At 36.1% G+C, this 72,089-nt stretch overlaps 3 protein-coding genes and 1 long non-coding RNA gene across 5 annotated transcripts; 2 read left to right on the top strand and 2 right to left on the bottom strand.

The window, feature by feature from the left end:
- Positions 1 to 27,117: 27,117 nt before the first annotated feature.
- Positions 27,118 to 29,809, top strand: LOC112796950 (uncharacterized). Its single transcript, XM_025839638.3, has 5 exons — positions 27,118 to 27,557; positions 27,676 to 27,993; positions 28,083 to 28,407; positions 28,768 to 28,884; positions 28,994 to 29,809. Exons 1-5 carry the CDS (start codon positions 27,261 to 27,263, stop codon positions 29,113 to 29,115), a joined length of 1,179 nt encoding a protein of 392 aa, XP_025695423.1. The 5' UTR covers positions 27,118 to 27,260; the 3' UTR covers positions 29,116 to 29,809.
- A 389-nt stretch (positions 29,810 to 30,198) lies between these two features.
- On the top strand, positions 30,199 to 34,526 carry LOC140184447 (uncharacterized). Its single transcript, XM_072235699.1, has 5 exons — positions 30,199 to 30,729; positions 31,894 to 32,609; positions 32,684 to 32,774; positions 32,894 to 33,914; positions 34,075 to 34,526. The coding sequence occupies exons 2-5, from the start codon at positions 32,158 to 32,160 to the stop codon at positions 34,230 to 34,232; spliced, it is 1,722 nt and encodes a 573-aa protein (XP_072091800.1). The 5' UTR covers positions 30,199 to 30,729; positions 31,894 to 32,157; the 3' UTR covers positions 34,233 to 34,526.
- A 111-nt stretch (positions 34,527 to 34,637) lies between these two features.
- LOC140184159 (uncharacterized) lies at positions 34,638 to 35,321 on the bottom strand. The gene has a single exon (XM_072234455.1). It carries the CDS (start codon positions 35,319 to 35,321, stop codon positions 34,638 to 34,640), a length of 684 nt encoding a protein of 227 aa, XP_072090556.1.
- Positions 35,322 to 50,022: 14,701 nt separating this feature from the next.
- On the bottom strand, positions 50,023 to 53,955 carry LOC112796949 (uncharacterized). Of its 2 annotated transcripts, none has more exons than XR_003199510.2 (6): positions 53,508 to 53,955; positions 52,736 to 52,786; positions 52,022 to 52,117; positions 51,667 to 51,762; positions 51,443 to 51,571; positions 50,023 to 50,352 (listed from the first exon to the last, which is right to left on the bottom strand). It is a non-coding gene; the product is annotated as an uncharacterized lncRNA (long non-coding RNA). The 2 variants fall into 2 exon arrangements; XR_003199511.2 differs by having other exon boundaries at positions 52,022 to 52,074.
- Between the last annotated feature and the right edge of the window lie 18,134 nt (positions 53,956 to 72,089).

Raw genomic sequence — 72,089 nt, 5'->3', positions numbered from 1 at the left:
TCATTGATAATTTGGAGTCTATAGTATATTCTCTTCTTTTTATCTTATTTGATTTTCAGTTGCTTGAGGACAAGCAACAATTTAAGTTTGGTGTTGTGATGAGCGGATAATTTATACACTTTTTGGCATTGTTTTTAGTATGTTTTTAGTATCTTTTAGTTAGTTTTTATTATATTTTTATTAGTTTTTAGTTAAAATTCACTTTTCTGGACTTTACTATGAGTTTGTGTATTTTTCTGTGATTTCAGGTATTTTCTGGCTGAAATTGAGGGATCTGAGCAAAAATCTGATCCAGAGACTCAAAAGGACTGCAGATGCTGTTGGATTCTGACCTCCCTGCACTCGAAGTGGATTTTTTGGAGCTACAAAAGCCCAATTGGCGCGCTCTCAACGGCGTTGGAAAGTAGACATCCTGGACTTTCCAGCAATATATGATAGTCCATACTTTACCCAAGATTTGATGGCCCAAACCGGCGTTCAAAGTCACCCTCAGAAATTCCAGCGTTAAACGCCGGAACTGGCACCTAAATGGGAGTTAAACGCCCAAACTGGCATAAAAGCTGGCGTTTAACTCCAAGAAGAGTCTCTACACGAAATTGCTTCATTGCTCAGCCCAAGCACACACCAAGTGGGCCCGGAAGTGGATTTTTATGTCATTTACTCATCTCTGTACACCCTAGGCTACTAGTTCTCTATATATAGGACCTTTTACTATTATATTTTCATCTTGGTATCTTTGGATCTGAGATCATCTTGGTTCTTCTGGTTCCCTCTCTGGGACCGAAGCCAATGATCACTCTTGTTCTTATGTATTTTCAACGGTGGAGTTTCTACACACCATAGATTAAGGTGTGGAGCTCTGCTGTACCTCGAGTATTAATGCAATTACTATTGTTCTTTCATTCAATTCCGCTTGTTCTTGTTCTAAGATATCACTTGTTCTTCAACTTGATGAATGTGATGATCCGTGACACTCATCATCATTCTCACCTATGAACATGTGACTGACAACCACCTCTGTTCTACCTTCGATTGGGTGAATATCTCTTGGATTCTTTAATCGGAATCTTCGTGGTATAGGCTGGAACTGATGGCGGCATTCAAGAGAATCCGGAAGGTCTAACCTTGTCTGTGGTATTCTGAGTAGGATTCAATGATTGAATGAATGTGACGTGCTTCAAACTCCTGAGGGCGGGGCGTTAGTGACAGACGCAAAAGAATCACTAGATTCTATTCCGGCCTGATTGAGAACCGACAGATGAATTCCGCTATGCTGTGACAGAGCATATGCAATCGCTTTCACTGAGAGGATGGGAGGTAGCCATTGACAACGGTGAAACCCTACACAAGCTTGCCATGGAAAGGAGTAAGAAGGATTGGATGAAGACAGTAGGAAAGCAGAGAGACGGAAGGGAAGGCATCTTCATGCGCTTATCTGAAGTTCCTACCAATGAATTACATAAGTACCTCTATCTTTATCTTATTGTTATTTTCGTTCATCACCATATCCATTTGAGTTTGCTTGACTAAGATTTACAAGATGACCATAGCTTGCTTCATACCAACAATCTCCGTGGGATCGACCCTTACTCACGTAAGGTATTACTTGGACGACCCAGTGCACTTGCTGGTTAGTTGTGTGAAGTTGTAGTGATCACAATTTCGCGCACCAACTACTTCTCCCCATAAACTGCCTATTGTATTGAACGTTTTCACTGACCAAACATGTAAAGGCACTCCATGACATTCTAACCAAACTCTTCTAGTCTCATTACGTTCGGATTCCTCCCATCTCCATACCCTGTAAAAGAATTATGAGAAGTTATTCATTTTAAAAATAAATACTTCCTCTGCATTTTTCACAGAATCAAACACTAATAGAACTTTGTTTTCTTAATAAATAGTCTTAATTCAATTTTTAATAATATAAATAAATTTCTAAATTTATAGATAAAAATATTTTAAAAAGAAAATTGTATACATCAATGTTCTCTTAAATATCTATTATATATTGTATGAATACAATGTTATGAAAATCGAACAAAATCGTCCGATAATACTAAAATTCGTTTGACTATACGATTCGATTGAAAAGTCAAAACCACTAAATCGATCAGCCACAATGAATCAAAAATCAACCGTTTTTTAGAAAAGGCTTCTTTTTCTAAAACTTATTATTAGGTGCTTTAAGAGCAAGACATTCATCTTGCTTTCATCAATCATTTGTCTTCAACATCATCATTATATAAAAATTAAAAATATTAATAAAATAAAAATTTAATTAATTTATATTTTAAAGACATATTTTAAAAATATAATAATAATTTTTTAGTGTTTTTGATGTTTTTAATGAATTGAAAATAAAAAAAATTGTAATAATTTTTAGGATAAACTATCAAAAACTCACCTGAATAATTTTGTTGCTGGTAAAAATGCATTCGAATTTTGTTAACGAGAAAAATGCCCCTAAATAATTTAGAAATGGGACAAAATACCCAAAAAGATTTTTTTGGTAATTAGCAAATGACTTTTATATTTGATAAATTGCTTATGTATTTGATCTAAAATTTTATAGAAATATTTAGATAACTATCTACAAAAGATAAAAGTATCTATATTTTTTACTTTTTAAAAATATTATTAATTATTGAAAAAAATCGTAAAATAATATATACTTAGCAGAAAATCACCAAATTTTAAGGATAAAAATATCTCAATTTTCTAATCGTACTTGTAAAAAAAAATACATCAAAATTCATTTTCTAAACTATTTTTTGAGAATACATATTTAATGTTGGGCATTTTTATCGCGTTTTAAAATTATTTGAAGGTATTTTCGTCGATAATAAAATTCAAGTGTATTTTTGTCAATGATAAAATTATTCGAGTACATTTTGGTAGTTTTTCTAATTTTTATAAGGTTTAATTACTCTCTTGGTCCTTATAGTTTTGCGAAATTTTTAATTAGATCTCTATATTTTTTTCTTTTAATTGAGTCCTTACACCAATTTTTTTTTAATTGGGTCCCTATACTTGTTTTTCTTTTATTTGGATCCCTGCACCAATTTTTTTTAGTTGAATTCCTATACAATTAAACTAATTACTATCAAGAGAGACTTAATTAAAAAAAATAGTACAGGAACCAAATTAAAAAAAATATAAAAACCTAATTAAAATTTTCACAAAACTATAGGGCCAATAAAATAATAAAAAAATTTATAAAATATTTTCTTTTATGATATATTTAATATATATCTTTAGAACACAAGATAGCAAAACCAATCAAATAAGAACTACCATAAAACTAACACAATAAATAGCAAATAATAAGAGCATTCATAATGCTCTCAGAACACCCAAATATTTTTCTTTTTATAATTAACTATTTAAGTACATGACAAAAATTATATATATAATATATATATATATAATAAATTATTCTTATTTTTAATATTATAACATAATATATTTAATAATATCAAAAAAGCATAGCAACTTGTCTGCTTATTTGGTCTCATCTTAGTAGCTATTAAGTTTTGCTTTTTTGCTCCGAATTCAATATTCCAAAGTCTAGAAGTGCATTCAAAGGAACATCAATTGTCTTTATGGTTTTCTTTGGTTCGGAGCTAGAGGGTTCTTAAGTGGGCTTTAAACACTCAAAGGGTGTGCTTTTACTGGCATTCAACGCCATCTTTGTCAGCTTATTGGGTATTGAACGCCCTTACTATGCACTCTGACTGGCATTAAACGCCAGTCCCTCTAGCATTTTGGGCGTTAAACGCCCAGTATGGATGTCCTTGTTGGTATTCAACGCCAGCTTCCCTGGGCTGGTGGACGTTGAACGCCCAGTGAGGGGTTTTTCACTGGCATTCAGCGCCAGAATGGCTGCCTGGTTGGGCATAAACGTCCAGTGAGGAATGTGTTTAGTGCCAGAAAGCCTTCCTGTTTGGGCGTTGAATGCCCAGCCAGTGCTCCCTGGCTGGCACGCTAGCTTTTCTGCTAGGACGAGCCTTAAACGCCCAGTGAAAGGTTCCTCACTGGTGTTTAACGCCAGACTTGCTACCATTGTGGGTGTTTAACGCCCAGTGAAGGCTTCTTCACTGTCGTTCAACACCTTCCCATTCTCCTCCAATTTGGCCTCAACCTCCATGGTTATGGCCTTACACTCTTCTCTAGGATTAACATCAGTATTACTGGAAAGAGTGTCAGGAGGGATCTCAAGGATCCTCTTGCTCAGTTGACCAACCTGTACCTCCAAATTTCTAATGGAGGACCTTGTTTCATTAATGAAACAATGGGTGGTCTTAGTGAGGCTGGAAACCATAATGGATAAGTCAAGGCTCTGATTAGAGGCTTCCATGTTCCCTTGAGAATATGGGAATGGTGGTCTATTGTTGAACCTATTCTGGTTCCTACCACCTTGATAGAAACCTTACTGAGGTTTCTGTTGATCCTTCCATGAGAGGTTAGGATGATTCCTCCATGAAGGGTTGTAAGTGTTTTCATAGGGTTCTCCCATGTAATTCACCTCCTCCATAGTGGTTTGATCTGGATCATAAAATTCTTCTTGAAGAGAAGCTTCCTGATTACTGCCAGGTGCAGTTTGCATCCCAGTGAAATGTTAAGAGATCATGTTGACTTGTTGGGTCAAGATCTTATTCTGAGCCAAGATGGCATTCAGAGTCTCAACTTCATGAACTCCTTTCTTCTGAGAGATTTCATGGTTTACAGGATTCCTCTTAGAGCTGTACATGAATTGGTTGTTTACAACCATCTCAATGAGCTCTCTTACTTCTGCAGGTGTTTTCTTCAAGTGGAGAGATCCACCTGCAGAGCTGTCCAATGAAATCATAGACATCTCAGACAGACCATCATAGAACACGCCTATGATGGACCACTCTGAGAGCATGTCAGGAGGACATCTCCTGATCAATTGCTTGTATTTTTTCCAAACTTCATAGAGGGATTCACCTTCTCCTTGTTTGAAGGTTTGAACTTCCACTCTAATCTTGCTCATCTTTTGAGGGGGAAAGAATTTAGCAAGAAAAGCATTAACTAGCTTTTCCCAAGAGTCAAGACTCTCTCTAGGTTGGGCATCTAACCAAAACTTAGCTCTGTCTCTTAAGGTGAAGGGAAAGAGCATCAGCTTGTATATTTCAGGTTTAACTCCATTAGTCTTTGCAATATCACAAATCTGTAAAAATTCTACTAGAAACTGATGTGGATCTTCCAGTGGAAGTCCATGACATTTGCAGTTCTGCTTTAGAAGAGAGACTAACTAAGGCTTAAGCTCAAAATTGTTAGCTCCAATGGTAGGCACAGCAATGCTTCTGCCATAAAAGTCAGAGGTAGGCATGGTGAAGTCACCAAGGACCTTTCTAGGCTCCTCTTGTGGTTCGGCCATGTCCTCCAATTCTTGTTCAAGACTTTCTGAAAGGTCTCTTCCAAAGTGTTGTGCTTTAGCTTGTTGTAAATGTCTTCTCTGACAAGAGGGGTTCTTTATCCCTATTCCTGGTCATAAACAAGAAGAAAAGAAAAAGAAGAAAAGAAAGAGACTTCCAATAGACACGAAGCTCCTCCTTAGAGTCAGAATAGAAGAAGGAAGAAGAAGAAACAGAAGAAACAGAAGAAATAAAAGAAAAAAATACCTTGGATATAGTAGATAAGAGTAAATAAAGAAAGGAAATCACAAGAAAGCTTTTTGTGCCAATTGGCAAGAAGCTTCAAGTGAGATGTGAAGTAGAAAGGAAATAAGATAAAGAATTGTAGGTAAGGAGTTGAAAGAAGTAGAGTTGAATGAACAGAGATGAGAAGAGAAGAAGTATAAATAGAAAAAGTAAATAAAAATTAAAATATTTTTGTTTTTATTTTATTTATTATTTATTTTCAAAAATTAAATTAATTAATTTAAAATGATTTGAATTTTAATTGTTAAATTTTCGAAAATAGAGGAGGGAAGAGAAGAACTTTTCGAAAATGAAGAGAGATGAGAGTTAGTTAGTTAGTTTTGAAAAAGAAGAGAGAGAAGAAAAAAGATATTTCAAAAAATTAAGGAAGAGAATAGTTAGTTAGGTAGTTTTGAAAAAGATGAGAGAGAAATATAAGAAGTATTTTCGAAAATTAAGAATAGAAAAGTTAGTTAGCAGGTTTTGAAAAAGATGAGAGAGAAGATAAGATATTAATTAAGAAAAGATTTTTAATTTTAAAAATAAAATAGAACATAAGATAAGAAAAGATTTGAAATTAAAATTTAAAATTAGAAAAAGATAAGATAAGATTTTAAAAAGTTTTGAAAAAGATATGATTTAAAAATTAGAAGTTAGAAGAGATAAGATAAGAAAAAAAATAAGATTAGAAAATTGATTTTGAAAAAGATTTAATTTTAAAAATTCGAAATTTGAAAAAGATAAGATGAGATTTTTGAATTTTGAAAAAGATATGATATGATTTTGAAAAAGATAAGATTTTTGAAAAAGATATGATTTTTATTTTTGAAAAATTTTGATTTTTTTGAAAACTTGACAACTAAGATATGATAAGATAAAAAATTTTAAAAATTAAATCTGAAATTTTTTTTTATTTTTGAAAATTTGGTTAAAATTAAGTTAGAAAAGATATTTTTTATTTTTTAATTTAGTGATGAAAGAGAAAAACACAAAAAAGGCACAAGACTTAAAATTTTTAGATCTAACACCCTTGTTTTTTGAAAATTTTTGGAGGGAAACACCAAGAGACACCAAACTTAAAAAATTTTAAGATAAAAACACATACAAGACTCAAGAACACTTTGAAGACTCATAAGAACACCAAAAACAAAATTTAAATACTCAAAGAACACAAGAACATAAAAAGAACACCAAACTTAAAATTTTTAGAAAACCAAGACAATTTTCGAAAAAGAAAAACACAAGAAAATGCCAAACTTAAAAATTGAAACAAGATTTAAACAAAGAAAAATTATTTTTGAAAAATTTTAGAAAGAAAGACTCAAAGAAACAACAATTACCAAGAACATAAGCCAATGCTGTAACCAATTGAGCAAAGAAAATAAAATATTTTTGAAAAACCTTTTAGAATTTTCAAAAAATGGAAAGGAAAAATAAAATAAAATAATCAAGTGAAAAAGAAAATTATACTCTTGCAAAAATCAAAGACTCAAAGAACACAGAACTCAAATCAAGAACATAGATTAAACAAAGAAAAGAAAAATATTTTTGCAAAAGCTTTTGAAATTTTCGAAAATTTGAGGAAAAAGAAAATAAAAATAAAAGACTTTAATCAAAGTTATACTCTTGCCAAAAATCAAAGACTCGACAAGAACATAAATTGAACAAAGAAAAGAAAAATATTTTTTTGAAAAAGTTTTTAGAATTTTTGAAAATTTTGAAGAAGAAAAAAAAGAGTCAATTAGGAATGATAAAGAAAAGAAAATAAAAATTACATGATCTAGGGAGTAAGACAATCCAACAGTTTGTCCAAACTCAACAACCCCCGGCAATGGCGTCAAAAATTTGGTGCGCGTGTACGGAAAACCCCCACACCTTTTCGTTTAGCAGCAGTACCAGCAAGTATACTGGGTCATCCAAGTAATACCTGAGCGAGTCAAGGTCGATCCCACGAGGATTGTCACTTGAAGCAAGCTATGGTTGTTTTACAGGTCTTGGTCAGGAGGATCAGAAGTTGTTGGATTAAGTATATGGAGTTGGATGAAGTATCATGAAACTATGGAAGGAATACTAGGAATTATATGATGGGAATAGAGTTGAGAATTGGAGTTACTTTGTCCTTCTGAATTAACTCTTGGACTACTGTCCTCTTTGCTTGTGAATGATCTTCTTCTATGACAGGCTGTAAGTGATCAAAGCCATTTCCATGGTCATTGATCTCCTCTACTACAGACTGAACACCATTGGTTGTGGCCATTGGTCGTGGTCATTCAATCTGACGAAGGGTGAAGCGCATAGCAACCCATTCCCTTGGCGATCCTACTCAAAACGCCACAGACAATGTCGAATCTTCTAGATCAGAGAACGCTGCTTCTTTGGATTCTAGCCTATACCACGGAGACCCTAATCTCCCCGGAAATCGGCTGAACTGGTGTCTCAAGAAGTCCCCAACAAAGTCGTGGAATAACCGTCTGAGAGATATATAAACATAGCTATTGGCTCGTGCTTTTCTTCCAGGTACTCACACGAACCCAAGTAGACGCGGGTATTTATCAGGCACGTTCGTTTTAATGTGTTGAACAAAGCTAATTGGTTAGATCATCCTATTCACCATGATGAAGATCAGGATATACATCTTAGAGATAGATCAAACACGGATATAAAAAGAAACAGTAATACTTTTATTAATTCATAGGACTCAGTAAGGCTCCTCCCCTCAACCTAGGAGGTTTAGAAACTCATACAGAAATAAAATACAAAGCAAAATCGAAAATAGGGCTGAATGATGTGCATTGATGGTTCTAAAATCCTCTTCTCTTTTAAATTACATAAATGAAATCCCTTAAATACTAAATAACATAGTTTTGAAAATCGAACCGGACCGGCCATTTTGACCGGATTAACCGAGAACCGGTCCTCTAGCCGGTTTGGTTAATGTGAAAAATCTTCTAGCAAAAAACCGGTAAAAAATCGGTTGAACCGGCAATTAACTGGTGAACCGATAAAATCGGTCGGTTTTTTAACGGTTTTTAAAATTATAATTAAAAAAAAAGAAAATGGATCATATAAATACCTAATTTCCCGTTCCCCCTCCCTCACAAAAAAACCCTAACCCACTACGGCACTACCCCCCTCTTCTCTCTCAGTGCCAGCAGCCCCTCTTCTCTCTCAGCCAGCAGCCACCGCCTCCACCGTCGCCAAACTCTTCTTGTCATCCAGAGGGTGCCTCGCCGCCAGCAGTGACAAACAAAGGATTAGCTCAAAGTTCTTGGCCGTCCATTCTCTTCTCCTCTATGTCGTCGCCTTTACACGTGCAAATCGAAGCTCGCGGCCGTCTTCACTACATCATCTTCGTCTTCTTCGTCATGGACTTGCATATCGAAGTGCGGTCGGTTGGATTCCTCCATCGCTGGTCAGTTTGCTCGATCCTCGTCTTTGTCTCGTCGTTCCTCCTTGCCGGTAGTTGAGTTTCGTTCATTCCCTGCCGCCTGTTTCGCTTTTCCTTCAATGGCAGATTGATTCCTCTATCGTTTGTAACTCTGCTTCATTTTTTCTTTTGTTAATTCTATGAATTTGAGTTTCTGTATTTTAATGATTCAAATCTATGTTTGCTTCAATTTATGGTTGCTTATTTTATTAATTTTATTGAGTTATTGAAATCTGATTCTTGGTTGCTGTCTTTTTTCTGTTTGTTGTGTTCTGAGGTGGGGTGACTTGTTTTTCTCTATTTGTTATGTTTTGACTTCTGAGTTAGTGTTGATGGTGGTATGATGGCCGAATTTAAATTAATTATGTAATTTTTATTTCTGGATTCTCTGATTTTTTTCTATGTTTGAATTATAAAAAAATATTTTGAAAGATTTTCTTATTTTATACTTTTGTTGCTGATTGATGAGGATTGTTGATTACTTGTGAGAACTTAGGGGAGAATAGTGTTGTTGGCTTGTTGCTGCCTCTGTAGTGTGTTAAGTTTTTGGTTTTTATAATTTTTATGAAATTATAATAATTGTTGATGGTTGATTTCAGGAAATCTGGCATAATTTTGTTATGGTGTTTTACTGATCTCTTGAATTTTGATAAATTTTGATGATAGTTGTTGGTGTTATGTTAAATTTTCAAAAATAATTTCATTGATGATTGATGAAATTTTTTTAAATATTTGAAATTACATATTTTAAATTTTAATAATTTTATTGAATATTTAATTAAACCGGTTGAATTCCGGTTGAACCCCAGTCGAACCATTGAACCAGTCATTCTACCGGTTCATTGACCGGTCCAGTTCTCGCAACCTTGCTAAACAGATGACTAGTAAGGGTAAAATAGTCTATTTAGTGCTAAAATCCACTTTTGGGGCCCACTTGGTGAGTGTTTGGGCTGAGCTTTGATGAGATCCACGTGCTATGAGGCTTCTTCGGCGTGGAATGCCAGCCAGGGGATCCTCTCTGGGTGTTTGTACATTGGTCTCTACTCTTTGGGCGCTAGACGCCAAGAAGGGGGCAAATAGCTGGCATTGGACGCCAGTTTTGGACTTTCTAATCCGAAGCAAAGTATGGACTATTAATATTGCTGGAAAGCTATGGAAGTCGGCTTTCTATATCCATTGAGAGCGCTCCATTCAGACTTCTTTAGCTCCAGAAAAGCTCTTCCGACTGTAGGCAGGTCAGATCTGGACAGCATCTGCAGTGCTTTCTCTGTCTCTGAATCAGACTTCTGTTCCAGCTCCTCAATTTCAGCCAGAAATTATCTGAAATTGCCCAAAAACACAAAAGCTCATAGTAGAATTCAAAAATATAAATTTAACACTAAAACCTATAAAAACTCAATAAAACTACTAAAAATTATATGAAAATGATGTCAAAAAGCGTATAAAATATCCGTTCATCAATATCCTCCAAAGTTTTTGAGCCCGGCTAGAAGGTTTTGCTATTCAATTCTAGACTCAAGCTATTCTTTGGAAAGCTCAAGTCAAGATGGTCAGTTCCCTTTGTGGTCACTGGAGTGTCCCCGTATGGTCATGTAGAACTTCAAGATCGGAATTCGGACAATAAATTCATCGTCAATGGCCACAGGGTAGAACAATACATGGGGGATGAGATGGTTCGCGAGCAATCCACCCTCCTACTGACATGACAGCAGTGAATGTCAATCTAATGACAATAAAGAAGCGCTTGTTGGGAGGCAACCTAACCATACACACCATATGGTCTACTTTCTCTTTCTTTTATTTTATTTTAGTTTATTTGAGTTTGATTTCATATTAGTTCATTTTATATCGAATTTTTTAGCGTTCCTCATTTTTCTACTATTTGTGATCATGTACAACACTTAGAACAGAAACAGAAAAGCACAACAGGAAAAACAGAACACCCTGGAGGAGACCCCTTTGCTGGCGTTAAACGCCAGATCTAGCGTTCAGCGCCCAGGGGGGAGTAGGAGCTTGGACGTTAAACATCCAAAAGAGAGGTAGTCAAGACAAAATTTTAGTCCCCCATGGACGTTTAACACCCAATCTTGGCATTGAACGCCAGAAAAGAAAAAACCCACTCTCCGCGTTCAATGCCAAACTGGCGTTCAACGCTGTGAGTGGGGCAACTTCAACCATAAGATAGATATTCAACCAAATCTCCTAGATTTCACTCATATCTTTTCATATCGTATCTTTTTTATTTCACTCATATCTTTTCATATCATATCTTTTTTTATATCCCCACAAATCATATACATATCTTTCCATCTCACCTCTTTATAAATCAAATATTGACTCCACATTCTCCACCACCCCTCCCATAACCGAATTCACTACCCCCCACACCTATATATATATGCACACTCCCCTCACTTTTCCCACACCTCCTCCCTAATCTTCTTTCTTCTTCTCACCTTACTTTCTATCTCTTTCTTTACATCTTTCTTTACTCGGGGACGAGCAAAGTTCTTAAGTTTGGTGTTGAAGACACTTCGCTTTTTCACTTTTTCATCTTCCATGGAACCAAAGGTTGCGGAATCATCATCAATAAAGAGGAAAAAAAGACCCCCCTCAACAATCGCTTACGAGCTCCACCAGTTTTACACCAAACTTCATGAGGAACACTACTACAATGTTATAAGCAAAAAATGATAATTTCAAAAGTGATTCAAATTAAAGACTGATGAGTACTCAAAAATTCAAGAGCAAATTCAAATTAGGGATTGGAAAGTTCTGGCCAAACCCGTAACTAAAATCAGAGCTCTAAAGGTCCGAGAATTTTATGCAAATCTATGAATGTTGGACAAACACAAGAAGGATCACCCCAAATTCAAAACTTGGCACACCATGGTCCAAGGGAAGACCCTGCAGTTCAGAATGGAAAAAGTGAGGGAAATCTTCAAGCTACCCCCAGTAAAGGATGACCTTCACTCTTTAAATAGGAGAGTGCAAGCCGATCCGAGGTTAGATCAAGTCCTCAAGGACACATGTCTTCCCGGAGCACAATGGAAGAATGACTTTAAGGGTTAGCCGTTCCAACTGAGGAGGAATTATCTCAAGCCAGTTGCTAGAGGATGGCTGGAGTTTATTCAGCGCTCCATCCTCCCCACTAGTAACTGATCTGAGGTCACAGTGAACCGAGCTGTGATGATCCACTGTATTATGCTGGGCAATGAAGTGGAAGTTCATCAAGTGCTTTCTTCGGAAATATACAATATTATAGCAAAGACCTCACATCTCTCTAGGCTTGCTTTTCCTCATCTTATCTATCACTTATGTGAGGCGGCCAAAGTCCAGATTGACAGAGATATATTTATTGCAGTGGACAATCCAATCACTAAAAAGAGCATGAAGTACACTCGGGAACTTGGACAAGCACCAATCCGGAAGCCAGTACCCCATCCTCAAGAGCAAAGCATCCCTCTGTGCGAGTACTGAACTCAATTGGCAGTATCCATTGGACAGTTGATCTCCACTATGGACCAACTGAAAGAAGAACACAAAAGCTAGTCTGTCATCCTTCATAAGTTGATCGAGGAGTAGAAGAAGCAAGGGCGTGAATTGGAAGAGTTAAAGTACCAGAAAGGACCCTCTAGAGAGAGCAGCAGCCACCATAACTGAGGTGGTTGAGTTCCACCCTCATCTCCCCTATCTTACCTCTGTTTTCAGTACTTTATTTGATTTTCTATTTGTCCATTCTGAGTTACATGATCACTCTTAGGATTTCTTGCTTTCTAGTTAATAATTCAAATTTTAAAATTTCTTTTCTTTGGTTAATTATTAAGTAATTTTCGAAAAAGATATCATGTACCACCCACTAAACTTAAATGAAGAATTAAAAAGAAGATTAATAAGGAAGTGCATAAGCATTCGAGTTATATGTGCCTTATGTGCTCTGATTACTTTCATATAGTGGCCTTATCTTTATTTTTTGAATGCATGATTCGATTGTGGATATTTGATATTGGAGTTGAGTATATTGGTTCTTGAGGAATAGACATTTAGAGAAATATTATTGATTCTCTGAAATAAGAAAAAGATTTATTCTTGAAGCAAAAGAAACAGTAAAAACATTTGAAAAGAAAGAAAAAAATCAAAAGAAAAAGGTCCAAGGCTTTGAGCATCAATGGTTAGGAGGGTCAAAATTTATCTAAAAGCTCAAAAGAATTGCTTTCCCTAACCATATGCTTGTGGTGTGAAAGTATCAAGTAACCCTTGAGACTAAGCACTTAAAGTCATGACCCAAATGCTATATAGAGTACGCTTAAGGCTCTGAGCACCACTGTTTGGGAATAAAAACAAAAATTGAACCCAAAGATTCCCCAGTTAAGTGCTTGTGGTGTTTATGTATAAAGTCAAGCTTGAAGACAAAACACTTAGAGTCACGGCTAGGCTCAAAGGCGCAAAGCACCAAAAGAAAAGAAAAGCTATGTTCAAGAATCAACAAGAGCCTGAAGAAGAGAATCAATAATATCATTCGAGTTCTAGTTCTTGAGGACACCAATATTTCTGAGCTTCAATGGATAGTGAGATGCCAAAGCTATTCAGAAATAGAGTGTCATTAGCTCTATTCAGTAATTAAACTTGAGCTTGATTGACAACTTGAATTTTGTGTATCTTCTCTTCCTTGGTCTTATTATGTTTTTGGTTGCTTGAGGACAAGTAACAGTTTACGTTTGGTGTTGTGATACGTGAGCATCTTATACCCTTTTTCTAGTTATTTTTATATTATTTTTAGTTATATTTTATTAATTTTTATTATATTTTAGTGCAAAATTCACCTTTGGATGCTACTTTGAGTTTTTCTTGTGTTTTTATGGTTTTAGGTAAAATTCAGAGTAGTTTAGAAAAGCCTGGAGCAAGAATAGAAAATGCTGTCAGCTTCCCCCTGGGCGCTGAACGCCCAAACTGGCATTCAACGCCAACAAGGGGGAATGAAGTCATAAGTGCACTCTCCTCTATGGGCGTTCAACTCCCAGACTAGCACTGAACGCCAGCATGCAGACCGAAGCACACACCTATTAGGCCTCCAAGTGAATTTTAGCTTAGTTATCTTATTTTATCTTTCTAATTTTTATATTTAAAATAATATCTTTAGGTTTAGTAATTATTATTATGTTAGTATTTAAAGAAGGAGATCACCTAGGTTTATTATCAGATCCTCTTCTTTTCCACATCTTTTCAAAAACCTGTTTTCTTTGTAAAGTTATGAGCAACTAGACCTCCTGGTTAAGGTTAGGAGCTCTATTTATTTCTATGGATTAAGATTATTATTCTTCTATTTTAATTAATGTTTGATTCAATTCTAAGGTGTTATTTTCATTCTTAATCTTATGAATCTGGGTGGAACGAGAGTATGACCCTTATTCTACATGAGCTCTTGTGATTCTCAAGAGAGCTATCTCTCTTGAGCTACAGCTTGAAAACACTCCTCCTAAACTAATAATTACCTAGACTAATTGGGATATGTGACATAAAATCCTATTAGCTTTGGGTAATTGAGGTTTTTATGGCGCTAAACTAGTTTTCTGAACTTAAGCCTCTGATATGAATTAAATGATAACAAGAGTGGCTTTTGATAAGGATTAGAGGAGATTAAATCAGTAAAAGATTAGGTTTTAATCACTTATAGTTTGCCATAGAATGAATTACTCATTGTTAAAATAGTTGGTAAGACGTTTTAATCCGGAAAGATAAACATCTCCGAGACCTTAACTATTTTCTCATGATTATTTTACACCAAATCTATTTATTTGCTTTCTTTACTTGCTATTTTACTGTTTATACGTTTACAACAAGAACCACCTTTTACTATTGCCTGACTAAGTCCAATAGGATAACGATTGCTTGCTCAGTCTGACAATCCTCATGGGATCGACCCTCAGTCACCTGAGATATTACTTGGATGACCCGGTGCACTTGCCGGTTAAGTTGTGCGAGTTTTAGTTTTGCACACCGATTAAATCACAGTCTCTCTCTGATTGGAAGGTTGAGTATTCCCTTCGTGGTGAGAGATGATATGGGTTAGCTACTTGATATGTCATGTTTTGGTAATTTAACCGACACGTGAGCTCATGGCCAGTATGACAGGCATGCATCATATGCATTTATATGACATTTTTTAGGTGTGGATATTATATTTGATTTGCCTATATGAATATTTTTATTTAACTGCTAATTGCTATACTTATTGTATTTGCTCTTGATTATGTTTGAACTTCATTACTTGTGATTGTGACTGATTATTCCGTATTATGGTGGTTTGATTGTTGATTTGATCATATTTTTGGGCAGAGGCAGTGATTTGATTTGTGTTGGGCCGAAGGTTGTGATTTGATTTGTGTTGGACCGAAGGCCGTGATATGATTTGTTTGGGCGGGAGGCCGTGATTGGATGAATCAGTGGTAAGCTTGGTTAGAATGGTTTTTTGGCAAGCAGTGAAATGTTATGTTTGCTTGGAATTTTTATAAGTAAAATATGGATCTGGATTTTTGATAACTAATTATTGATTTTTTAAAAGATTTATAAGACGAGCGATAATCACTGCAGTTGAAAATAACTTTCTTTTTATATATCCTCTTATGACAATTCTACAACTTCTCTAGTGAGACCGTGTGGTTCGGTTCTCACCACCTATAGCCTTATCTTTTCAGGAAACGGGCGAAGAAGCTTATGAAGAGATTATTGTGCTTTTGGTTATGCGATATTGTTGTATTAGCTTAGTTATTATTTTTTCTTCGCCATTATTATTATATTTTTGTAAAGAGGGATAGGAGTCATGATTTGTAATAATATATAACGTTTGTAAGTATGTGTATAATGAACTTTGGTTATTATGTGTATATATATGAGGTGACTGTGTCTGGTTTGTATGTATGTAGCTATATTTTTTATGAGCGGATATTTTATACATTTTTTTGTATCATTTTCATATAGTTTTTAGCATGTTTTATTTAAGTTTTATTAAGTTTTCATAGGTTTTACTGTTAAATTTATATTTTTGGATTCTAATATGATTTTGTGTATTTTAATGCAATTTCAGGTATTTTCTGGATGAAATTGAGGAGTTGGAGCAAAAGACTGTTTCAGAGGCAGAGAAAGTGCTACAGATACTGTCTGGATCTGACCTCCTTGCATTTGAAAGAGCTTTTTTGGAGTTATAGAAATCCAAATGGAGCGTTCTCAATGGCTATGGAAAGCTAACATCGAGAGCTTTCCAGAAACATATAATAGTTTATACTTTGCTTTAGAATAGAATGCCCAAAACTGGCATTCAACGCCAGCCTCCTACCCCATTCCAGGCGTCCAGCGCCCACCAAGGAGAGACCTGCATCCAAATGCCCAAAGATGTGCCCTTAGCCAGCGTTCAACACCCTAGAGTCCTCCTAGCAAATGGATCTCAATTAATCTCAACCCAAACACTCGCCAAGTAGGCCCCATAGGTAGATTTTAGCACTAAAAGATTGTTTTACCCTTTTTACGTAATCCTTAGTCATTAGTTAGTATTTAAAGACTTTTTACACCTCTCATTAAGGGGAAGACATACACTTTACATGTTTTATCATTGTATATTCTCTCAGTATGAGTTTCTAAACCTCCTAGGTTGAGGTGACGAGCCCTACTGAGTTTTATAGATTAATAAAAGTATTACTATTTCTCTTCAATCCGTGTTTGATTCAATTCTAAGATGTATCTTCGTTCTTCAACTTGATGAACGGGATGACCCGTGACAATCATCTTTGTTTTTCATACTAAAACCGCGTGCCTGACAACCACCTGTGTTCTTCTTGGGTTCGTGTAAATACGTAACTGGAAATCATCAAACCACCAACTTGATTATACATCTCTTAGATGGCTAATCCACGACCTCGTTGGAGACTTCTCGAGACACTAGTTCAGCCGATGTATGGGGAGATTAGGGGCTTTGTGGTAGAGGCTAGAACCCAAAGGCACAGCATTCTCTGATCCGGAAGATCTGACCTTGTTTGTGGCGTTTTGAGTAGGATCATGAAGGAAAATGGACTGCAGGAGCTTCACCCTCAATCAGAATGGATCCAAACTAACCCTGGGGTTAAGATCTGGAGGAGTATTGGCGGCTGCTCAAACCAGCGTCAATCACATATAGCCTACCATATAAGAAATCATTCACTATTGAAGAAGACAGTAAGACCAGAGTTAATCCAGAAGGATAAAGCATCTCCAATCCTCAACCATCTTCTCATCCCTGGTTACATTCAATTTCACAAAGTATTTTATATTCTATTTCACTTTTATGCATTCAAATCCAATAACTCTTCTATCCGCCTGACTAAAATCTACAAGATAATCATAGCTTGCTTCAAACCACAATTCTCGTGGGATCGTCGACCCTGATTCGCTCAGGTATTACTTGGATGACCCAGTGCACTTGCTGGTTTAGTTGTACGAAGTATGAAAATTTGTGCACTAATTTTCAAAAAATAAGTATTTCAAGTTTTCCAAGAAAAGTTGATGTGGATTCGAGTTAAAGGCTTCTATTTTTATTATTAAATATATGGATGTTATCATAATGACTTTGTTATGGTGCATCTAGAAGCGTGCCATTTTGATAGTGAGGGTATTACAATTGGAGGAGATAATAAAGACGTTGGAAGAGATAATAGAAGCCTTGTTCAAAGGATTTTGTGTTTTCTTAAATTTTAAAATAATTTTTTAACATTTTAATTAGATTTTTTATTAGTTAACTGCAATTAGCTGTATTCTTAGTCAGTTACTTATATTTTCTCTTTTATTAAAAAAAATACTTTGATTAAATTATTGGCATGTTTTGGAATTTTTTATTTGAATTAAATAAATATATAAATTACAGAAATACATAAAATATGAGATATTTACAAAAATGTGTAATCTTACACATCTCGGATGCTGAGGGGTAAGCTAAAAAATGAACATATCTCGGCATCTGATACCCCCGTGCTGTAATCAAACGATGCCAAGACATATCCTGGATGCTCTCGGGATATGTGTTATTAAAGAGATCGGATTCTGAACACTCGAAATATGTGGCAACATAGAATGGGATCTCAAAACTCGAGATATGTACAATACTCTGGATGGGGTCTCAGCATCCGAGATATAGTCAAGGATGTAATTTGGATCTCAGTATCTGAGATATATGTATTATAGTTTAGGTGTCTCTACACCCAAGATATGTTGCAGAATAATTCTATTTATAGAACCTATCCCTCAACCATCTACTCACAATTCACAAATTAATCTTTTTTTTCTCTTCTTTCTGTTTTGATTTGATGAGGCATAATCAATTCTTTTTTGTTGTGATTTATTCCAATTGGATAGTAAAACACGGTGATGAAGGAGACAAGAAGCAGTATGCAACCCGCAATGTCGGTCACATCACGCTCTGTCGTGGTGCACAATGAGTGATATGTATGACAGAGCAGTGCAGACCCTTATGACAACTGGCTGCAACGATGAAAATCCTCCAACAGCGGCAGCCATCTCAAAGGGACAAGTGTAGCAGACTTGCTTGTGAACAGAAACTCCCTGATAAGCATCATCAAATAACACCAGGTGTACTGACAGAGTGTATCCAGAGCTACCCTAGTTGGAATGTGTAAAACCTTGTCCCTCTACCAGTTCATCCTCACTCTGAAAACCTGCTTCCCTCCCTTTGGTTTTGGTGGCGGCCTGGCGCCAAGTAAATCCTCAACCCACTCCCACGTGGGGTGTCCATGTCATCGTTGAAAGTCTCTGGTACAACCCCCAATCAACTCTCCATCAGTACACAGACCAATGTGGTAGGCAACATCCTAGAGCGTAATGCTGACCTCACCCTATGGAAGGTGAAACGTGTGGGTCTCGGGCATCCACTGCTCGACAAATGTAGAGATCAATGAATTGTCAAACATGAAATCCATCAACTCTACTGCATGTCCAAATCCTGCCTCCTTAATATAAGGCAATAGGATGTCTGGCGGGAGGAGACCCAGAGTCACACGGCGTGGCAACAGTAACTGTGGTCTCTGCAATATCCATAAAATTTACTCTTGCATATTAATCTCGTTTAAACTATTAATTGTGTTTAACCGTTACTAAAAATTCTAAATCAAGTAGATAAACATCGATAATAAATACAATAGATATAGTACGAATATAATTTGTATTGTTAATATTCATAGCACTAACTAAAGACAGGACTATCAAGTAATATATAAAAAAGTAAATCATTTATGTTGCACTATTCTAACCTGACTGTCATATTTGGGTATGACTTCAATTAATTACCTATTAATTTCACTAACGTATTAATTAATAGTTACCTATTTTATTTATTTAACTTAAGTTACAATTAGTTACAATCAATTATATAAAATATCAAACCATACTCTACCTGACTATATATATATATATATATATATATATATATATATATAAATTGCCTAATTTTATCTAGTCACTAAGTCCTATCACATAAACTAAGTTACTAAAATCTAAACATATAAACTAATTATTTACTGAAAATAAAATAAGAAAAACTACTAACATCAAAATCTAAAACTCCAGCCACGTACCAAGTAGCATTCAGTCTATTGATGTCTATATCGTGGATATGTTCTTGGGAAGCCATATTTACTTAAGGAACTCAAACCTAAGCGTTCAAAAATTAACAAAATTCTTAAAAATTATTCAAATGCACAGCAATCTCGGTTGTTATGACCTTATATATGCATCCGAGCATATTTCAGGATGTTGAGACCCAAATCAGTCAAATTGTACACATCCTGGACACTAAAACCCCTTTCTAATTTGTCACATATCTCGGGTGCTCAATATCCGATCTCCGTAATAACACACATCCGGGTGCACTCAGGATATGTCTTGTGTAAAACTTCGGATTTTGAAAAGTTATTAATAAATTATTTATAATTTATTATAATTACTTGAGATTATATTTTTGAGATTTTGTATATATACCAGGTAAATTCTTATTTACAATTTAGAATTTTTTATAATTTAAAAATAATGAGTATTCTATATGTCTTAATTTTAATATTTTTAACCTTATTTTATAAATAAAGCAGAATTAATTTACTTATCTCCAATTTTTATTAAATTAGCATTTGAATAAAAATAATTTGCAAATTGTAATTGAAAGGTATTTTAAAGATGGATACTCTATATTTAATTTGATTTTTAATTATTATTCAACTTTTAATTATTTTATAAAATTATACTACTACCCTTATTTTTAACAAAAATACCTAAACTAACCCACACCACCCAAACCCTAATACACTTACACTCACTCTCTCAACCCCCCCCCCCCCACTCTGGTCACCCACGCACACACCCACTAAACACAAACCTAACACATCAGCACTTTAGAAAAAAGAAAGAAGGAAAAAAAGAAAGAATAAATGGGAAAAAGGAAGGGGCCTTGGAGAAGAAGGAGAGGTGGAGGAGGGAGGAGCTCGCACCATCATCGTGGACTGCCATTGTCACTGTGTCGTGCTGCTTGCGCCACCGCCATCGTCCAGGAAGCTGCCACTTCTGTTCGCCGTCGCCGTTCGTCCTCACTAAGCGTCGTCCTTGAAGTTCGCAAAGAAAGATAGAGACTGATGGAAGAGGGCGACACACGCGGGAGAGGGAGAAACTGCCTCTGCGTCGTCGTGGATGAGCCCAGCCGCCTCGCCATTGTCACCGCCGTGGACGAGCCCAGCCGTCTAGCCATTGTTGCCACCATGGGTTTTGCCACTAGTGAGGAGAAGACGTCATCGTGTTTGGTTGTCGCTGTCGCTGGAGTTCTGGTCGCTGCTGTCACTTGGGATGGCTACCGGGGCTGCCGCCAAACCGGTTCAGAGACTGTCCCTGCTCCGTTTTCTTATTACAGTAAGTATTTATGTTTTGATAAGCCCCCGCATTAGTGTTTTGTTACGGATAATAAGTCTTTGCGATATTAATGTGTTAGGAGTTAGTAATCGAGGTTGCATGTTGTGTTTTAAAGCTATTTATGCTGTTGCAAAAGTGTGCGGGGCTGTGATTGGAAGCTGCCGTTGATTTCGGGTCGAGAGAAAATGAATTCTTTGACGCGTTTGGGTTATGGGATTCGACATATAGAGGTAGGGGCAGAAAACTAAACTTTATGATTTGGAATTGTTATATATGGATATTAATGTGAGAAAATGTACATTTAGTGATTATATAAGTCTTATGTATTGTTTGGTTGTCTTGGATGGCTATGAATGTTTGTTTGACTAGATTATTGTTTGGTTTTTTGTTAAACAAACGGTTCTTGAAGTGATTCTTTAAAGTCTTGAAAATGAGTTTAAATCGGTTTTTTTGAAATAGGAAATAATATGCACTTTTGGAATCAGCTTGATTTTGAACTAATTCGATTTTGAACTCGTTAAAGAGGGTTGTGGAATGGTTTGGTTGGAACCCGGGAAGGGTGACAAAGTTCAAATTTTAGGGGAGGTGCTGCCAAAATTCCTATAAAATCCAATACTTTATTTGAAATGTTATTTGGAAAATTGTGAATTTAAGACTTTTATTATTTTACTTGAATTATTTAAGAAAGCGATGAATTATGTTTTGAAATGAATTATTAAAATGAGAATTATGATTTAGTCTTGTTTTTTAAGAAAAGTATTATATCTCTTTTGAGAGCAAGTCATTGCGAAGAAACTTATGTTTTAAGGCTGTTTTAAACGTGAAAAGGGTTTATGTTTTTGAATTTGACTTGAGAATTTTAATTAGAGGAGTTTCAGTAACTTTAAAAAAGTTTGAATTTCGATTGACAAGTCTCATTTTACAACGTTTTAGGAAAAGTTTGAAGTATTCTTTAAATTATGGATTTTGCAAAACTAAAACAATTTCTGAGCAATTGGAAACGCTTCATATTTAATCATGGAATTGGAGTTAGTTTTGGTTTAAGTAAAAGAGATTATTTTTTTTAAATTTGTTCGGAGTTATTGATTGCACGACTTGGTTTGGCTTAAATTCTATTTTTATTTATTTAAATCAAGAAGCCAAGGTTTTAGATATTTTCAATGAATTTGAGGAAAATGAGTTAGGTTATTCTCTCCTAAAATCTTGAGACTCTGCTGAGGAATTTTATTTACCAAACCTTGTTTTTAGGATGAATAATTTTGAATCTTGCAAAATATATTTTTATTGGCATGGTTTTGGAAGTTTGGAAAGATTTTGTGGAGAGTGGCTTTGTTTTGAAAAGGGAATTTACTTTTGAGGCAAAATGGCTTATGAGTTTGAAATCATTTGAGAAATGAGGATTTCAAAATTCAGACAGAGATTAATTTGATTTCGGTTTCAAAATAAAGTAATTTGAGAAAAGTGACCTATGGCATGAATGATGATTGATTTGATGTGGATTGTTGAGGAAGTACTTATACACTGTATGTGCGTTATGAGAAATGGCTATAATGAGATTGGATGAATGAAATATGAATGATTATATAAGTATGCACTTCTATATCTGAGACACAAGTATCCCTGGGTGAAAGCAGTGGCTTGCCACCACGTGCTCCGGATCAAGACTCGATACTCTACTGACCCTATGTCGTAAGTGTGGCCGGTCACTGTGAAATTTCTGGATGAGCTCACCCCCGTGGATATACATCGATGTGTGTTATATGATTTGAGATTTGGGATGCACGACAGAGGGACAGTCCAATGGTTAGCTACCAAGACTTGTCGGGTTGGCTATATAACTGACAGATGAGACTCATCAGCCATAGGACATGCATTCATCATATGCATCTATATGACATTGTTTGGGTGTGCATATTGTAATTGATTTTTCTATATGAATAATTATGTTTAAAAGCTAATTGCTCTACTTGATGTAACTGTTTGTTCGTGTTTGAACCTTCTTACTTGTGTTTGTGTCTGAAATTGGTTGAATTTGTGGTGAATTGGTTGTGGATTGAGTTGTTTGGGCCTAGGACCGTGGTTGATTATAAGATGGGCCGAAGGCCATGTTTGGTTTGCGTTTTTGGTTTAGAAAAGTATGAAAAATTAAACTGGTTCAGCATAGACTTAATGAACCTATGCTTGGATCAGCTTGGTCTTTCCTGCTGTCTAGAAAAAACTTTTAAAAATGGTTTAGAATTTTTGAAGAATTAACAATTTTCTCTTTTGAAAAGGATCTAGGATTTTTGAATATAAATCTTTGGTTTTGAAAAGATACATAAGGCGGTTATTAATCACTGTACTTTAAAAATAGTTTTATTTTCACGTATCCTATTATAGTAATTCTCTAATCCTATGGTAGCGTTTGTTTTGAGATACTGAGACTCGGTATCATATTTGTTGGTTTAGAGATTAGTACTAAAATTTCTATTTCTATCTCTAAAATTTTAGTATTTCAATACCTCCAAAAAGTGGGAACACAGGGGACTAAAATTTTTAGCGATGGAGACTGAAACTTTAATAACATTTTATTTCTAAAATACCTTCATTTCAATTAATTGATTCCAATTTTATCCTTTTGTACAAATTAAATTATAATTTTATTCTTATTTCAATTTCTATCTCCCACTTTGTACCAAACAAAATACTATTTCAATCTGTCTCTTAGTCTCTGTCTCTATGTCTCAGTCTTTTTGTCTCTGCCTCTTCATCAAACGCTACCATAGTGAGAATTAGCGAGGACGATGTTCTCACTCCCCTACAAGTCTTTTCTTTTTCAGGTAATGGACAATGAAGTTTAGAAGAGCTTATTTCTTTTCTGTTTAGACGATATTTTTGTATTGTTTTAGTATTTATGTTTCCCTCGTCTTTAACTTTGCAAGTTCTGTAAGAGGGATAAGATTTTGATATGAAATACTTGTAAACAATTATATATATATATATATATATATATATATATATGTGTGTATTCTTGTAAGTATTGTAAGTAGAGGTGTGCATGGGTCGGGTGAAACCGAATTTGATGTGACCCAAATCCGGCCCGAAATATGCACCGGGTCCATTTATGAGACCCGAACTCGACCCTAAACCCGATGAAACCTATACCTTTTCGGGCCAAAACTATACCGGGTAAAAATCGGGTGAAAACCGAGCCGTTAACATTATATTACTTTGATACTTTCTTATAAGTTAGCATGTAAAAATATCCAAATTTCTAAGACTCCAACCATTATTTGACATGGTAAAATTTACTTAGAAAAATATAACAAGAACCAACTCTTCTCTAAAATTAAAGCATAACCATAATCAATACTAATATTGCCTAATAATACCTAATATTTAAATCAATACAAATAACACAATATTATGCATTAGTCTAAAATTTTATGCATTTTAAATATAAAACATTAACTTATAGTCTTATATAATGACTAATAACATAAAATATTAAGGTTTACAATACTTAAATTTCACATAATAATAGCCATCATCCATCACTAATAATACAAAATATTTATTGTGTATGGTGACCGGGCCACCAGGCCAATTTCGGGTGACCCGAGCTATGGTCCGGATCCCGACCCAAAATAATGACCGGGTCTATTTTTGAGACCCTTATCCGAACTTAGACCCGATGAAATCATACCAAATTAGCCCCTAAAGTGTTCATGACCGAATTGGGTCTTTGGGTCGGGTCGGACCATGCACACCCCTAATTGTAAGTATGGATTTATGTTTTTAAAAAAATAATCTTTGAAAAATACGGTTTAAAATTTTAAACAGTCTCATATTTTAGTATTAAGTATTTTAAGAGTCGTCGTAATATCCGAATTATCAGAATAATACAACCAAAAACGTGACATTTTGATAGTTAAAATGTTACATATCGACATTATCCGATCATAGAACGATGTCTCAGACGTCAAAGTATGTTTAGTTTTTGAATTATCCTTCAGCATCTAAGATATGTAAGAGTACGTATTTTTGTAAATATATGTATTTTAGTAATTTATATATTTATTTAATTTAAATAAAAAATTTCATGTTTTATGGATTTTGAATGGACCCACTGTGGCTCAAAGTTCAACTCACGTCATGGCTTGTGCGACTGCTTCCTTTCCTTTTTGAAAATTGCTTGCATAACTCACGCTCTCACAGTCTCACTGTCAACACACACCTCAACAAATCAATGTGCTTTTTACACTTTCCAAATCTTTTCTTTTCAGATGAAAAATAAACAATATGTGCAATTATAAATAAGTTATCTTAAAAAGATTGCAAATCATGTGACTGACCCTAAATCATACTTAGCTCATATTTTGCTGGATCCAACGACTAAGAAGAATACTATATGATTATTTTCTAATTTCTAATGTTTTATGCATATTTTTAATCAATACTTCTAGTAAAATATATAATATTTTATATGTACTAGCTACACAATGTACCAAGCAGCATAAAATACATTATGGTATATGCAACTACTAATTCACAAGGAATTTTCTTTGGTGAATAAAATTTGACATCAGGATCGATTTCTCCAAAACATTTTATGACAAATCTATAGATTTATCGTTTATCAATTTTTTTTAAAAGAAAAAAGCTCTAGAAAAGTGTTTTCTTTACTCGTTTAATGAATTGAGAATAATATATTTTCATATTTGTTGTAAGAAATAAAAAATAATTATCAGATATTTAATATTTTCAGGAATTATACTTTTATTTCTAATATTTTTCCAGCAAAGAGGTGGACAGTAAAGAATTTCCACGACTTGGGAATATGATTTTATATATAAAATTTAAAAAAAACTCTTTCAAAAGTATAATAATTTTATAATTAAATATATTACGAATGTTTTGATAATTTTATAATTCTAGGAATATACATCATAGACCAAAAATATTTTAATTTACTCTTGGGAATTTAGAGAATTTTCTAAGAAATTTTTAGTTAAAGAAACAAATATATTAAAATTTGAAGAATATTTTTTGCAAAGAGCATCAATTCTGAAAAATGCAATTAAATAATCTTTAAACGAAGATATTGAGTAATGTTAATGTGCTCGGATAAAATAATTATCTTTGTTAATACACTCCATATTATTATAAAATTTAAAATACCAAACCAAAATAATTATTTTATCATTAATTGAATCATGAATATAATTTTTAACATAATGTTATCTACTTCTACTTCTTATCTTCTATAAATTATAATTTATTAATATTTATTATTCTACTATCTACATTTTACAACGACGGAAAAGAATTTGACGCACAAATTTCTTAACCTAAAATATTATTCGTTTTATTTATGTTAAGTATATATTAAAATTAGTTATTAAAATAAATTTTTAATACAAAATATATTTTAAAATATGAAATATATTTTAAATATAAATTAAATAATATATACTTTTATAAATAAATATATAATAACTAATTTTAATAATTAATTTTATAATTAATTTTAATATATAAATTATATTTTTATATTCGTTATATATACAACTGTTAGAATTTATTCTCAAAATTTCCTAGTAGTAGTATAAGTTTTTTTGCTATATTGGTTAATTACATGTTTATTATTTTAATTTATTATTAATTTAATAATAAAAAAATAAATCAATAAATACGTGAGAATATAAAAAATGCAATTGAACTCGAAATTTATTATGAAAATATAAAATATTTACCATTTTGACTGATTTTATATTTATTATTATTATTGTATACATCTAATAAATAAAGTAGTGCATTGATGCACTAGTCTGTCTAATTTTTTAAGATAGAATTATCGGTGTAAAATTTTAATCATTACTTTCTTTCTTATTTATATAAAATTTTTAATTTATCAATTTTTTCTAGTATTAATTATTTATCAAGAAAGGAAGATTTTGTTAAATAAAAGCAGATATTTCTGAAACTGGAAGACCGGCGCGCGCATGCCGCACACTTACTGCAACAGCGCGTAGACAATTACAGCACCGCGCTTTTCACCCCACACAAACCCCCCTCTACAAATACCCCCGGATTTCTCTCTCTCCATCTCCCACCCAAACCACACTCCGACCCGCACTCACTCTCTCTCTCTCTCTCTCTCTCTCTCTCCATATTCTCATAACCTTTCCTCACAAGTAACAACCGTTCCCTCGCTTTTTCACATTTCCCTTTCTGCCCTTTGTGGTTTGTTCGTTATGGCTGAAAATTTGGACGACGGTGAGTTTTGGCTTCCGCCGCAGTTTCTCGTCGACAACGACGACGACGAAACGGCCTCGTTCCCCTCGAACGAAGACTCGCTGTACCACTCTAGTGGCGACGATTTTGTGTTTCCCTTCGGCTTCTCTACCGGGGCCGCTTCCTCTGACCTAAGCTCTCCCATCAGTGGCTCCAGCGAGACCGAGAGCGACGAGGACGACCATCTCCACCGAGTCGCCGAGTTGACTCACCAAGTTGCTCACTCTACCGTACATTCCCATTCCACCAAACCCACAGTAATATACTAAGCACTTACTGCCCCCCCCCCCCCTCCCTTCTTTTTATTCTCAAAGAAACTGATTCTTTTTGTTGAATTAGTTGTGACGGTTATGTTTTTTCGTGGTTTTTGTGCAGGGCGGTTACGCATCTGGTTCGCCACAATCGACGCTATGCGCCTTCCGGTGCGGGAAGGGGTCGAGCGAGGGAAGTCCTAGCAGCGTTTGCAACCTCTGCTCCGCAAAGGCCACATGGGATCTCCTGCACGCGGCTGCAGGGGAAGTCGAAAGGATGCGCCTCTCCCAACAACAACAACAACAACAGCAACCACAATTACCATCTTACCCCTACAACCCTTCCCCTTCCATTCCCAACACAGCCGCCGGCGCCAATTCGGACTTTTCTTTCTACACTCAGCAGGCACTCTCCCACCAGAAGCAGTTTCAAATTGCACAAGTAATAACCCATTTTAACCCTCAATTATTTTCATTCGACAAAATTTATCTTTTTTATTCAGTGGATTTATTTGTCATTTTCTTGTTTAGATTCAGATGCTGAGGCAGCAACACGAATCAGTGTGGGGTGGTAAAGGTGTTTACCAACAGAGGCAGAGTAACCAAATGGGAGCAAGAAACAGAGGAGGAAGAAGTGTTAGGCCACTTGGCTTGTCTCCATCTGCATGGCCTTCGTTACATGCTGCCAAGAACCAGAACAAGCACCACAAGCACCATAATCAGCAGCAACAGCAGCAGTACGGTTCTGGAATGAGGGCTGTGTTCCTCACCAACCCTTCCACTACCAGGGAATGTGCTGGCACTGGCGTCTTCCTCCCCCGTCGTGTTGATACCCCTGAAACCAAAAAGAAGCCAGGTCAATACTTTTTCCCCCTCTAGCTAGATTTTGTTTTTCCTTTGCGGGGGTATTTTAGTCCTTGTGATTCAGAAATGAATGAAAAATCGTGTCTTTTCAAGTGTTCGTTGCATTTAATAAGGTGGCTGTTACTAATAGTGGCGTTTTATGAGGGTTTCTTGAAGGGTTGGAGTGAGTAAATGCAGGTTTCTGCCTCCAATTGCTAAACCTTGTTTTATGATTTTGGTTTTTTCTCTTTTTTTTTTTCGCTTTTTTCTTTGGGGGGAATATTATTATTATTATTATTATTATTATTTTATTGGGAAGTTAATGCTAATAATTGTGTTAGTGGATTACTGAAGTAATTTTGCGTGTTTGCAGCGTGTGCGACGGTGTTGGTTCCAGCTAGAGTGGCGCAAGCCCTAAATCTGAATGTTGATGACATGGTGGGGTGCCTGCCGCATCGATTCAATTCCAGTTCAAACATGGAAGAACATGGTAAGCAATAATAATATATAATAATTAAATGGTTTTGGAATGATATTATTTTAATTGAACATTGGGTTCACTGAGCTGTGTGGATCTTTGACTTTTGTTGCATATGCAGTTGTTAGTCCAAGGCTCAGAAGCAATTATGTCCATACGTCTCAGCAGAAGCGCAACGTGAGGCCCCAGCACGCACTCAACAGTAACAATGAAATCAAGCTGCCGCAGGAGTGGACGTATTGAAGTTAAATTCATATTCATCCCTTTTGTTTGTATGGGGAAAAATGGAATAGTAAATCACTTCTTTTGTTATTTGGTTTTTCGAATTAGAGGGATAAAATCTAGGGTAGGAAATTGAAAGTGTTTAGAAGGGAAATGTAGTGTAGTCTTCTTCTACAGGGGGTATTGTTTGTGAGGTGGGTTATAGATATGATTTTATTTTACTATTATTTTATTTTTTTGTTTTTGTTTTTTTTTTTTTTTTTTTTTTTGAGAGGGGGGGGGGTGTGGGTTGTGGGTTGTTGCTTTCCACAAAAGGGTAGAGAGTATAGGTTGAAAATAAAGTATAAGTTGGGAGCCTCTGGGAAAGAGCCATATTGCCAGGTAGCATTGTAGTGATAATATGATGCTTTTGTTCCTTTTGATGGGGGCTTCGAAGGTCACAACTCACAAGCAAAAGATGGATGGGTCAATTTTTGTCTTCTTCTGTTTTTGAATTTTTAAATGGTGTGTTGCTTTTAGTTTTGGGTTAAAGCCAGCGACGGAATTTGAAGGGGGCTAAGACCAGATTTGCAGAGGGGTTTTGAGGTCTTCCTTCCAATCGTCGAGTGTATTACGAACGGAATCGTTTTGGGGAATTACTTGTCAGTAAAATTCTGATTCCAGCCTGTCCATCTTAAATACTATGAAATAATAAAGAAAGGAATTTTCTTGATCTTGTCCCTGCTTGTTAATCATGCCATTCATGCGTACCAGCCGTTGTTCTGTTTTGGTAATCAAGTTTACTTTCTTTTTTCTATGTGTAATAAATCAAAATTCCGAAAATTAGAACTTGTAGAGATGCCCATGTCGGCCGCATTAGCCAGTAAATATCATTTAAATTGATGAAAGGGTAATTATAGGATATTTTTTTAGAGGAAAGGATATATGCAGACATTAAGTTTTCGAAAATTTAAAAATACATTTAAATTTTTGATATTTTTAAAATTTAGACATATTGATCGATTCATCATTTTTCTTTTTTTAATATGAAAATATTATTTGTGCGTTTAATAAAAAGGGGTGCATTTAGTGTATTTGCAAATTGTTGCTTTTTAATTTCTATATGGATGGAAGGGTGGTGTTGAATCACGTTATGGGAAGGAGGGGTGCTGCACAAAGGGGTGGTGTCAAGTTACCTAGAAATGGGAAGGAGGGGTGCTGCACAAAGGGGTGGTGTCAAGTTACCTAGAAATCAGACCGTGGGTGTTGGTGCAAGCAACTCGCACCATGCGACATGCTGCTCCTCAACAACACGGACCCTGCGACATGTGAGAGATGCATGTGCTGAACAAAGCGGACCCTGCGATATGTATGATTCAAGACGGATGGTCCGTTTTGTGGGCTCTCTAGACACGTGTCGTGCAACCCTCACTCCCCAAGGCAGTGCCTGATTACCAACATATGCATGTAGTGGGACTCCCAGCATCCGATATCTCACTATCAGCCTTCACTCCCAACCTCCAAACTCCATTCTTCTTCTTCATTCCTCTGGTAGTAGCTGTGTTTGTTGAAGAAATAAGGAAAATGCCGAATAAAACCAAAGATGTTGATCGCCCTGAGTTTCATATTAGACACTATCTCAGCCATTTTGATTATGTAAGTTTATTTAATATTTTGTTAAATTTTTATAATTATAAATATTGTTCTTACAATTTAGTTGTTCTTATTGTTATTAGGATCTGAACTTAGAAATATACATAGAACGGTTAGAACTATTTTTTAAATTTTTTTTAATTTTTTTCCGAAATTTTGTTATTATTTAATTTTTAAAATTATTATTGTTATGGTCTGAATTTTTATTATTCTTACATGGAATCAGAAAATATAATGTAGTTAGAATTTATTTATGTAAAACAGACAGGTTTTTTTTTTAAAATTGTTTAAATGTTTTTAATATATTTATTAGTGGGTGAAGTGAGAATTAGTATTTAGAAAATTAGTTATATTTAAACCGGTGTATAAATAAAATTTTTTCACAGAACGTTAATTTTTTATTTTGTTTAATTTTTTCTAGTTATAATTGTGGCTTGTTAGTGTTAGGAAGTGTTAGTATTTAAAAAATAAATTATAAAATGTAAACCGGATTATTAATAAAATTATTTATGGAATGTTTTTTTTATTTTTTTAATTTTTTTAGTTATAATCGTTAGAAAGTTAAATATTATTGTAGTTGTCAGTAATTGAATGTGAGAATAAAAAATTCATGGTTACTATTATTTTTTAATAGATATTTAGTTTGATTTCGCTAATAATAATCATAATTGGTAGGAAATTAATTATTCATAACTCTTATTAGAATGTGAATTTAGAAATATAATGAGAATGATTATTAGTATTTTTTTAGAATTTATATATATGTGTTTAACTTTATTTAAGTAGTAGTTAGTAGATACTTAAAAATACAAATTATAGTGTTATATATTAGAAAAACTGGACTCTACTGCGAATAAATAAATAACCAGCATGTCTAATGTTGTCATATTTTTGTGAATTGATTAGGAATGTATTTATTAGTTGATGTCATTAAGAGTTAGTTTTGAGAAATTTCAAGGATTAGTGAAATATTTCTTGTAAATATTTGTTTTACTTTGACTTAGTCAAATAATTTATGAATGTTCTGTGGCTTCAACTAATATGAGTTGTTGAGTTAGTTGTGCAATTTTTGTTAATGATTTGTTCTTCTAATTAATTTCTTGTCGCCAAGTAGTGAGTTAGAATTGGTTAATTAGTTGACTGATAATTTGTGATCTTTTTTTGTAGGAATTAAGAATGTTGACGTGTAACCATCTACTTCCTCTTGATCGGTACGACGATAGGGTTGAGGAGTATTTACGAGTTACTGGGTTTTATCATGCATCGCAAATTGGTGTAGTATAGTGCCAGAAAGCACTTGTGAACGCTCTAATCGAACGGTGGCACCCAGATACACACACGTTCCACCTTCCCATTGGTGAATGTGCCGTAACTCTTGAAGACGTGGCTTTAATTCTTGGTCTTCCGACGGATGGTCTTCCAGTAACGGGGATGGCAATGAGTAGTGTCGAAGCGTTACAGGCTGAGTGTTTGGATCAATTTGGAGTTGCACCGTCTAAGGACCAGTGTCGAGGATGCTGTATAAAACTGACGTGGCTGCGAGATCTGAAAGAAAATTTACAGTTTACTGATGAGATAAGTATACATAGGTATGTGAAGTGCCACATTATGTTGCTTATCGGGACGATCTTGTTTGGGGATAAATCTGGGGCATGTGTGCACTGGAAGTTTCTACCATTGCTACGTGATTTCGGGAGTATTGTTCAGTACAGCTGGGGATCAGCATGCTTAGCTCACCTCTACAGGGCACTATGCAGGGCATCACGCTTTAACTGTAAGGAAATCGATGGTCCACTGACACTTCTGCTCGGATGGGCTTGGATCCGACTGCCTTATCTATCGCCTCTTCCTAGGGAGCCCCGTAGTTTTCCGCTAGCAAATAGGTAATATTATGTTGCAATGAATCCGTTTCTTGATAATTAGAATTCAGTTGCACTAGTTAATTATATCATATTAGGTGGCGTAACTGGGAGCGTGGTGACCGCCGATATAGATATCTGACACTAAGTCACTTTAGGAAGGCTTTTGATGAACTTCAGGAAGGCCAGGTTAGTTTTCATTTAAAGATGTATTACTTTCAGATTTTCTATTTGAGCTAAATATGACGAAGCATTGGTATTGTAACTGTGATGTGGGTTGTAATATGAGTTTCATTTATGATTGGCAGTTTGTGTGGTATGCTTATTCTGTTGATCGCGTGGATCCGAATATAATTCCCCCTGAAATCTACATGCAGTCGGTTGTTTGGAGCGCAACAGTGCCGTTGGTATCATTCGAATGCATTGAGTGGCATGCTACCGATAGGATTAGGCGACAGTTCAGTTTAGTTCAGGGGGTACCTTGTCAGGAACAGAATCTGGACGAGGCGGACGGAGAAGTCCTGACTGGTCCTAAGAATCTTAACTGGGCCACGGCACCGAGTCATTCATATTGGGTAATGATGTGGACAAACAGGTATAACCACGTTGTTTCTGAGGTTCCAATGCCCTCACAATATCCATTGGAGTCTTACATGAACTGGTACCGATCCAAATTTGGGGACCGATTGTATTTGTCGAACCTTGTTGTAGAAGAGAATGATGAGGGTAACCAGGATATGGATGAGGGTAATGAGGAGATGGATCAGGGTAATGAGGATATGGAAGAGGGTAGCCAGGATGCGGATGATGACAATGAGGAACAGGAGCCGCTATCACCGCCACCACCACCTCCCAATCCGATTCCACAAGATCAACCTCAATCCTCAGGCCAGTATGTACCTCAGACACAGTTTACCACATCATATCCAATGCATCAACAATATTGGGGTATGCCACAGTTTGAAACAGGAGGAGGTTCTTTTAGCCAATTGCTTGGGTTCATGGCTGCAGATGCTGGACATTCACAATATCGCAGTCAGCCTGATTTCATAGCAGGTAGGTATTCGTTGGATGCGAGGCTTCCATGCCATACCTCATCGGTTGCTTCTGGAGGATTTGTGTCTGTTGACTCTAGTAGAAGTGAAGGTGGGCGCGGAGTTCTTAATAGTCAAAATCCTAACCGTGTTTCCATGGTACCTCTTGAAGAAGATGCTAACACACTCCAAGAAGACACCAATGCGTATCTAGTAGATGAACCGGATGACGAGGATGATGCTGAGGAGGACAATATAGAGGAGTTCGATGACGATGAGGAATTGCGTAATGATGGTAATATTATTGTGTATTTTGCTTTACATGTTCTACTAGTGACTCATTTGGTGTTCATTATTCGTGTCTCCATCTGATTTGATTAAATGATATGTGGTATCTCTCTTGTTTCGATTACCTAAAACCATAATTATAATTGTTTTGATTAAATTGTATGCAGGTCATTGTGACACTCCGGATGACAAAGCCAAAGGTTACAATCTGAGGATTGATTCGCCACGCCGTAGCGCTAATCGCTACACTCCGTCCGTGTTCAAAAAGGCCGCTAAAAAATGCAAGAACTTTGTGAAGGACGTGAAGTGGGCAATGAGAAAGTAGTTGTGGTGTAATTAACTTATTTGTAAATTAATGATGTGGATTATGTTTAGAATACTTTATATGCATTGGACAGTATGTATTAATGAAATGGACTGTGGTAACATCAGTTTGTATGTTCATAATATTTTAGTATTAATGACCTTATTTATGTATTAAGGTCCTGGACTATGTATTAGTGTTTCAAAATTTTGAATACATAACTAGGAATGGCATATCAAATTAAGCCATTTCGACAGTTGATATCATATTATATAATGAAACAGGTGGAGAATAATACTAGATTGTTGACATTTATATCACTACATAGAGCAGGTCATGTTACATAAAATAATTTCTTAACAAAGGTGGACAACTCATGTCATATTAAGTAATGCTACATATGTCTTATCATATGAGAATGTGAATCTACTGAGTACCTCCACCGGCATTTGCACCACCGGACCGACGGCATCTACTATGGCTGTGTCTCTCAGCTCCATAAAGCGTACATCGCCTAGGCCGACGTAACATACGCGTGTCCATCTCATTCAAGAAGCGCGTCATTCTGGGTCGGCCTTTTGTCACTCGTCTCAGGAATGGATTTGGTATGAATCGAGGTCCATTGTAACCAGGCCATGTAGTCGGGTTACCTAGTGGCCTAAACCTTGCTTGGTACACACGCCGAACTTGGTCCATCTTATACACATCATGCACATACAGTTGCCAGTCCAGTCGCTGGTTGGCACAACATGCGAACACATGTCGACAGGAGACTCTATCCACCTGGAACTCACCACAGTCACATCGAAGGCCTCGTAGGTCGACTACAAACTCCAGTCTACTGGGCATCTCATGCACCTCAAATACCTCATTCAGCCAGTCAAAGCAACTAACCTGTATGTTTTCTGATGCAAGTTGGTTTGCATGCAACTTCGAGGTGACGACTTCAGAAAACACATGCCCAGCATTAATCCGGGCTTCCGCCTCCGCCCTTTTTCGTGTGAACAACTCGTTAAGCCTGTAAAATGTTGCCTTCACAAGGGCAGTGATGGGTAGATTGCGAGCACCCTTCAATACTGAGTTGATGCATTCCACTAGATTCGTCGTCATATGACCCCATCGATACCCACCATCAAAATCCAACGCGTACTGTTCGCGGGGGATTCAATTTAACCAGTTAGTGTAGGCCTCGCCCCGTTCTCGTAAACGTTGGTAGCGAACTTCATACTCCCGCACCGTCCTCGAGTATCTTGTATGATAAAAAGATACAAACAAACACAAAGAGGTAAACACACTTATTGAACGTAAATGTTTTATTAAATTAATTAGCTACACTGAGCGTTACCTAAATTGACGACCAGTTTCTGCAAGTACGGGGCCTTGAATTTCCTCAGCAAATTCGATTCTATATGTCTGATGCAAAACATATGGAAAGCTCTTGGAGGTGACCAAGCACCATTACTCCATTCCACAGCGGCATTTATGGATTCATGGTGGTCGGATATCAGTCCCACACCATCCCGAGTTACAACATGCTGACGAAGGTTACTAAGGAAAAAGTATCATGCATCAGAAGTCTCTCCCTCCATAATAGCAAATGCAATTGGGACGATATTGTTGTTGCCATCTTGTGAAACTGCCACTAGTAGACAACCCTTGTACTTTCCATACAAGTGTGTCCCATCCACCTGGACAACTGGCTTACAATGTCTGAATGCTCTAATGCAGGGGTAATAACTCCAAAAGACTTGATGCAATACCCGAATGTCAGCCACCAAGTCATCACCTTGATATGCAGGCATAGTCTCAAAATGAACAACAACTGATGGATCCTTATGACACATGGCCCCAAACCATATTGGCAAGGCTTCGTACGATGCTTCCCAGCCTCCAAATATTTTTTCCACTGCCTTTTGCTTAGCCAACCATGCTTTCCGATAACTAACGGTGTAGTTGAACTTCGATTGCACCTCTGCTATAACCGATTTTACCTTTAAGGAGGGGTCAACCTCAACCAATGGCTTTATTGCTTCTGCAATTGTATTTGAATCCAACTTCGAATGATCCTGAGAAATTGTTGCTCTGGTGCATGTGTGACTGCCATTATACCTCCTTATAACCCAACAGTACTCCCGGCTGATCATGCTAACCCGGATAAGCCAATCACACCTGACCCATACTATGTACACTTAGCATAAAATGTCAACGGCTCAAATTCATATACCCGGTAGTCTACGCTTCTTCGTATGGTATACTCTTTTATCGCCTTAATAACAGCTTCCCTTGAACTGAATTCCATCCCAACAGCAAATTCACCATCTGCGACAAACGGAATTTCTGCCACAAGGACAGCCACACAAAACATATTTAAAACACAAATATTGTAACATTGAAATTGAACGTAACCAATTTTTTACTGCATCAATTATGACATAACACCCATTTATTTCTATTTAACTACCTGAATTATTTACAATGACTGCGAATTTATCTTCCACTAATTTACTAACAGATATTAATTTCTATTTAACTACCTCACTGGTTTACTATATTACTAATAAATACTAATTTATATTAATCTACTTTACTAACTTAGTTATAAATACGAATTTATATATTTACTAAAGTTTTCTAACTTAACACATGAATCCTAACTGCTATTTGACTGATTTACTAATTTCTATATAATTTCTAATTTATATTCAACTAATTCAGTCACATGCTAGTTGCTCCAACTTTCAACATAAATTACTAAAAAATTCTATCACATTTTATAAATATAGACAATTACGTACCTGCACTGGTATAATCCGGAAACTCCGGAACATGCATGGCTTCCAAATCCAAAACTCGCATAAATGATGGCTCCTCAAACGGCACTTCGTTTGCCAATGCATTTGCCACATCTGACACATCCGGAGCCATAGGTCCGTCACCTTGATCTTCATCTCCATCTGGACCAACAACTTCGTAGTTGCTTTCGAACTCTTCTTCGCTGTCGCTATTGTAATCTTCCCGTAGAATATTCCGGTCAGCCTCAGATTGCTCGAACTCAACATACAACTCGATGAACGCGAGTTGACTCCGATTTTCAATATACATTGAAAACATCTCTTGCATGCTCGCCTCGTCCGTTACATATTTGGTTTGAAACTGGACGAATCCACCAAACACTTGTATCGGGTATCTATATAGAATGCAGGCTACTCTTCTTGCCCTCTCAGAGTGAATCTTCTCACAGATCACACCTTTGAGCTCTTCAAATGAGATTGTGAAAGAAATCACAACATCTAATGGATTTTCACAAACAAATGTTACTCCTTCAGATGTTTGTAATAAAATCTGCCCAAAATAATACACCTTCAATAAAGCTCTGTCACTCATTACTCCTAATCACGTAAACAACATCAAAAATTTGAGAAATGGATCTGTAACTATTATCTAAGTAAAGAAGAAACAGAGAACCCAAAGCCAGAGAGAAAATAACCGTTGAAGAAGAAGAAGACGTGAGTAGGTCTCACCAGCATTCAGACACTTTTGTTTAGAGTCCCCAACAAGTCGGACCCTCCGATAAGGTGTACTACATTCAAAAAATTATTTAAAAACCCTAATCGTACCCTCCGATTTCATTTAAGGAAGTAAAAAAAAAATTCCCCCACTAGCAACTCGGACGGTCCGAGTTGCCTTTTAGCTCATTCAAAGTTTCATCTTCTTCAAATCGGACCCAACGAGTTGTTGGTCCAAAGCTGAAAAAAACCATGTCGCATGGTCCGATTTCTGGCCCCTGACACCAGAAAAAAGGCTGCCCCACAGATTGGTATAGAACCCCAGCAACCCATATCCGGAAATGACACCAAACCTCCTTCCATATCAATAAAATTGAGCCGCAAATTGTTGGACGTGTAGATAACTGCCACCAACAAAGGGGGAGGGGGGTTGTTGAGTCTGCGCGTGATGACACGTGTCTCAGGTTGCTTGGAGATGCAACACGTGGGGGATGTTATGAATGCTCTTCCTATATAAAGTAAAGTTCGGTATCATTTCATTGCGAAGAAAAGAGTTGTTTGAGTGTGTTTCTGATGTGATGGAGGGTACTGCAAATTTGGTATCACAACGGTGAGATTATACATAATACTCATGAGAGAGTGAGTTTTGTGTGTGAGAATCCGTTTTCGTTTGTGGTTATATACACTAGATGTTCATGGAGTTTCAGAACAGTCTCTGTCAAAGTATGGAGAATGATATGTTCAGGAGAGTAAGCAATATTTTGTATTGGAATCCCATTATAATTTTTAGTGATCTAATACAGTTTGATATTATGCTGATCATTAACGATGCAAGTATATAGAATATGTTCCATATTCAATGGCAGACTTGAGTGCGGCAGCCAAAGATTGAGCTGTATGTTGAGTTTGAAAATATAGAAGATGGGATTCAATATGATTTAGAGATATAGAGGATGATAGAGTTGAAGTGTACAAAGGAATGAACAGTGATAGCATCATAACGAAGAGGACTTTAAAGATACTTATGAAGTCGGCGACGAAGACGAGGATGGTGGTGTGGGTTTAGAGGCAGCAGTGGAGAATGTAGTGGTTCCTCCCGCAGTGGCGCAGTTAGTCAACCAATAGACGTTCCACCTTTTATGCGTAGCTTGGATCTTGATGCCATGCATGAACTGGAATTCTCCGAATATACAAACATAGGTATGTGATGAGGGAATAATACGTTTTTCTTAATTTATATTTTGGATGGATCAATGAGTGACGATTTCTGTTTTGTGTAGGTGTTTTTGATCCCGAGGACGAAGAGTTCAGGATCGGAATGGAATATAGTACTAGAAAATCTATCGTTGTAGCAATTAGAAGTTACACTATCTTTAGAGGAGTCGACTACAATGTTTATGAGTCCAAATCACAGACGTTCTATGCAAAATGCAAGATGCATGAACGTGGTGCAACTGGCTTATTCGAGCCATCTTGATACAGAAAAAAATTGTTAGGAGATATGGAGATACAACGGTAGGCACACGTACACCATGGGAACGATTTCACAGGATCATTTCAAGTTGGACTCGGACACAGTTGGTGAGGCTATAAGGCCATTGGTTGAGATCGACCCATCCATCAAGGTAAAATCTATGATTGCGGAAGGTCAGTCAAGGTTCAATTATACCATCAGTTACCAAAAGGCTTGGTTGGCAAAGCAGAAGTCTATAACCAAAGTTTTCGATGGTTTGGAGGATTCTTACCAGGCAGTTCTCAGTCATGGTTTAGAAGATGTCTGGCTCAATTGTCCAGATAGAAACACGACCCCAGTACTACGGGAGTGAGAAGGCGGACGGTGTCAGGATATTTCACCGCGTATTTTGGAGTTTCAATCTATGCATTAGGGCGTTCAAGCATTGGAAACCTCTAGTTCAGGTTGATGGCACACACCTTGACGACAAAATACAAAAGTACACTTTTGATTGCTCTTGCATAAGATGGGAACCAAAACATTGTGCCTATTACTTTTGCCCTCGTGGAAGGAGAGACAGCTAATGCGTGGCAATTTTTTCTCAGAAATTTACAAAGACATGTTGTTAGAAGAGACGGTGTGGATATGATCTCATATTGACATAAGTCAATCCGGGCAGCAGTAAATCGTTCCGGAGGTGATTGGCAACCTCCAAGAGCATGGTGGATGTTTTGTATAAGGCACATTGGTAGCAACTTTTTAAGGTCATTCAAAGTCCCGCACTTGCAAAAGCTTATTGTCAACATAGGGTATTCAAGGACGGTGGAAGAGTAAAACATCAACTATAAGAGGTTGCAAGAGCGAGGCGAGACATATGTCCGGTGGTGTGATGCCATTGAACTTAGAAACTAGGTATTGGCAGTTAACGAGGGACATCGATGGGGCCACATGACGACGAACCTTGTCGAGTGCATTAATTCAGTGTTGAAGGGTGTCCGAAACGTCCCTGTGTTGGCACTCGTCCGAGCAACATATTATCGGTTAAACGAGCTATTTACGCAGAAGAGTGCCGAGGCTCACGATCACAAGCGTGCTAAATTTACTTACTCTGTATTTGCACAACAGCGGATAGAAGTAAATATGCAATATGCTGGGAATATAGTTGTGCACAGATTTGATAGACGAAATGAGGTGTTTAAGGTGCGTGAAATGTCTAATGGAAAGGTGTTGGCAGTTGATCTTACACGACAGGCGTGTGATTGTGGGCACTTTTAGGTGCAATGACTACCATGTCGCCATGTTATTGCTTGTTGTGCTAACCACCGTCTAGATTGGCAGCTGTATGTGAATGATGTGTACAAGATGATAGAAGTTCGTAAAGTCTACAAATTTGAGTTCGTACCATTAGGCGATCCAGAGACATGGCCTAGTTACCCAGGACCCACATTGGTCGCTAATCCCGACTTGAGGCAAACGTCGAAAGGTGATCCCAAATTGACCCGATACCTAAATGAAATGGATTCATGCAAAATGCGTGGTCCTCGGATATGCCATCTCTGTGGTAGACAGGGTCATAATCAGAGTCGATGTCCTCAGCGTGCTGGACCGAGTGGAGTTGGTGATGATGGTGGTCCTTAGATCTTTGTTGGTCTCTGTGTTTGTATTTTTAGGTTAATGTTTGGTGATGATGTTCGTCGTGTTTGTATGTTCAAGTTAAAATTATCAACTAATATTTTTTATGTTCGTCGTGTTTGTATTTTTAAGTTAATTTTATCAATTAATGCTATGTGAGTTATTACAGTTGACAATTTTTGAGATGATAATTTAAAATTTGATAAAGTAAACTTACAAAAGATTAATTTAGAAATTATATTAACTTAATTTAAAATTCGATAAATTAAAGTTACAACAGATTAATTAAAAATTCAACTTAATTACTAAACCCATGCTCACTTCTTTTCAGTCATCCAATGCAGTCCCTTGCCCATCATGCCTTGACTGAACCGCGACGGAGTAAACCTATTAGGTGGATTTCTATCTATCTGTAGGTTATATGGATGACCCCGATCTGAATCACCGACATCCGGAGTGGCAGACCCACCTGCCTCTGTCGGAGCAGATGGACCAGGGTCATACTCATCAACAACCTAAAAAAAGTGCTCGACCCAGAAGGTGGTAGATTGAGACGAGCAGTATCGAAGTCTATATGCGGAGCGATGAAACCACTCTGTCAGGAATCACATGACGCCCTCCCTGAGCTGTGATAAGAAGTAGGTGCCTGTCGAAAAGAGGCCATATCTACTGATGCCCGACGTGGATGAGCCAACTCTGACGGTAAAGGGACAGTGCTGAAATCTACAAAACCACCCACACCAGTATCAACCCATTGCTGTATATGATCATCCACATCCCCATCAACGGGCATCTGCGTTGGGATTGACAGAAAGTCAACCAATTGCTGTTCGGGATGAATGTGCTGTATGGGCTGAATATGCTAGCTGGACTGACCCTACCAACTGTGCTGACTGTGACAGTTGTGCTGACTGTGACAGCTGTGACGACTGGGCTCGCTGTGGTCACTAGATTGGCCGTGGTGGTCGTGCTAACTGCGACGGCTGTGACGACTGGGCTTGCTGTGGTCGCTGAAATGGCTGTGGTGGGAATACTAAGTGTGGTCTAGTTGTTGTAGGAGATAATAAGAAAATAGCTCAAACACTACATACTGTGGTGGTCCCTGATGTGCTAGTAGCTATGGTGCTGGTGGATGAGTTGGATATTGAGGAACTTGCTCCGACAATCTTAGCAAACCTCCGTACAAACCCACGTACCAATCACGGTACTCAGCCGACGGTCTAAAGTTCCAAGTCTGAAGGGGGTATAGATCCCGCAACCGAGTGTTACGGCAGTTTTCCCATTCCTCTATCCATTTCGCATGTCAAACTCTCCAGTCATGAAGTTACACTCCACGAAGAGTGATGCAATGCTCTGAATAGACTCCAAAGTGTCCAATGGCTATGCGTCTCTGATACAGCGAACGCATGACAGTTTTATATAAGATTTGGAGGAACTACTCATAACGGGTTCGCAGCCAAAAATCGCGATGCTCTGGCTCTGTAGGAATTCACCATTGCTATTTGTCCAGCCGCTCACCACCTGTCTATCAATGGGTAGGCCATATATATGAGTGACATCTTCCAGTGTCTTGGTAACCTCACCCATCAGCAATACAAAGGTGTGAGTCTCCGACCTCTACCTTTCCACCAGAGCAGATAGTAAAGGGTAAAATCCTCTTATCACCCCAATTCTAGAAACGAAGTAATATCCCATTGTTTGTAAGGCGTCTTCTACCATCGGATTCCATGACTCCGGCGGATCCAAAGTACGAACCATAAGATTCCTGTTAAACTGGTATAACAAAAATATATTTATTCATTAAATATATTTATTAGTTTAAATGGATGAAGATTATAACAAATAAATATTTATATACTAATTTACATTAACATAAATTTTTTATTACTAATCATAAATAAAAATTATTTATTTATTTAAATATTTATTAAAATACAAGAAAAAATTAATATTTATTAATAATATCTATTAATTAAAATATTTATTTTTAAAATATTCAATAATATTTATTAATAAATATTAACATATTTATTTTTTAAAAATAATAATATTTATTTATTAATATTTAAATTACTTATTAAATGTACAGAAAACTAATCACATTATAACAAAAAATTTATAATTTTCACATTTATATAAAATAAAATAATATTATACTGGACAAATAAAATTATTATTCGAAAATATTGTATTATTTATTAAACTTAATAAATAATAAAAAATACAAATAAAAATAATAATATTAAAATAACAATGCTATATCATCATATGATACTAGCAATAATAAAAATTAAAAAAATTTAAATACATAAAAAAAATTGTCAACTTATATAAATTGAATGATCCAAATAATTGCTAATATGTTCTTCAAGTGTCATATAATTACGAACTATTGTTAATTAATATAAACTTACAATATTTTTTTATGTATAAAATCACTTTTTTTTTCAACACTAATTCTCTTCTTCTTCAGATGTTTCTCCCCAAAATTCCTCTCTTTCTCCCCAAAATCTCTCTCTTGTTCGATGAATGAATGCTTTGGAAGAAGGATTGAGCTCAATTTAAAGAGTTTCAACCCTGCATTACTTGTTTTCGGAAAAGGAGATGTCTTCTACATGCCAACAGCTGCTCTAACACATTCTCCCCGTGTTAAATAGGGCTCTGCAGCTCCTAAAAAATGTACGAAAATTTTTGTAAAAATTACATGAAATCTCTACCTAGCACACCCATCCCGTGTTAGTACGGAGCCTCCATATGTGCGTTGCAGTCTGCAAAAGCTGGTGGCCATCTATGCTCATCACGTCTCGTGTTGTCTGGGAATTCCACGTCGACAAAGACCTTTAGCTCACTCTGATGACTCTTTGCTAACATACCTCCTGCGTGTTTATCTGACTTACAATTTAGCAAAACACCCTAATTGTTAATATTAGACTAAAACACCATTAACATTTCCATAAGAAAAATAACTTCTCGTAATTACAATAGCGTTAAAGTAATTGTTTATGTAGTTATGCCTTAAATTGGAAAATGTTCACATCTTAAATTCCTTATTCGATAAGGTGCTTTTCTTAAAAATACTAAAGAGATAAAAAACAATCATCTTAAATTTATTTTATTTAATATTTATTTATTATAAAATATATTAAATAAAATTTAAAATAATTCATTTTAGTAGTTTTTAATTAATATTTTTTTATTATCAAATATTTTTTATAAAATGAAGTTTTATAAATATATACAAAATTTAATATTTTAATATATTTATATATATGTGTTTGATTTTGATGTGTGATTTTTAAGTAATAAATTTAAAATTAATGATTTTAGTAATATATAATATATAATTAGTTATTTTTATAAAATTTTTATAAAATTTAAATTTTTTTACATATTTATTAGAATAAAAATTTTAATTTTTTTTAAATAATAATAATTTTTCTATATACTCTTAAAAAACGTATTAGTTAAACTCAAGTAAAATAAAAGTAGCTTTTACTTTGTCCAAGGAGTTGTGGCAGCTAAATCTGATAATGTTGATAAAACTGTAGAACCAATAGAATCCGGAGGGGGAGGGTGGTGTTACTCTTTTATCAAGGGTATCTAACCTAAAAAAATAATTGTAAAAATCGAAGTTGGAGCCAAAAAAAAAAAAAAGCAAGTAAGAACATCGTACTTGAGCAAATAAAAAAATTCTACATGCTATGGTGAAGGAGAAAAATAATGAGAGAATTTTTTCTTTAATACATAATTGAATTATTATTATATGAAATATATTATTTTATTTTTATTTAATTTTTAAATAAAAATAATTAAATAAATACTTTTTTTATTCTATGCATCTAAAAGTCTTTCCGTCATAGAATTTGTCATAAAAAATAAACATAAAAAACAAGACCAAGATTATTAGTAACCTCTCTGTTCTTTCAAGAATAATTATTATTTTAATTTACTTTTTTTAATTTAAATTTTTAATTCTCTTTTTAATATTGATATTTTTAACTTAATTTTTTTTCTTTTATGGTGACTATTCCATTAAAAGGAGTAAAGGACTTCTCTTTCTTAACAGGTCTCAGAAACTAAAATTTTTACTCATTAATTACAAGATTTAAGCCAAAGGACTTTTACACCAAAAAATAAGAATTTTTTTGTCATATCTAACAATCAATAACGGAATATATTCCAAAATCATTAACGCCTTCTTCACAACATCCAATATCAATAGTGAGTTATTCATATCATTCTTGAAGAAATGGGTAAAACTTCCATGGTTAATTAATGGGTTTATTTTGATTTTTTTAATATGATTATCAGATGCATGTAATGCGAGAAAATGATGGTAGAATAGTGTAATACACAATTATGATGGTTGATAATGGACTATGGTTTAACACATGTTGTTAATTATGATTTAATACAAATCGTAAGTTACGATTTATTTGTAATAGAGAATGCTTCACATACCGTTAGATCTATAATCAACTAATGAAGAAGCATAAACAAATTGGGAGCATTATAATTTAATACAAATCGTAAGTTACGATCTGTGCATGCATGCAAGTGATTGCTATGTGGTTTGTGATTCAAATTTGAAACGTAATAGGTTCTCTCTCTTCTTCTCTCATTTAGATTCTCTTTCTGTCACACACTCTCTCGTATGACATCTCCACTTACTCTCCACATATTCACACACTCTTAAGTCTTAAGCCTCACTCACCACAATTCTCACACACTTTCTCTTTTACAAGCCACTCACTCAAAACACACACACTTTAAAATCTCTGAAAGTGTTTAAAGTTGAAGAAAATTTCATATATATATATATATATATATATATATATATATATATATATATATATATATATATTGGCAAATAAAATTTTTAAACTCCTCGATCGATATTGTAAGGAAAACAAACAAATATATATGAATTATTATACATAAATATTACACATTTAGATATTTTTTATAAAGTTTGACCATTATGATAAATTTTTAAACTAATATTATTTTTCATTTTTTGCTTAATAAAAAATCAAAATTCTCTTTCAATAAACAAAATGAACAAACTCAATATTATAATGATAAAAAAATGGGTAAAAAACCATAATAAGCCAACTGGCTCAGAAAATTACGTAAATACGCCAAAGCAAAAATCGTTTCAGCAATAAGCCAGATCCCATTTTTATATAATTCGAACCAGGTTGGTTCGAACTCTATTTGTTAGTAAATCGAACCAGGTGAGTTCGAATTAGGGTTTTCTGTTGTTAATAAATCGAACCAGCCTGGTTCGAATTAGGAATGAAGGTAATTCGAACCAGGTTGGTTCGAATTATAGAGAGAGAAGGTTCCCATGTAATTCGAACCGGGTTGGTTCGAATTACACCAATCATAGTTCGAACCAGGCCGGTTCGAATTAGTGTGAGACTGAGGTAGCTATGTATCTATGCAGGAGGCAGATCCGAATCGGCCAAAGAGATGCGGCCTATGTCGCCAACCCGGACACAATTTAATAAGAAAAAATAAACACTAAACTGTTTCAAGATTCATTGATCATACAAAATGAATGTCCCAGAACACAAATAAAAAAAACATAGGTAAAACAGACTATAACATAACAAAAAAAAGTACAAACCACTATGATACTTGATTGAACTTTAAAGAAAAAAATACATAATTAAAGAAGCCATATTCATTACTACTCGCAACAATCAAACTAAAAGTCATGTGCACTAATGTAAATAATACTGAGACTAACAACATGGGAAATAATCTAAATAACTCTAAGACTAGTAAGATGCGCACTAATGTAGATAATGCTAACACTAACAACATGCATCCTAATGGTGTCCTGTCTGAGACGAGCCTGCAACCTGTGGGCAACTACGTCGTGTGTGTCCGGGTTGGCGACATAGGCCGCACCTCTTTGGCCGATTCGGATCCGCCTGGTCCATATTCGTCTGTATCCTAGTGGATCTAGGACGACCCTCTCTGGCACGCCTCTTGTTAGGGTCTGGAATCACCGTGGGTCCGTCGTAAGGTGGCCAGAAGCCCTCCGGGATCGGAGGTGTGAATCCCATCCGATACACATTGAACACCGAGCTAATCTGATAGACGCTGTGAACGTAAGAGGTCCAGGTGACCCGTGAGTATGCACAGCATGCAAGTGCGTGCTGACACGGAAAATGAAGAGCCTGGAAGTAGCCGCAGTCACATGTCCGAGAGGCAAGTGATACTCTGTAAGTACCCAAGGAGAAAGAACCAGTCGGAGTGGTCTCTGCTACAGTGAACTCGAAGTTATCCCGGTCATACAGCGTCACCGTGAAGCACCTAGCCGTCTTCATGTTGGCCTCAATACACTTCACCAAATGCTGACTGAATTGTTGTCCTGTTCCCATCTGGGCCTCAGCCTCTCTCCCCTTGCGAACAAACAGTTCCGCAAGCCTACAATATGTTGCCTTCACCAGGGATGCTACAGGGAGATTTCTGACCCCCTTCAGGATAGAGTTCACACACTCGGAGATGTTTGTCTTCATGTGACCAAATCTCCGCCCCTCATCACGATGCTGAGTCCACAACGAGTAATCAATCCGGTTCGCCCACTCACACATCGCCGGATCTTCAGATCGCAGGATATCAAACCAGTAATCAAATTCAACCTCGGTCTTCGCATACGCCGTGTTGACTAGTAGCCTCCTAGCGTCTTTGCCCTTGAAGGTTAGGGCAAAATTAGCCGCTACGTGTCGTATGCAGAATGCACGGTACGCAAATGGCGGTAGCCAACCGCCGTCAGGAGCCTCAAGCGCAGCCTTGATGCCGTTGTGCCTGTCCGATATAACCAGCAGACCGGGCTGCGGGGTCACGTGCTGTCGAAGGTGCGAGAGAAAGAATGTCCAGGATTCCGCATTCTCACCCTCTACTAGTGCGAATGCCACAGGTAGAATGTTGGAGTTCCCATCCTGTGCAATCGCGATGAGCAACGTTCCCCCATACTTCCCATACAAATGTGTGCCGTCAATGCTGATTAGCGGCTTGCAATGACGGAATGCCTCGATGCAGGGCGGGAAAGTCCAGAAAAGTCTGTGGAAGTACGCTTGAGATTCGTCCACCTGTCCTCCAACTCGAACCGGGCTCGTCTTCAGTACCGCAACACTCCCAGGCATCGTCAGCTGGACACCCAAGACCCACCTAGGCAGGTCGTTGTAGGACTCATCCCAGTCACCGTATATGAGGGCAATAGATTTCTGCTTCGCCATCCAAACCCTCCGGTAAGTCGGCCTAAAACCAAAGTGCGCTGCCGTGGCGTTCAGGAGCACCTTGATGCTCACGGATGCATCGGCCCTAACCATTGGCATAATGAACGCCGAAATCACATGATAATCTAAACTCCTGTGGTCACTCGAGATGGATGTGGCCAGGCAGGTGTGAGGTCCATTGTACCGTTTGACCTCCCAAATGCCCTTGCGCTTCCGGAGACTCAGTCGAATCAACCATGTGCACCCGTTCCCAAACTCGGAACACTTGCCCACATACCGGCGGTGATCGGACTCCACCACCTTGTACTGTACCCCTCGCCTGATGCTGTAAGTCTTCACACTTAAAAGGGCCTCATCTTTATCCTGGAATTGCTGACCCACCTGGAACTCTGTCAAACCAGTAGTCCCTTCCGCATCTCTAGCTCCGAATCCAACAGCGTGCCCTAAAACCCCCTCATGTCTCATGGCGTCCAAGTCCAACGAGGAAAAATGTGGTGGATACTGCTGTGTGCCAGAGCTAGAACCACCTACCTCCAACGCAGGCCCAGTCGCTCCAATATCATCAGCGCTATCATCGTCAATCATATCCGGCTCGACGTCATCCTCGTCTTCATCGTCCAAAAAACCGTCTCCTACGCCAACAGGTGCAACTCCCACTAAAGCGTTCGGCAAGTTTTCCCTTTCCACTACCTCGTCGCCTTCGGTGGCATTGAGGTCAACAGCGAAAGATGGGGAGGCGACATGTTGGACCACTGGTTCGTACACAGGGACGGACGAGGAAGCAACGGCAGGCCGGGAACTAGAACCTGCTGCATTCGCTATAGTGTTCGTATTCCTGTTCGAACCGCCGGAGCTGGATACAACATCAACCAGCCGGGCCAACAACTCCGGTGTCCTCACCTCCGGAAATTGCCGCCGACAGAGAAACATTACTTGCAAGTCCGCATCATTATTAATCGTGAAGCAATCATACTTCACCGTATTCTGTAGCACCGTGACTGGAATGCGATAGAAAAACTTCTTTACCCGCTTCGCACCCTCCAGACCGAGCTTCATTAGTACAGCGCTAACAAGGTCATCGTAACTCGTCGTTGATGTTATGACAATACATAGAGGATTCTTATCTGTGAACTTTACTCCGGAACGAGTTTTTCTATTAACAGATCCTCTGTGGTGCACCAAAACCACAAAACTCTCCTCACTAGCCATCCTACTCCCTCTAATGATACTAACTCACGTTTGGAACCATATATATACAGCTCAGTCTCACACATAGTTCGAACCGACCTGGTTCGAACTATGATTGGTGTAATTCGAACCAGCCCGGTTCGAATTACATGCAAATATTCTCTCTCTATAATTCGAACCATCTTGGTTCGAATTACCTTCATTCCTAATTCGAACCAGGCTGGTTCGATTTAGTACCAACAAAAAATCCTAATTCGAACTCACCTGGTTCGATTTACTAACAACTAGAGTTCGAACCAACCTGGTTCGAATTATATAAAAATGCGATCTGGCTTATTGCTGAAACGATTTTTGCTTTGGCGTATTTACGTAATTTTTTGAGCCAGTTGGCTTATTATGATTTTTTACCCTAAAAGAATACTTGATACAAGATACATATAGAATTGACAATAAATAAAGTATCATAGAATTTAAATTTTACCCTAATTTATTATATTTACTTACATATTTGAATATTTTGATTTAAACTCTATTTATTACATTATAAGCCACTCAATTCGATCTTATCTAACTCGATTTAAAAAATATATATTTTTACTTAAATGTAATATTTTGTCTTTTCATATTTCATAATATATATTAAATATTATTTATGTATTATAAATAAATTAAATTACTAACTTGGTGAATATATATTCGTGGTGCAGATATATAATGTTGCCTGTCCTAGATACATGCCAATACGTGTATGCACCAAATTAATATAGAAACAAAAATCATACTTTCAATTAATATATTATATATAAAAGAAGATAGTAATAATTAATAATCTGTGATGGAATTAGTAAAGTCAGCTAGCCAGCTACTTGTAAGTTAGGTGTCACTGGTTCACTTCACTAATTTAGTGGACTAACATTGAGCTAACATTTTTTATTAGTGAATAAATAAATTAAGAAAAAAGATATTAAAATTTAAATATCAATTAGGACAATAAAATTAATTACCATTCTCATCATTTGAGAGAATAACATTTTCTCTGACATATACAACATTTGGTTTAACATGTTCATCTTTTTCCTCTTCGAATTGTTCAAGCCTTCTTTTAATACCTGTAATAATATATATATAAAAAAAAAGAGAAAACAATATTAGAGGATGACACTTTAAGAATTGGATAAAATTGAAAATTGAGGCGTTAGGGGATGATACTAATATAGCATTTTTAGCATCTTTAAGAGATTTTTTAAGACTTTGATACTTCTTTATTAGCCTTCTTCTCTTCATACTTGTAAGAACATACAAGAAATATGAGAAAACCATATTACTTAAAACAAAGAATAACAATCATATATAGGTTCACACTTAAAATAAAGAAAATAGAAGCAAGCAATCCAAAGAATTAAATCAGAACAGCAGAGAGATGGAATTTTATTGGCATAGGCTTTGGTGATTTTCAACTTTAGATATTCAAAAAAAAAAATAGAAGTCTGTATAGATGCAGCATGATTGCCAACCCCTCCAAGACCAATGACCACAACATATGATGCACTCACTTTTTGCTGAGACTCAAAGCCAAAAAATTGAATGTTCCTAATAACATAACAAAATTCCACCCCAGAGAAAAATTGATTAGTTGAAATTGAAGAAAATGAATCGCCCTTATACACCCAATTAATAAAAGGTTTATATAAAAAATAAATCATAAAAAATTGGTTTTAGACATAGTGGGTAATGTGCTGGTGGTACTTCTCGCAAGAAAACTTTGCAAAAAGGTCGAACAACCAAATACATTAATCAATTATATATGCATTAACCAATGATCCTTAGAGTTAAAAGTTTATTTTTGCCTTGTCTGCCCATTCCCTGTAAGCCAGCCAGGAGAAAACATGGCACAAATATATGCATTAACCAATGATCCCTAATCTAAAAGTTCACTTTTCTAAATTGTATTAAGGTGATAACACTCCATTGGCTATACAATCTAGTGATGCACATTTTAAATTGTAGACATTCATTAATATACATGGAGGATCTTTCATGCTCCATTCATTCTAGAATTAACACCCAAGCGTCCAAGACATTCACACTATCATAATTAGCTGTAAGAAAGGATGAAGACCAAGTATATTGATGGACAAGTGCTAATGTGTCTCAAACTGAATAGTCTTTAAAAATAAAAGTGCATCATGTATGTCTTACCAATTAATTATTCAGCAAAGAAAGAAACAAAGCAAGTTGCAATTTCTGATTTTCAACAACTAGGTCATTAATTTCTTCATTATAGATCTCCATGTAGGACACTCAAATCAGAAGCTCACGATCAGACATCTGAAAATAAATTGGTCGAACCAAACCAAACATCAAAATAACAACATGAACAACTACAAACACAAACTCTAAACAAGACTTTTAGTAGAAGCTACCATCTCAATTTTGCAAATATATCTTTTGACAGCCTAAGGAATTATTCTTGGGTCATTTTCCGAACCATTCATGGTGAATGTCTTGCCACTGCTTGTCTGCCCATAAGCAAATGCAGTTCTTAACCATATATTCATCTCAATAATTAACATCTAAAACCAAAATAGAAGAATTGGAACAGATTTCACAGTAATAATAATTTGAACTACTAAATACTAAAGGTAACCATTATTTATTGATTTAAATGTGCTGACTTTAGAGCTCTTGTACATTGATTATTTCAAATAAAAATAGATACTATAATTAGTAAAGTATACCAATTCAATGAACAAGAAATAAGCAGTGCGAGGTACTAACCTTAAGATTTAAGATCCTTTGTCAGGGACCAAACAATAAGCAGTCTTGATTTTCTTATTTAAAAAAAAAAGAAGAAGAAAAAGACACGGAAGCAACCTATAAAAGTCATCAATACTGTTAAAAAGATCCAGGCCAATGAATATATTATTATTATTATTATTAAGAAAGAGGCTGAAGGATAATTAAGTTCTATACTAGTTAACTAGATGAAGAACAAATTAAAAACAATAGTCCAAAAAGTTCAATTAAAAAGGAAAAGTTTAATTTATTTTATAACAATTATCAACATTCCAAGATATATACATGTAATTTTCTAGTGCACCCAGTCCTTATTATTTTATTTCAGTTTACATATATAGCTAAGATTTTTTCTGTTTTGAAATTATTGAAACTTATGGTTTGAAATTGACTATTTTACTAGCTAGTGGATAAATAATCATGTCCTGCTGTTAGCTGGCAACAGCAAAGTAATACAATAGCAAAATAATATAATAGACTAACCACAAAATTTAACTATAAAAGGAAAATTCACTATTGCTTTCAATCCCAAAATTTAATCATAAAGAGACTAACCACTATTTTATAGAAGGCATCAGTTGAAAGAGTATAACTCTCTAGCCATATAACCAATCAGATGTAAATTGCTGATATAAATATATTAAAGAAGCAATTCAAAGCTCAGTGAGTTAAAGAACATATAATAGTTAATTTTACCTCTCTGCATTGAAGAAGTGATTCCTTAGCCTTGAGATTACTGTTTCCTTCCTGCTTTGCAAAATAACACCAAAAATGATTTTTGTACCTCATAAAAGTAAAATCCTATATATGTACTAAAGCTTAGAAACTAGTATGAGATATGTACCACAAAATTGTTTTATTGTCATCATGCTCTACAAGCCTAAAACTTAATTTCTTACAGCATAATTAAGTCACTTTCTTTGTTTTTATTTCTTTGCTTTGGCTGACAAATGTCTACATTAAATAGAGAGACAATCCATCAAAAGTAGATATCACAGAAATTAAGTTTTAGAAAAATTAGATACAAAAAATCAGTGAGAATATGACGGAACAGCCACTAAGTTCATGAATCAAATTCTACTATAATAAAACCTAATGATAAGAGCATTTTTAATGTCAAACTTGTACTGCAATAGCAATAGAAATAAGAGAATGCAAAGGAAAAAAATCAAACAACTTTGGTTGAAGCATTTCATCGAACATGTTGAATATTATGGTTGAAAGAGAAGAAATGATGAGCCCAGAGATTAAAGAGCTCCTGCTGAATTTAATCACACATTGAATTTACATCTCATAAAGAGACAATATCAAAGCTAATCTAGTAAAATAGATCGATGAACAAAGAAATTTAAAAAGTTGAATCCATATATGTTAACACATCAAGTCATCAATAATCGATTAATCAGAAAACAAGATCTTGAGAGAGGCACAGAAACTAGACGAGAGCATATCAGTGGAGAGAACTGACCGAAGGCGAGAGAGTTCAGAGGCAGTGACGGAGACTGGGGGATCGGAGCAGAGAGCAGAGCAGCGGCGGCGAGAGCAGATTTGAAGCAAAAACAGAGCAACGGCGGAGAGAGGCACAAAAGAGAAAAAGAGAGCAGATCGGAGACTAGCTCAGAGGTGGCGAACGACAAATACTAACTTCCTAGAGATTCAGATTCAAATCTGCGAACTCCATCTTTCATCTCATCTCTGCAGTAGTAGGACTGAACGGCGAAGAAAGCTGAACCGCGAAGAGCACGAACACGGTTGTTACCTTCTCATCTCTTCTCATCTAATTTCAACTCCAATTGCTACCTGACCAATTGAATCAGTTAGGGTTTTGAAAAATAGAAATGGTTATCAGAAATAGAAAATAAGAAGAAAAAGAAGGAAATGAATAAATTGTTATGTTTCTTATTACTGGCACACTTAAATTTTTAGTAAGCTAAAAAAAATTATATAAATAAGTGTCACCATTTTATTTAATAATGACTGTTTAATTAAAGGTTATAAAATAAATATAGCTATTCATCTAATTTGGTATAATAAATTAATAATCTGTAATTAAAAAATCTCACATTGTTTTACAATATATTAAATAAATTTTATACAATGTAAAGGACTTATAAATCTATTTATATAATATTAAAATCTTTTATTAAAATTATTATAAAATTATTTATCTAAAATATTTAAATTAGAGAGATATATAAAAAATAAAAAATATGTTTTTTTATTTGTCTCATTTTAAATTTTGTTTTAGATAATAATAATAATAATAATAATAATAATAATAATAATAATAATAATAATAATAAAATTTTAGATAATTTAGTGATAAAATATTATGTCATAAAATTAAAGTATTTATCCAAAAAATTTTAAAATAATAGAAAAAGTTAATAATTATATCTCTAATTAAAAAAACCCGTCTCATATTGTTATAAATTTATAATTTAATTTTAATTATTTTTCAACTAATTCATTCATTTGAAATATCTATCAATATTCAATCCCTTTTTCAACGACTTTTTCCCTCCAACTAACTAAATTGCCATTCGAGTTAGATAGAGATGTTATATAGAGAGTAATAATACACATTAATATTTCCTCACACACTTCAAAAGTGTTCTTGGATGGTAGTCCAACTAGTTTCAGAATTAAATAAAAGGTGATAGAGATATTATATAGAGAGTAATAATACATATTAATATTTCTTCACACACTTTAAAAGTGTTCTTGGATGGTAGTCTAATTAGTTTCTAAATTAAATAAAAGGTGATAGAGATATTATATAGAAAGTAATAATACACATTAATATTTTCTTACACACTTTAAAAGTATTCTTGGATGGTAGTCCAATTAGTTTTAGAATTAAATAAAAGGTGATAGAGATATTATATAAAAAGTAATAATATACATTAATATTTTCTCACATACTTTAAAAGTGTTCTTAAATGGTAGTCCAATTAGTTTCAGAGTTAAATAAAAAGTGAAAGAAATATTATATAGAGAGTAATAATATGCATAATATTTTTTCACACATTTTAAAAGTGTTTTTAGATGGTAGTCCAATTAATTTCAAAGTTAAATAAAAGGCGATAGAGATATTAAAGTTACTTTGTCTTGTATGTATTGAAACAGAAATCATTGTCATCATAAAAACTAAAGTTAAACCAAACCCCATAGAATGACGCTCTCCCTTCACGTGAACACAGTGGAGATTTTCGGGAGTGGATCCTCTCCAGTGAGAAAAAAACTGGATAGTATTCAGTGTTTAATCTAATCATTCATTGCGCTTTCTCTCTTATTTATTTCTGGTCTCACTCATAGAATCAAAGATGATAGATCACACTGGATTCTATCAATTGTTAAAAAAATTGGAGAAGATCTTTTTCTGAGATTCTCTATATGTCACTCTACCCAAGTAAATCAAAGTTCGTGTAACTCATACGATATACACTACAACATTACTTAATTTAATATAATTTATTTTTAATATGTATTTATATTTAATATATATTTTATATTACTTAATATAATTGTATAAATATATGAATCCATGACCCCCACCCCCAACCTACCTGTTCATTTTTTATCAGATTAACATACATACTCTTCTATCAAATTTAGGGTAAAAAACCATAATAAGCCAACTGGCTCAAAAAATTACGTAAATACGCCAAAGCAAAAATCGTTTCAGCAATAAGCCAGATCGTATTTTTATATAATTCGAACCAGGTTGGTTCGAACTCTATTTGTTAGTAAATCGAACCAGGTGAGTTCGAATTAGGGTTTTTTGTTGGTAATAAATCGAACCAGCCTGGTTCGAATTAAGAATGAAGGTAATTCGAACCATGGTGGTTCGAATTATGGAGAGAGAAGGTTTCCATGTAATTCGAACCGGGCTGGTTCGAATTACACCAATCATAGTTCGAACCAGGCCGGTTCGAATTAGTGTGAGACTGAGCTGTATATATATGGTTCCAAACGTGAATTAGTCTCATTAGAGGGAATAGGATGGCTAGTGAGGAGAGTTTTGTGGTTTTGGTGCACCACAAAGGATCTGTTAATAGAAAAACTCGTTCCGGAGTAAAGTTCACAGATAAGAATCCTCTATGTATTGTCATAACATCTACGACGAGTTATGATGACCTTGTTAGCGCTGTACTAATGAAGCTCGGGCTGGAGGGTGCGAAGCGGGTAAAGAAGTTTTTCTATCGCATTCCAGTCACGGTGCTACAGAATACGGTGAAGTATGATTGCTTCACGATTAATAATGATGTGGACTTGCAAGTAATGTTTCTTTGTCGGCGGCAGTTTCCGGAGGTGAGGACACCGGAGTTGTTGGCACGGCTGGTTGATGTTGTATCCAGCTCTGGCGGTTCGAACAGGAATACGAACACTATAGCGAATCCAGCAGGTTCTAGTTCCCGGCCTGCCGTTGCTTCCTCGTCCGTCCCTGTGTACGAACCAGTGGTCCAACATGTCGCCTCCCCATCTTTCGCTGTTGACCTCAATGGCACCGAAGGCGACGAGGTAGTGGAAAGGGAAAATTTGCCGAACGCTTTATTGGGAGTTGCACCTGTTGGCGTAGGAGACGGTTTTTTGGACGATGAAGAGGAGGATGACGTCGAGCCGGATATGATTGACGATGATAGCGCTGATGATATTGGAGCGACCGGGCCTGCATTGGAGGTAGGTGGTTCTAGCTCTGGCACACAGCAGTATCCACCACATTTTTCCTCGTTGGACTTGGACGCCATGAGACATGAGGGGGATTTAGGGCATGCTGTTGGATTCGGAGCTAGAGATGCGGAAGGGACTACTGGTCTGACAGAGTTCCAGGTTGGTCAGCAATTCCAGGATAAAGATGAGGCCCTTTTAAGTGTGAAGACTTACAGCATCCGGCGAGGGGTACAGTACAAGGTGGTGGAGTCCGATCACCGCCGGTATGTGGGCAAGTGTTCCGAGTTTGGCAATGGGTGCACATGGTTGATTCGACTGAGTCTCCGGAAGCGCAAGGGCATTTGGGAGGTCAAACGGTACAATGGACCTCACACTTGCCTGGCCACATCCATCTCGAGTGACCATAGGAGTTTGGATTATCATGTGATTTCGGCGTTCATTATGCCAATGGTTAGGGCCGATGCATCCGTGAGCATCAAGGTGCTCCTGAACGCCACGGCAGCGCACTTCGGTTTTAAGCCGACTTACCGGAGGGTTTGGATGGCGAAGCAGAAATCTATTGCCATCATTTACGGTGACTGGGATGAGTCCTACAACGACCTGCCTAGGTGGGTGTTGGGTGTGCAGCTGACGATGCCTGGTAGTGTTGTCGTCCTTAAGACGACCCCGGTTCGAGTTGGAGGACAAGTGGACGAGTCTCAAGCGTACTTTCACAGGCTTTTTTGGACTTTCCCGCCGTGCATCGAGGCATTCCGTCATTGCAAGCCGCTAGTGAGCATTGACGGCACACATCTGTATGGGAAGTATGGGGGGACGTTGCTCATCGCGATTGCACAGGACGGGAACTCGAACATTCTACCTGTCGCATTCGCACTAGTAGAGGGTGAGAATGCGGAATCCTGGACATTCTTTTTGTCGCACCTTCGACAGCACGTGACCCCGCAGCCCGGTCTGCTGGTTATATCGGACAGGCACAACGGCATCAAGGCTGCGCTTGAGGCCCTTGACGGCGGTTGGCTACCGCCATCTGCGTACCGTGCATTCTGCATACGACACGTAGCGGCTAATTTTGCCCTAACCTTCAAGGGCAAAGACGCTAGGAGGCTACTAGTGAACGCGGCATATGCGAAGACCGAGGTTGAATTTGATTACTGGTTTGATATCCTGCGATCTGAAGATCCGGCGATGTGTGAGTGGGCGAACCGGATTAATTACTCGTTGTGGACTCAGCATCGTGATGAGGGGCGGAGATTCGGTCACATGACGACGAACATCTCCGAGTGTGTGAACTCTATCCTGAAGGGGGTCAGAAATCTCCCTGTAGCATCCCTGGTGAAGGCAACATATTGTAGGCTTGCGGAACTGTTTGTTCGCAAGGGGAGAGAGGCTGAGGCCCAGATGGGAACAGGACAACAATTCAGTCAGCATTTGGTGAAGTGTATTGAGGCCAACATGAGGACGGCCAGGTGCTTCACGGTGACGCTGTATGACCGGGATAACTCCGAGTTCACTGTAGCAGAGACCACTCCGCCTGGTTCTTTCTCCTTGGGTACTTACAGAGTATCACTTGCCTCTCGGACATGTGACTGCGGGTACTTCCAGGCTCTTCATTTCCCGTGTCAGCACGCACTTGCATGCTGTGCATACTCACGGGTCACCTGGACCTCTTACGTTCACAGCGTCTATCAGATTAGCTCGGTGTTCAATGTGTATCGGATGGGATTCACACCTCCGATCCCGGAGGGCTTCTAGCCACCTTACGACGGGCCCACGGTGATTCCAGACCCTGACAAGAGGCGTGCCAGAGAGGGTCGTCCTAGATCCACTAGGATACGGACGAATATGGACGAGGCGGATCCGAATCGGCCAAAGAGGTGCGGCCTATGTCGCCAACCCGGACACACACGACGTAGTTGCCCACAGGTTGGAGGCTCGTCTCAGACAGGACACCATTAGTATGCATGTTGTTAGTGTTAGCATTATCTACATTAGTGCGCATCTTGCTAGTCTTAGAGTTATTTAGATTATTTCCCATGTTGTTAGTGTCAGCATTATTTACATTAGAGCACATGACTTTTAGTTTGATTGTTGCGAGTAGTGATGAATATGGCTTCTTTAATTATGTATTTTTTTCTTTAAAGTTCAATCATGTATCATAGTGGTTTGTACTTTTTTGTTATGTTATAGTCTGTTTACCTATGTTTTTTTTTTTATGTGTGTTCTGGGACATTCATTTTGTATGATCAATGAATCTTGAAACAGTTTAGTGTTTATTTTTTCTTATTAAATTGTGTCCGGGTTGGCGACATAGGCCGCATCTCTTTGGCCGATTCGGATCTGCCTCGTCCATAGATACACAGCTTAGTCAGTCTCACACTAATTCGAACCGGCCTGGTTCGAACTATGATTGGTGTAATTCGAACCAGCCCGGTTCGAATTACATGGAAACCTTCTCTCTCCATAATTCGAACCACCATGGTTCGAATTACCTTCATTCTTAATTCGAACCAGGCTGGTTCGATTTATTACCAACAAAAAACCCTAATTCGAACTCACCTGGTTCGATTTACTAACAAATAGAGTTCGAACCAACCTGGTTCGAATTATATAAAAATACGATCTGGCTTATTGCTGAAACGATTTTTGCTTTGGCGTATTTACGTAATTTTTTGAGCCAGTTGGCTTATTATGGTTTTTTACCCTCAAATTTATTTACTTATATTATGCACGAAACAATAAAACTAAGAGTAATACATTAAATCCATTTTTTATGTTTTTATTAAAAAATTTAATTTTTAACAAATTTTAATTACTAACCCAGTTACTAATATTTTAATTATCACGTAAAATCCTTTTAAAAAGTTTGACAAATCAATTTTTATTATTATTTAATAAAATTATGAAGTTTTGTATAAATGAATAGTTTGAAATAAAGATTAATTTTTTGATAAAATAAAATTTAAAAAAATTTAATAAATAAAATTTATTAGAAACTTAAATATTTTAAATTTTTTTAATATTTTTTTAAGTTAAAACTAATTTGTTACGAATATAATCAATAAATTAATGATATATATACAAAACAGAATTTAAATTCAAATATTTATTTAAATAAATAAATATACTAATCACCCGATCAATTCAAATTAATTTTTCATTCTATTACATTTATTTAATATAATTTCAAACTTAGGAAAAAAATGGTACTAAGTCAATTACATGAAATTTTTTAAGTGTAAAAACTTTATCCAAAGCTAATTGATTGGGTGATTCACATACAGTATTTACTGCCTAAAAGATATTACATACTTGCTAAAATATGTTAAATAATTAATTTTAAGTTTAAAAGTATAAAAGTTAAAATATTTTAAATATTTTAAAATTATTATAAAAAATAATTTAAAAAAATTAGACACTAAATAAAAGACATCATAAAATTGACTTTTTTATATATTCACTAACATACTTAATTTTATTTAAAAACGTTAGTTGTATACTAAAATTAGCTATTAAAATTAATCACTAATGTATTTGTACATAAATATATGTGTAGTTAAATTTATTTTTAATATATATTTATATTTTAACATATATTTTATACTAGTGACTGATTTTGGTATATACATAGTATAATCCAATTCTTTTTTCTTCTTAAAAATTAAATAGAAATAATAATGAAGCTAGGTAAAAACTAAAAAGCATGAAAAGCATGGATGAGGGAGAAAAATGAGGTGGGTCACCAAACTGCTCACAAATTCTTCGCGTTATTTTTAAGTTATATTAATTTCTTTTCTATATTTATTTTTTTAATTTTTTTTTCTCTAATAGTCTAATACGTGCAACATGTACAATATTTATGATGCCAACTAAGCTAAAACTAATTTCAACTAACTTCTCATTAACTTAATTTGTCTTCTACCTATCCTTCACCTTCATTACTCCTAATCACAATTTTATAAAAATTTACTTTTTTATTAAAAAAAAAAGAAAAAAACGAAATCACTGATGATTAGTTGTGAAACCTGTCCTTTATATATATGTGTGTCATGTTGTTAATTGAATCTGTCCATCTGCTTCTACTTCCAAACTACACAGTAATAAAGAAGGCTAACATTCATCTATTTATTTAACTATCTTTTTTTTTTGGGACACAAAAGAAATTAAATTGAAGAAAATCATCTTCTTTTAAGAAAGAAAAGTAAAAATGACAGGTCTAGAAGTAGATGCAAATGGAAATGGCTCCTTAAAAAAGTTGAAGCCAAGTGAGACCATAGGAAAGAACATCCAATGCAGAGGTATTAAGAATGTGCCACTAATTTCTCTTAGCATATAATAATTATACATACCCTAAATTAAAATTGGTTGCATTAATTTAAAACAGCTGCCATGACTTTATGGTCCTGCAGAACTCTTTGTGGTGGAACTGGAACAAGTTGTTATTTATCCTCTTCAGAAAATGGAGGTTTGGATCAAAATACTGTCATACCGATCTAACATGTTAAAAAGTTGAGGTTCATATAAATATATGTGTGTTATAATATCTTGTTATTAATTAATGAATTAATAAAAGTTATATGGTCTACATATAATTTTCTCATATTGATTTTATTTCCGGTTTTATTTTTTATTTCCCCTTTTTTCTCTGTTCTGAACCAAATTAAAGAATGAAGCTCAGCGCGCTTTTCCTCGGATTTTTGGCCATGGAGCTTTCGGGTAAGAAGGCTTCTCTTATTACTTATGACGGTAAAATAAATAGTATTTTTTTATTTAGTATTATTTTAAACTGTAAAATTTTATTATTTATAATTTTATTATTATGTATAATTAATTATTTATTTTTTTAATAAAATTAATAATTAATATTATAATAAATTATAATAAAAAATCAAAAGATGAAAAAACAAAAAGTACTAAAAATGATAAACCAGGCCCGGCCACAAGATGACTCACAAGATGTCTCTTCATTCCTGAATCAATGACTGCTATTAATCAATTATATGTCTCTCATCAATGTAAACAACAAGAATTCGAAAAACAAAAAGATGGCCTCCAATTAGGGGTGAAAAAAGATTAGGCGACTTGTTAAGAACTTGTAATCTGACCTGTGTTTAATTTGGCTTGATCTGGTTTATTGTAAAATAAAAACAGAGTCAGATTTTTTTTAAAGTCTAAATATATTAATAGATTAAGCTCAAATTTATTAATTAGTCTTATTAGTTTGTCAGGCCTACATGGGCCTGTTAACACATAATTAAATATATAAATAATTTTTTATTATTAATAAAATTATGAGATATTTTAAATTTATTATATTTTATTATAAATATTAAATATGACATATTACATATAAATATTTTTATAAAAAAATTGTCAGACTTTTTAACAGACTTTAAACTAGATCAAACTAAAAACAAGTCAGGCTTAATACTTTAAATAAAGTCTTAATAAACTATAAATCAAACTCAGACCAATTAATTATATAACAGGCCAGACCTATTAAAAACAAAACCTAATCTATTTTTATCTTTACCTCCAATAATAGTAATAGTGAAAAGAAGAAAAAGCCAATTAGTCTTTTTTTATTGCTCAATCAAAGACCGCTATTAATCAATTGGCTTCATCAATTCTGAGTGTATATTTCGATTGGCATAAAAAATTGCATAATTAATTATGTGCATCTTTGATGATATTTAATTTTTTAATAAGTCAAAATTTCGTAACTTACTATGAGTTCAAAATCAATTATACAATAAATAAAAAGTATTTATAAGATTATTAATTTATCTGTTCTTTGCAATTTAAAAGTCATGAAGATAATTTTACAATTGACAACAATAATTTTTTTATGTTAAATACAAGTTTGATTAAAAAAGAAGAAAAAAACAACCAATAAAAGCCATCAATCTCCTTCATTATTGCAATAAAAAAATTAGCAATCCCAAAATTGTTTTTATAAAAATAATAAAGTATGAAAACAAAACATATAAGTATACAACCATATTATGAAACATCAAATTAACAAAAAAATTCTTAATCAAGGCTCCTATACATTCCTAATATATCATATTTTTTTTTTACCAATTTTCACGCTATTAGAATCGTTGCTGTCAATAATAAACAACAACACGTGGTAGGCAAATTAGAGTAAGGGTAATGCTAGGTAGCCAAAAAATAATTAAAATATAGAAATGTCATGTAAAAATTGCTATTCTCTTGATAAGCAAGTGATATACACCTCCTTATCACTTATCCTCCTTATCACCTATCATTTTGATGCATATTTAGAGTCATTAATGTTCTTTCCAAAATCAATTTCAGTTTCTCTCAAATCAAATCTCTAACATCTTTCAATCACAATATTTGTTATTGGCCAATAAATTAGTACATGTATTAGAAAGACTTAAACACTTGATATTTATTTAAACAAAAAAATCTAGAAAACCAATTATAACATAAACTACCAATGAATTATAATTCAAATGGCATAATTTTTTTATACTCACCTAAAACTTATAAATTTAAATATCCTATTTTTTAATTAATTGACTCTAATTAACTACCCTTTTAAATAATTTCTTAACAAAATTATATTTAAATAAACAAATAAATTAATCACCTGACTAATTTAAATCGGTTAAATTCATATACCAAGTCAATTATTATGTGTAGTTCACATCTATCGAAGTTTTGGCACTCATTATTCTTGTACCCCTTTTGGATTGGGTAATGCTAGGTAGCCAAAAAATAATTACAATATAGAAATGTCATGTAAAAATTGCTATTCTCTTGATAAGCAAGTGATATACACCTCCTTATCACTTATCTTCCTTATCACCTATCATTTTTATGCATATTTAGAGTCATTAATGTTCTTTCCAAAATCAATTTCAGTTTCTCTCAAATCAAATCTCTAACATCTTTCAATCACAATATTTGTTATTGGCCAATAAATTAGTACATATATTAGAAAGACTTAAACACTTGATATTTATTTAAACAAAAAAATCTAGAAAACCAATTATAACATAAACTACCAATGAACTATAATTCAAATGGCATAATTTTTTTATACTCACCTAAAACTTATAAATTTAAATATCCTATTTTTTAATTAATTGACTCTAATTAACTACCCTTTTAAATAATTTCTTAACAAAATTATATTTAAATAAACAAATAAATTAATCACCTGACTAATTTAAATCGGTTAAATTCATATACCAAGTCAATTATTGTGTAGTTCACATCTATCGAAGTTTTGACATTCATTATTCTTGTACCCCTTTTGGATTTTAGTAACTATTAAGCACGACACCCACACCCACAGACCTTCTATTCGATCAGCTCAATTGATGAATGAATTCATTCACTCTTTTCAACCTGCAACTACGTTCACAGTTATTTCCCAAGTTTTTTTTCTTAATTATTGTTAGTATTTGTTGTCGTTGTTGTTGTGTCTATATACAGTGAATGAATGAAAGAATTGAAGTAACAAGGGTAAAAAACCATATTAAGCCAAATGAGTGGAAAACTAACGTAAATACGCCAAAGCAAAAATCGTTTTAGCAATAAGCCAGACCGCATTTTTATATAATTCGAACCAGCTTGGTTCGAACTCAAAATGGTAGTAATTCGAACCTGATTAGTTCGAATTAGCTTGTTTTATTTGTTAATAAATCGAACCAAACTGGTTCGAATTATGAATCAATGTAATTCGAACCAAGGTGGTTCGAATTATAGAGAGAGAGGGTTTCCGTGCAATTCGAACCGGGCTGGTTCGAATTACACCAATCATAGGTCGAACCAGACCGGTTTGAATTAGTGTGAGACTGACTGAGCTGTTTATCTATGGACGAGGCAGATCCGAATCGGCCAAAGAGGTGCGGCCTATGTCGCCAACCCGGCCTATGTCACCAATCATAGGTCGAACTAGACCGGTTTGATTTTTTATGTATAATGCAACACTTTCCGTGGATGCAGAATTTAATAAGAAAAAAAATAATGACTAAACTGTTTCAAGATTCGTTGATCCTACGAAGTGAATGTCCGACAAGAGAAATAAAAAAAAACATAGGTGAACAGACTACAACATAATAAAGTAAATGAACAAAATTGGTGGAGTGAAAAAATGGGTGACAAGACATAACACTGTCACGGAGTTTCAAATATGATGACGGAAAAGACTCTAACATGCCTCTTTGTTTGAAATGCTCTTATTTGGGGTTAACTTAGCGGAGAAGTATTATTTAAAGACAATAATTAAAATAAAATATTATTCAGTAATAAACATTAAATATTAAAACTGTCCAAACTATCGGAAAAAAAGTACAAACCACTAACATACATGATTGAACTTTAAAGAAAAAAATACATGAAACATGAATCATCTAAACAGGTGCGACCCAGTGCCACAGCGACGGGGTACCCGTGCCCTCTGACCTCGGCGGATCAACGGCTCCACATCCTCGATGTCATCCTCGTCATCCGGTGGGGCAGGCTGTGCTGGTGGCGCAACATGCAGGGGTGTCGCCGAAATCCCTGCGACAGACTCTGATGCAGCGGTGAAGGCGGATGGAGGAGTACCTCCGAGACAGAACTGGTGACCAGCGGATGATGATGGAGGCTCATTCAGATCAACATCTAACGGGGCCTGTGTGCCTGAGGTCTGAACACCACTGCGCGGAGTCGCGTCCCCCTGCATGATGGCGGTGATCTCCTCAAGGAAGCGTGGACTCCCAAAGTCCCCAACAAGCGTGTCTGACCCAATGAAGTCTGACCACTGTGATCCGGAGATGCGCCAAGGTGTCCCCCCTGCTCAGGCTGGTCATCGGCTGGCACACCAACGAAGTAATCTCCAAGAGGGCCTGTTCCAAGTACAGCGTCACCTGTGTCAGCCCCGGCACCCATCCCTGTACCATACCACTCACCTGCATGACCATGATCGTGTGTGGTAGTACCAGCAGATGCAGCAGCCCCTGAACCACCCCCACCAACGGGCCGATGCTGATCGTCGGTGTCGTCCCCATGGTCAGCACGACCCGTCGCCCTACCTCGCTGGCCTCGTCCTCCGCCTCGAGCGGGACCGGCGTCGTAATCATCGTGCACAGCATGGTCAGGCCACCTCCACTCACGCTGGCTCCTCCGTGTCCCCACACCCATCCTCCTCTCAACCCTACGCCTGTCCGGCACGTCCTCAGGACGATCCATGTCTGGAACTCGTCCCGGACCCCGCTGTGAGGCCTCTAATGGAATAGGAACTGCTCTAGGATCCCCCAACTGCGGGTCGGGAGACAAGAACCTCTTCCCATACTGACGCCACCAGTCAAGGAACGCATGCGAAGGTCCGGGGTCGCCTACAACGTCGAACCTCAGCACACTGTCCTGACGAGAGTCCCAAAGGAGATGCCACCTCTGCAAAGTAGACGGGAACCATCGATCGCCGCCTCTACCGTCCTTGGACATCAGAAAGTCAATGTTCAGGGCGGGATGCGGAATGGGCTGAACCCCACCAAACTGCGGAAGAACACGATCTATCTGATGCCACTCTATCACAGCAAAGTAGATCAGCGCCGTCACAGAGCGCCACAACGCCATATGCCTAGGCTCCAAAACCTCTGGATGTACAACCTGAAGTACGTCGGGAGTACCATACGGCATCCATAGAAACTGCAAAAGGAACTCACCCTTGTCAGGGCAAATTTACCACACAACTAGAAATGCTAGATTATAAAAGGACACTTGTTAAGTAGCATACTCACCTCCCCATCCTGTAACCGGTCTATCTTGGTCCTCCACATCTGCACTCTAGGACCCTTCTCGCTACCGGAAGGGTTGTAACCTGACCATCTGCACCAATACACATTTGTTACATCAACAGAAATATTAATGACTACGCAGGTATGTATGTCAAGTTGAAATAGAGAAGGCCTAGTATAGTACCTGGAAGCCAATGGCCAGCTCGACTCATCATATCCTGCAGGCCTAAACCGAGGAAAGCGCCAAAAGATCCAAGACTGGAGTAGGTGAAGCGGGCCCGCTAACTTGACAACATGTCTATTCGCCACTCGGCACATGCACCGGTACAACCAAGCCAGTGCGGCAGAACCCCAGCTGTAGGTACCCAGCTCCTCCAGTCTAGCTACGTACGGAATCCATCTGATGTGAATCCGGTTCCCTGACTTGTCCGCGAACAGTTGGGTGCCCAACAACATCATGATGTACGCACGGGCATACCGGCGCACAGTCTCATCATCTGCATCCTCAGGGCACTCCCCGAAGGTCTCCTGAAACCAGCTGCAGTTCACTGCGTACTTCTGAACCTGGCTGGGAGGAGGTATAACTCCGAGCAACTCCTCGAACCAGACCCAGGCTGGACGGCCACCCTCGATGTATATATGGAACTCGGACAAGCACCCGCTCACGTAACGGCCGTCCACTGGCAAACCCAGCTGGTATGCCACGTCCTGGAGTGTGATGGTGCACTCTCCGAACGGCATGTGGAACGTGTGCGTCTCCGGACGCCATCGCTCTACGAAAGCACTGACAAGGGCCTCGTCTAGCCGGAACCATCGGTCGTTCAGCCTTGCAAGATGGTATAGACCTGCCATCTGCAAGTACGGAACGTATCTGTCATCAAGTCGCATGCCCTGCTGCCGCCGCATGCTCCTAATGCATCGCTGGGGCTGCTCACAAAATGAAACGCTCAGTTAGAACCGGCTTAAAATCCAACCACAACCATAAGCAGCACGATAAATCATCAAAATACCGTTCTGCTAAATAAGACCGCATAACATTACATGAAAGATAAGCAACTAGAAAACAAATCACCAACATAAAACCACTAACGTAAACCACTAACGTAAACCACTAACATAAACCACTAACGTAAACCACTAACATAAACCATCTACATAAACCACCAACATAAACCATCTACATAAACCACTAACGTAAACCACTAGCATAAACCGCTAACTTATACCACTAACATAAACCACTAACATAAACCACTAACATAAACACCCTACATAAACCACTAACATAAACCACTAACATAAACATAAACCACCTACATAAACCATTAATTTAAACCACTAACATAAACATAAACCACCTACATAATCCACTAACATAAACCACTAACATAAACATAAACCACCTACATAAACCACTAACATAAACCACTAACATAAACATAAACCACCTACATAAACCACTAACATAAACAACTAACATAAACCACCATCTAACCCACATGCAAAACCACTAAGCCACAAAAACCGCTAGAATAAAAATTATTTTCATACTAACCTCCTCGTTGATGACCCCGGCTATATGAGCGACTCCGTCCAACCGATATAACCGTGCCGGATCGTCCCCCATGAGCAGAGTATTCCGTTCAGGTCTTCTTAGGAGAGAATCTCGGTCGTTTTCTCTGAGATTTTGTGGGGTAGGGGGAGGAATAAGAGTTCGAATGTGGGTGATTCGAACTCCTTATATAGCCGAATCAATGGTAATTCGAACCACCTTGGTTCGATTTATGAAGGATCTCTCCAAGGGTAATTCGAACCAACTTGGTTCGAATTATATGCAAGGCACAATTGGCTGTAGTTCGAACTAGCCTAGTTCGAATTACGTGGAAGTTGAAGTTCGAACCACCTTGGTTCGAATTACATTGAAATCTGCAATCTTAATTCGAACCACCCTGGTTCGATTTACTCTAATACCTAGTTCGAACCAACCTGGTTCGAATTATATAAAAATACGATCTGGCTTATTGCTGAAACGATTTTTGCTTTGGCGTATTTACGTTATTTTTTCACTCAATTGGCTTAATATAGTGTTTTACCCATAAAAAAATGAAGATACAACTTAGAACAAGAAATGCAATAAATAAGAAAAATAAGAAGAAAGAAGCAAGGAGAAGAGGAGAAACAACATGAGAAAAGACACTCAGACTCACAAACTCTCTTTATATAGGAAAATAATACACAAACCGTTACTAACATTTACAATTAAGAAAATTTCGATTTCTATTTGTCAGAGCTTCCTTCACAAATCGGTAATGCCGATTTCATTATGGACAAAATTTTGTCCTTTTTTAAAATTGTTAGTCAGGTTTTCAATATATTTTTGTCACTACTTCAACTCACATTAACACTACACATCAAGAACATTAAGATAACAAGATTCAAGAACTCAGCTAGTCAAGGGCAGAAAATTGATTTTCTGTTTCTAACCTGTTTTTCTGTCTTACTGTGTAATAGTATTAGAGCAGCCGCAATAAGTATGTGATATATAAGGAGGGTCACCCATAGTTAAAATGTGGCTTTTGCTGTTGAACAATTGAGTTCTATTCTAGGGTACAAAATTTTGATCACAAACTCTCTCTGTCTTTCTTATTGCTTCTGCAAACTACTATGATTTCTAGAAGTGTTCATTTTGATGAAACACATTTTTCATATTTTGAATTATTCACTAATAATTTTACTGAAAGGAATGTAGCTCATGCCATGGATAATCATGACTTTTCCTCTTCCTTCACCAAACATACTTTACAGCATATAGCTCATCCTGTTCCTATTGAGAATAACACTTCTAAATCAACGTAACCAGTGCTACTCTACCTTCTCACACTAATTGTTTAGATAATTTTGAGCATGATACTACTAATACAAACCATTGTTCTGATTTACCAGTAAAATCATCCTCAATTCCTATTTCAGGCATAGATATACAACTCCCTCACATAGATACTGATGCTACTGTAGTACATTCACCTTCCATTGAACATTCTGCACTTAATACTAATAGACATTCTATGATTACTAGATCTAAGCCTCAAAACAATACTACCAAAGTTCTAAATTCTATCATTGCAGCCCCTGATTACACACAACAACCACCAAAATCTGCTAAATTAGTTGTTCCTTTACCTCATTGGCATAGAGCCATCATAAAAGAACATCAAGCCCTTATAAAAGCTAATACCTGGACTGTAGTGCCATCACCACATAATGCCAAAATTATAGGAAGTAAATGGGTTTTTACTATTAAGAAATATCCCGATGGAATTATACAAAATTATAAAGCACAACTTGTTGCTCAAGGGTTTCATCAAGAAGGCTGGTGCACGAATAACCACACTTTCGTACAACTATACCAACAAGCACACTGAGTCGTCCAAGTAATACCTGAGCGAATCAGAGTCGATCCCATGAGAATTGTGGATTGAAGCAAGCTATAGTTATCTTGCAGGTCTTAGTCAGCCGAATCAGAAGGTTGATAGATAAATATTTGTGAGATCTAAACTAAATTGGCATGTAAATAAAGAAAAAAAGTAATCAGTAATAGGAATATAGTTGAGTATTAGAGTTGCTTTGTCTTTCTGAATTAACTCTGTTATTACTGTCTTCTTTTCTTGTGAGTGATTTCTTCAATGGCAGGCTGTATGTAATCAACGTCATGGGTCGTGGTCATTGATCTCCTCTACTACAGATTGAACACCATTGGTCGTGGTCATCCAATCTGACGAAGGGTGAAGCTCTAGCAGTTCATTCTCCTGGCGATCCTACTCAAAACGCCACAAACAAGGTCGAATCTTCCGGATCAGAGAATGTTACTTCTTTGGATTCTAGCCTATACCATAGATACCCTAATCTCCTCGGAAATCGGCTGAACTGGTGTCTCGAGAAGTCCCCAACGAAGTCATGGATTAGCCGTATGAGAGATGTATAAATATAGTTGTTGGCTCGCGCTTTCCACTCACGTATTCACATGAACCCAAGTAGACGCAAGTGTTTGTCAGGCACGTTCGTCTTAGTATGATGAACAGAGTTGATTGTCACTGATCATCCTATTCACCATGTTGAAGAACGAATATACATCTTAAAAATAAATCAAACACAGATCGAAGAAGAAACAGTAATACTTTTATTAATTAATAGGACTTAGCAAGGCTCCTACCTTCAACCTAGGAGGTTTAGAAACTCATACTGAAAGGAAATACAATGGTAAAACGAAAATAATGTGTGTTCTCCTTTTGTAGAATGTAAAATAACACTTAAATACTAAACAGATGACTAGTAATGGTAAAACAGTCTGTTTAATGCTAAAATTCACTTTTGGGGTCCACTTGGTGAGTGTTTGGGTTGAGCTCTGATGAGATCCACGTGCTAGGGGACCTCTAGGGCATTGAATGCTGGCTAAGGGTCCTCTTTGGGCGTTTGGATGCTAGTTTCTGCTCTTTGGGGCTGGACGCTTGGAAGGGGGTAGGAAGTTGACGTTGGACGCCAGTTTTGAGCCTTCTAATCCGAAGCAAAGTATAAACTATTATACATTTCTGGAAAGCTCTAAAAGTTAGCTTTCCATAACCATTAAGAACGCTCCATTTGGACTTCTATAACTCCAAAAAAGCTCTTCCGAGTGCAGGTAGGTCAGATCCAAACAGTATCATCTGCAGTGTTTTCTCTGTCTCTGAATCAGACTTTTGCTCCAACTCCTCAATTTCAGCCAGAAAATAACTGAAATTGTCCAAAAATATACAAACTCAAAATAGAATCTAAAAATGTGAATTTAACACTAAAACCTATAAAAACTTAATAAAAACTAAACAAAATATACTAAAAACTACATGAAAATAATGCCAAAAAACGTATAAAATATCCGCTCATCAAAGACTTTGATTTTGAACAAGTCTTTGGTCCTGTGATCCGGCCAGCTACAATTCGATTAGTCTTAAGTATAGCTTTATCTAAAAACTGGTCTTAGGCAATTTGATTTAAATAACGTTTTTCTAAATGGTGATTTAAATAAAATCCTATATGTGCAACAACTAGTTGGCTTTGAACAAATTCCTTCCAATTATGTATGCAAATTGCATAAATCCATTTATGGAATAAAACAAGCCCCTAGACAATGGTTTACAAAATAAGTTCTACACTTCACTCTTTTGGTTTTCATAACAAAAAATCTGACACTTCTTTATTTGTTAAGCAAAATTATGGTTTAATTATTTACCTTTTGTGCTATGTAGGTGATATAATCATTACAGGGAACAATGCTACTGAAGTCCAAACACTAATTACCTCAATGGACAAAGTATTTTCTTTGAAGGACTTAGGCAATTTAAATTACGTTTTGGGCATTGAGATTCAAAGAACCAATTCGGGACAACTGCATCTATCCCAAACAAAGTATATCAATGATTTGTTAACAAAATTGGGGATAGTAGAATCCAGTTCCATGCCAACTCCAATGATTTCTTCTCTTCAACTCCTCTCCAGAGGCTCAGAAACCTTTGGAGATCCAAAGCTCTACAGAATAGTGATTGGCTCTTTACAATACTTAACTATCACAAGACCTGATGTGACATATG

Source organism: Arachis hypogaea, chromosome 4 (genome assembly GCF_003086295.3).
Source record: "Arachis hypogaea cultivar Tifrunner chromosome 4, arahy.Tifrunner.gnm2.J5K5, whole genome shotgun sequence".
Taxonomy (NCBI): domain Eukaryota; kingdom Viridiplantae; phylum Streptophyta; class Magnoliopsida; order Fabales; family Fabaceae; genus Arachis; species Arachis hypogaea.
Note: the sequence above shows the minus strand (reverse complement) of the source record. Positions and strands in the feature narration are given on the sequence as shown.

Coding starts and splice junctions, on each gene's coding strand:
- LOC112796950 (XM_025839638.3), top strand. CDS start 27,261: ATGGCTGAAAATTTGGACGACGGTGAGTTTTGGCTTCCGCCGCAGTTT. Junction 27,558..27,675: donor CCCATTCCACCAAACCCACA/GTAATATACTAA, acceptor GTTTTTGTGCAG/GGCGGTTACGCATCTGGTTC. Junction 27,994..28,082: donor AGCAGTTTCAAATTGCACAA/GTAATAACCCAT, acceptor TTTCTTGTTTAG/ATTCAGATGCTGAGGCAGCA.
- LOC140184447 (XM_072235699.1), top strand. CDS start 32,158: ATGGCAATGAGTAGTGTCGAAGCGTTACAGGCTGAGTGTTTGGATCAA. Junction 32,775..32,893: donor ATGAACTTCAGGAAGGCCAG/GTTAGTTTTCAT, acceptor TATGATTGGCAG/TTTGTGTGGTATGCTTATTC. Junction 33,915..34,074: donor TGAGGAATTGCGTAATGATG/GTAATATTATTG, acceptor AATTGTATGCAG/GTCATTGTGACACTCCGGAT.
- LOC140184159 (XM_072234455.1), bottom strand. CDS start 35,321: ATGACGACGAATCTAGTGGAATGCATCAACTCAGTATTGAAGGGTGCT.